This window comes from Tachypleus tridentatus, chromosome 9, assembly GCF_004210375.1.
Source record: "Tachypleus tridentatus isolate NWPU-2018 chromosome 9, ASM421037v1, whole genome shotgun sequence".
Taxonomy (NCBI): Eukaryota; Metazoa; Arthropoda; class Merostomata; order Xiphosura; family Limulidae; genus Tachypleus; species Tachypleus tridentatus.
Genome location: NC_134833.1, coordinates 144,511,461 through 144,583,549, shown reverse-complemented (window position 1 = coordinate 144,583,549; position 72,089 = coordinate 144,511,461). Strand labels below are relative to the sequence as shown.

The 72,089-nt window shown below is 31.4% G+C and overlaps 2 protein-coding genes across 2 annotated transcripts; both read left to right on the top strand.

The window, feature by feature from the left end:
• The first annotated feature begins 38,143 nt into the window (after nt 1-38,143).
• On the top strand, nt 38,144-40,352 carry LOC143226590 (solute carrier family 35 member G1-like). The gene is made up of 2 exons (XM_076457765.1): nt 38,144-38,279; nt 39,392-40,352. Exon 2 carries the CDS (start codon nt 39,419-39,421, stop codon nt 40,340-40,342), a length of 924 nt encoding a protein of 307 aa, XP_076313880.1. The 5' UTR covers nt 38,144-38,279; nt 39,392-39,418; the 3' UTR covers nt 40,343-40,352.
• Nucleotides 40,353-59,889: 19,537 nt separating this feature from the next.
• LOC143227507 (solute carrier family 35 member G1-like) lies at nt 59,890-63,192 on the top strand. Its single transcript, XM_076458949.1, has 2 exons — nt 59,890-59,991; nt 62,242-63,192. Exons 1-2 carry the CDS (start codon nt 59,890-59,892, stop codon nt 63,190-63,192), a joined length of 1,053 nt encoding a protein of 350 aa, XP_076315064.1.
• Nucleotides 63,193-72,089: the final 8,897 nt, after the last annotated feature.

The window sequence follows — 72,089 nt, the reverse complement described above, 5'->3', positions numbered from 1 at the left end:
TTTAAATTTATTTTGTCGGAAATTATTATTGAAAATACAAAATCCTGGTTTAAAACATATGTACAGGTGTATCAAGAGATAATTTTATATGAAAATAATAAAATGACAAAACAGACCGATCATCAATACCAAGATTTATATACGACATATTTTCTATTACAAACATTGAAGACCGTTTTATGTTTGTCCTTAGAAAGGAATTAGGATGAAACCGTGAATATGTCGTTTTCAATTTTTCAGAAATATACACTAACAACAAAATCTGAGAAGTGTAGTATTTTATTGTATAATAAGATATATTAAGAAATAAGTTAATACAAATAGACACAAATTAATAGTTTAATTTTTATTCAAAGCATTTTTCTCGACATCTAACTGTGAACATGAAAACATCTGACAAGACATTCAGTTTTATAAAGTTCAAGAATATTCTTGGAATTGGAATTATTTTCGGAATGACATCAGGATTCACGTATTCTCTGGCGATCCTGAATTTGAAGCTGGTGTCAGAAATTAGTACGGCTCAGTTTCTGGTAACTCAAGCTCTTATCCAATGGGGAATTTATAATGTTTTTATTATTTATTCGAAAGCCAATTACATCGGAGAGAAAGGAGAAAGAACTATTTTGTTTTTTAGAGCTTTATTTGATGGAATAGTTAAAGCCCTAATGATATACTGTATTCATTGGCTCTATCTTGCGGATGCTTCGACAATCTCTTCCTCTTCTCCACTGTTCATTAGTTTGCTTGTTCACTTGGTTTTGAGAGAACCTTGTGGGGCTTACTATGTATTCGTCTTAATGCTGACGATGACGGGCATTATTTTAATTATCAAACCAACGTTTATCGTAGGAAGTAGATAATCGATTTAAAGGAATTATTTTTGGATTTTCTGCGTGTCTATTGAAAGCTTGTTGCTATGCAATGGCCCGTAAACTTCAAAAAACACCACCTCAGGTTGTGGCTGCCATTATGTCTACTTTTAGCCTTGTTGTGGGAACTTTTCTACTGTTCTTGTTCGAAGAAATTCAAATATCATCTTGTGGTAAAAGCAGTATTCTTGTTGTGAGTTCTGGAATTTGTATGACACTGTATGAACTCCTCACCACAATAGCCTTACAAGTGGAATATGCTGGAACTGTGTCTGTTGCTCAAACTCTAAATATAATTACAGCATTTTTGTTCGATATTTTCATATTAAATACCATCGCCACCTGGTACAGCATTTTTGGCGCTGTTTTAATTTTTGTTGGTGTTCTTTTAACAACATTAAAGAAAGTGAATTAGTTCTTAATATATTAATATAACAATTTACTTCATGCTGTTATTAATATTATTTGGTTTCTATTATTTTTTGCATTATATAACCGATAACCGATGCTCGTAATGTTGTTCACAATAAGTAGTTTTAACTTTGGTGCTTGAAGTTAAGTCTATTACTTTCGATAGTTATTAAATACACCACTGATGATAGTTGGTAGGAGCTTGAGTTCTACTACTAGTTTTCCAATGATGGTGACATAGATATCCACGTGATGAGTTTGTTGTTTCACCTTGATGAACGTGGTTATTAGAGATCTGTTTCTGACCTCAAGATAAACTTTCTATGTTTTAATGAGACATTCTCGTTTTTTTTTCACGAAACTTCCATGTGTTTATTTGTGCTTCATTTGTTTGTTTTTACAAATACACAGTAAAAAAAAAATTACAGAAGAAGGAAAACTTTCGTACTGTTAATTTTTTTACGTTAGAAATGGTTTAAATAAAAAGTAAACAACACTATATTTGAAACATGTGTACGTTCATTTCTTTACAATTTTATAAAGTTTTATATAAACCATGAATTAAAAACAAGATCTTTATATTTCCAATTATTTGTTGCTGAGTCCTGAAAATATTTGCGGTAGTTTTGAATATTCCTTGAATTTTCCTTCGCTTGAATGTCCTTCATTGTATCATTTTCCCGTACTTAAGTTAAGCCACTCTTTATTGCTGCTATATGTGTTAAATTGTTCCCCAGTGGATCAGCGGTATGTCTGCTGACTCACAACGCTAAAATATGAGTTTCGATAACCGTGGTTGACAGAGCACAGATAGCTCATTAGTTAGCTTTGTGCTTAATTACAAACATTCAAAAATGTGCTAGATCGTAAATACTGAAATGTTTCAAAAATGTAGTTTGTTTTTAAGATGTCCCTTTTACCCGACTACTCATTGTTGTTTGATATTAATTTAAATCCATTATAGTAACTAATAACTCACATTGTATTTGTCGTCCAAAATATATTTCTTTCTAGTTTTAAATCATAACATCATTTGTAACTGATCGTGTGAATAAGATTATCGAAAGTATTCCAAACTTTTTCATCAACTTTTCTGTGTACTTATGTTGTAACGTACGTTCTGATTTAGAAGTATTTAAACATTAAAAAGAGAGTACTAATTTTAAAAGCAAAACTCTTCTGTTTCAATCGTTGTTATCACTTGAGGATAATTCCATTGTGCTGAACAAAATATTTTCTTAAAATCACCAAGTTTAATTCACTTACGTTTAATTTTAATTCAGTTGTACTTTAAACCTCCGACCATACATTGAGCGAAGAATGAAGAGAGCTAATAAAGTAAAATAATGACTTTTGAAGATCCCTAAACAACCATATAGGTGTCGCTTTTCTTTATTCTACCCGACATATTTTAAATTATTCTGTTATCGTTTTGTTCTAATTTTAGGTGTAAATTTTACAGCTTACAAAACATACAAATTAATGGCTCACAATATATTTTTTACGTTTGTTTTTTTGAATTTCGGGCAAAGTTTGTTTTTGAATTTCGCAGAAAGCTACTCAACGGCTATCTGAGTTAGCCGTCCCTAATTTAGCAGTGTAAGACTAGAGGTAAGGCAGCTAGTCATCACCACCCACCGCCAACTCTTGGGCTACTTTTTTACCAACGAATAGTGGTATTGACCGTCACATTATAAAGCCCCCAAGGCTGGGAGGGCGAGCATGTTTGGCGCGACGGAGATGCGAATCCGCGACCGTCAGAATACGAGTTGAACGCTTGAAGACACCTGGTCATGCTGGCCCTATTTTTTTATGACGATTCTTATCTAAAACTAAAAAAAATCTGTTCTTAAAATCATTGAACCAATTATTGTGGACAACGAATTCAGTAGGATTTCTATAACACTCAGTTTTCAACCTTTTTAAAACAAACATGATTTCAATAATAATGAGTTTTTAAATTATGCAAACACGATTTTAACAAAATTAAGCATTTAAACTTTGTAGATATGGTATCAATAAGAAATAGTTTTTAATTTTTAAAACCATAGTGTCAGAAACACTCACATTTAAACTTTGCATACTTGATTTTACTAACACTCAGGTTTCAAACTGTGCACATTAAGTATAGTATAAATAATAACCAGTTTTTAAACTTTGTAGACATGTTAAGCTTATTATAGTAAAATCAGGCTTTAAATACGTATAGCAAGTTCAGTGCAACAAAGAATTACGTTGCTTTATGGTCACTTAACACACAAAAACTAGTGAAATAGTAAAATACAAAATTACAAAAACAAAAGAGGATTCCAAGCATATACTTAAGGTTTAGTGTAGGTTCAATATGGTGTAATGTTCCAAGATATAATTTCGATAGGCATTGTAATTTTAAATAGTGTTTCTTCACGCTGTAAATATTGTTCGTACTGTATCCTTGAAAAAATAATTACACTTAAGCTATGTATTAGTGTTTTCTGGGTGTATATTTTTATTTGTGAAATATATATATATTTAGGTTTGCACAAAATTCAAAAAGAAAGAAACAAATTATTTTTACCTACATGCATAATGTTAGTTTTATTATGATTACAACCAATGTTCCATTTATTTGCTCATCTCAATAAATGATCTAAACTATTTTTCACACCATCAATATCCTCTTCAAAGCTAGCAATACCCAAAACTTTGACATCATTAACAAATTCAGGTAATATTTTTATTTCATCAACATTCTTTCTTGTACCTCATTAAGGTAAATGAAAAACAGGAATAATTCTAAGACTGACATTCATCCAGTTTAACAAAACACCATTCTAAAAACACTCTTTCACCCAGACACTCTTCCGTCCAATTAGTTTACTTATCTCCCATATTTAACGAAATAAATCTTTTACAAGCCTTTTATGTTTCACCTTGTCAAATGCTTTCTGAATATCCAGATACACCAAATCTACATCCTTACCCTCATCCACCTGAGCAGCAACGTTTAAAAAGAGTGTCTGAAAGTTTCCAACACGAGATTTTCTCTCAGTGAAAATATGTATTATCTCCAATAACATTCTGAAGTTTATAACATGTTTTATTACAATCTTTCAGCCAGTCATTTCTTTGAACATCTTTTTGATGTCCCGTTTCACCAACGTTCCTGGTATTCAATAATATTATAAACGTCTCGTGCTACCAGTCAATTCATAATTCTAATATTTGTGATGCTTTTCTTTAATTAATTTTCTTATATCCTGTGTAAGCCAACTTGGTTTGTTACTTGCAGCTGTAATTATCCTTGTATAAATGAACCTCGTTAGTACAGCGGTATGTCTCCGTATTCACAACGCTAAAAGTAGGGTTTCGATATCTCTTGGTGGGCTCAGCAGAGAGACCTATGTGGGTTTGTTATAAGTAAAACACACACTTTATACAAATAAAATATATAAACACGATTTAAAGAATGTAAGGTATGTTGAACTAAAGTTGGTAAGGTAAGTCCATTTAGTTGCTCTCCCTTAACACAGCAGTTCTGGAATAGAAATGGTTGTGCCTGAACTGTAGAGGTTTTAATGACAACAAACTTCTATTAATATGACTTTTTGTTTTAACACGTTGTATTGCACTTAGAATAAAACATAGAAACAAGACCAATAAACAAGATATTTTTTATAATTTTTCTTCGTTTCAAACACACGTATTTAATTACCACAATCTGTCTAAACACCTAACGTATTTTATGACGACATAAAAATGACGGAGTTTAATATTTATATGGAAAAAGTTGATAGTCCACAGTGAATTATAGTTAATTTTAATTTTAATTATTGATAAATGAAAGTGTATATTCTGAGAAAAAAACATTTCTAACAGCATCATTGCATATCATAATCTAATGTGTTATACTAGTCAACAATTTCTGACATCAATAACTATACAAAAGGTCCATGTCATATTTTTATTTTATGGTACTTTTGGGAATCAGCATGAAAATTAACAAAATTCTTTATTTGTATGTTTTTATGGTGCAGTGTTCACCATAAAATTATTTTTTTTTAGGTGCTAATTATTCTTAAATCACCTAGTGAGATGAAGAGAAACTAAAGCTTGTAACCTAAATTCCCACCCACAACAAACTGGTGTCATTCCATCCACGTAACACAGGGGTATTATTAAGATTTACTTATTTCGAAAAATTATTTGTTAGTGTACATTAATGTGTTTCGTGTAAAAATTTTGTATGCATAATAAATAAATATATGTATATTCCTCACAATGAGAGATAATTTTCTTTACTAAATAAGGTCTAAATTCATTCCATAAAATGAATTTCATTTTCAAACACCATGACAAAAATCGTCTAATATGATTAAAAGTCAAATAACTTTCATTGTGTATCTGTTTTGTTACAGTGCAATATTTTGTTCAGCAATAACATTTAAACATATAAATATTATAGGGTGTAGAGATAATAAGGGGACCCTCAAATGTTAATTTAGTTTTATATGAAGCACAAAAGAAGATAAACATATTATAAAAGAGCACATGATTGACAAAAAATCTCTAATACATGAAAAATATCCGTCTGTTTACCTGCACCATCCTAAATACGTTACATAAATCCTTCTAAAATTATACTGTTTGAGATATATACAAAATAACTGAAAGAGATTAATGACACTAGTGTATAGCTCTAGTCATATTTACCATAATACAAATAAGTACCGTTAAATATAGTAAAGTAACTGAAAACTGTTGAACAAAAGAGAATTATTGGAAGGATGCTGGTGTGATATTTATAGGTATAATGAACACTTTAAAACTGCATAAACATCACTACTGCTATTACATCAGTCCTTCAGTTATCATTAGTTGAAGTACTTCTGGTTTAGTTGAACATCCAGAGCAGTTGAGAAGAGTGTTGATAAATAAATATATACAACATGTAACAACTGATAAGATAATTTAAATAATAGCCACTCTGGACCATCATGCGTTCATCATAGTTTGGGATTTTGAAACATCTTTAGCATAAACATTGTTATGTAGCCACTTTTATTGAAATAAATAAATATTGAAAATATTTCTTTGTTAGTTATACGTGTAGTGTCACCTATATGAAACTTCTGTCAGCTCTAGTTTTGAAATCACTGATGTAATCTGTCGAATGTTTATACATTTATTTTGTAAAAAGCATCAGCCACTTAATTAATATTGCTTAACGCACATATAGTATAGGAACATAATTTTAAATTTAACTCTATCTAACATATATTTAACATATCTAATATATGTGTGTTCATTTTTATACTGGAAAAATGTATAAATTAAAGGGTCGGCAATGTATCGTTCCAGCCTATGAAACATATATTATTTTTCAGAATATCTGGAACGGTATTTAACGTTCAATCAGAATAGAAACAATCACAATTCGACAATAACTGTAGGTTCATTCTTGTACATAAAATCAATATTCAACTATCTGTTTCACTAGAGTTAAACACTAAAAATTGTTTTCCATTTTCAGGTTTATCCTACTCTTCTGTTCAACAATGTCTCTTCAATAATATGGAGCAACTAATATTATATTTTATTTCCCACGTAAATTCTGAAGAGTTATTTTATGCTGTCTACAGATGGAAATTCAACTAACGCCGATTGGCTGTGCCCAGATAATGCATGTAGGTGAATATAATGACATGTGTTACGTATATTATTGAATCACTTTGTCTATTGTTCATCATATTTTTAGCTCCAACTTCAGTGAAATCATCACAATGGTTGTTTGTCTTTAACAAATAAATATTCGTTGAACTCTAACTCAGGTTTTTTTCTTTTACTGATAGTAGAGACTAAACATCTTTCGTTTCTAGTGTTACGTATTATAATTTTTCTCGGACAAGTCTCTGATTCATTATTCTAGGTATTGTGATGATAAATATCCTGAAACTAAGCTAAATTTTATTTTAATGTAGAGTTTAATTACATTTGAACATGTAGTAATTAATGATGTCTGCCAACAATATTAATACACACAGTTTTCTTTTTAACACATGGATATTTTAATATGTTATGATAACATAATTTACAATAATTGTCTTTCCAAACAGTTGTTAGAGATTTGAACAAAGCTACTCGAGGGCTAACTAGCCGTCCCTAATTTAGTAAGGCAGCTATCCACCGCCAACTCTTTACCAACGAAAGTGGGATTGAACATTATAACGCCCCACGGCTGGGAGGGCGAGCAAAAACAAATGCCTTACGTGCTTGGCCATGCCGGGCAGTTGTTAGAGATTTGATAAACAAAATCTTTAACAAAACAATGAGTGGTCTGGAAATAAATATTTTATCAATTGTTGACGATGAGTGAATTAATTTCGACTTGATATCGGTACAGTTTACTTAACAGTTAAATATCAACCTCTTTTCATTTTGCACGTCAGATTTTCACCGCTAAAAGTATCTAATATTAAAGTAGAAATACTAACATTTCATGATAATTCGCTGAGTTTAAATAGTTTGTAATTGTTTGTACAAATACTGTCAGTATTTGTATTTTTTTGTTTAATAAGCTTTATTGATAACTATAGCTCCAGAGGCTTATAGTATACAAACCGTAGCAAATCAACAGTATACACGATGCATTAGATACCACTTATAAGTTTCAGAGGAAATTTTCTAGAAATTTCAGCTAATTCAACAATATTGCTATTTGCATATATACGTTGTTGATTCTTACACTCGAGAATCTTCTACAAATTTAGCGAACAGGAGGGAGTGTCACAATACACGTTTAACAATGAAGAAATAGAAGAGGCAATATTTGAAGGATTATTATTGTATTGAAAATAAGCTCAGAATTTTTCCTATCAATTTAACTGTGTCCAACTAATTACTTTTAGTTATTTAATATTGTTGTTTTATATCTAAGAACTACACATAAAAATAAAATAATAACAGATTTTATCCATATATATATATTACATTTTCACATATCTCACAATTTCTTGATATAAAGTGTCTTAATATAATCACAACATTGAATGCAACTATTGAAATTTCATCGTTTGCATATCTATTTCCTTTACTTTTCTGTCATACATAGATAACTCTTCACTGTAGTGTTTTTTAATTGGTTTTCAGAATCAGTTTAAATATCAGTTTAAATATCAACATATCTTTACCAACCGGTAGATGGACAATATACATACGTATATATGTTTTTCTGAGATATAAAATATACACATCGAAAACTCTAATACACAACATAAATATTATTGTTTTCCAATGATAGAATATAAACAATATTAGAGCGTGAAGAGAATCTATTACAATATTAAAATGCTTGTCGATGTTTCAGTCTGGCACATCCCACTTCGTACCTGGATTTGATGACAACTATACCATATGTAAGTGTAAACTTAAAATCATATTTCATTTTTATAATTTTGTTTCTTTACTAGGTTATGTGTTTAAAATGAGCGTAAAGCTACATCATGATCTATTTGTATCCTAGGCCTACAACAGCCAAGTTTTTAGTATCAAAAGCCTTTCGTTTTTGCAAAGTTTCAAAACTGGATATTATTGAAATTATGTTTATACTGCTACTGCATAGTTTACACCCCGAGTGTTATTAAAACCATGTATGATCTACAACAATTAAAGCAATGTTACTGAAAACATATCTGATCTATAAACAGTTTAAAAAATTAGTATTATTGAAACATACTTACTTTGAATCGTTCGTGATATGAAACACGATGGAAAGATATTTTGACTGACAAACACAGTACGGTTTCTTAGTTAATACATCAGAATAAAATAATATTGATAATAATAACATTGTTGGCTAAAATGAGCTAATTAAAATTACAGTTAATATTTACATAATGAGTGATCGATTATAACTTGAATTACGTCATTTAGTTTTATGAAATAAGTTTACGCCTACATTAGTTTGTTTGTTTGATAGCGTTAATTATTCTTCGAATACGGCACAATTTATCGATCTAACACATAACTGAAATAAGGCGTAGCTTCAATATCTTCCACAAAAATGATTCAGTAAAAACATTCAGGCGAAGAGCATGGAAACTACCGTAAAATTTTTGAAGTATATTTGATATCCATCGAAAGTAATATACTTAGCTTCAAGCATTAGTGTTAAAACTATTTATTGTGAACTACATTAAGAGCATCGGTTATCAAAAGGTTTGAAATAATAATAATAAAACAGTGAAAAAGTTATTACGCAAAAAATAATAGAAACCAAATAATATTAATAACAGCACGAAGTAAATTGTTATGTTAAAATATTAAGAAATAATTCACTTTCTTTAATGCTGTTGAAAGTACTCCAATAAAAACAAAAACTAAAAAGGTTACGTAAAAATTAATGATCATTATAATAGTTTGATTGGATGAACGTAACTTAAAACACAAGTTCGTAAATGTTAAAATGCATTTATCCATTAATAATGTTATTGGACATAATTCTTAAAATATCTTCAGATGTTTGTCCAGTTTCGGATATTTAACATAGTTCTGATGCAATACACCAGGTTAAAATTCCATTTGCATAATTATAAAGTTCATAATTATTATTCTTCATAATAAACCACGTAGAAAGTTATTTTAAACGCTATTTTAATAAATTTTGGAAAAATATACTAGCTATAAAGAAATATGGAGTGTTTCATTCCGAAATAAGCTTGATCAACTGTATTTGTCACTCAGGTTTAACAGGATTTCTCTTTTAAATTAAGTTTTCCTGTTTCATATTTCACATATTTTAAAAGATTATTTACTTTTACTGGTTACAGATATGGTGAATAACTCTTTACCTTTGTTTACTTTGAAAAATGTTATCCCGGATAAAAAACTAGCTTCATAAAATATTTTTAAAGGTTTTTAAAACCTCATTAATTACTTCTGCACCACGTAATCTACCAGGTTCAATAAGTTATTATGATATCGAGAAACAAGAACCAAACCTCTCTATTCTGCTTTTAAAGTCTTAGTATTAATAAATTTAATATCATCAAAGTTCTGTGCTATCAAACTAAGTTACCAAATATTACGATAATTATTTAACGCAAAAGCTTGTCAAGTGATTTACAGAGACAAGTAATAATTTTATATTTTGAAATTAAAGAACGGACAATGAAAAACAAGAAATGTTGTCCGTAAACAACTCGCCATCTGCAGGGTTTTCAATTTGAAACAAACAATTAATTCCGATCTGTAAACTTAGCTAATAATGAATTTTCTCGTTTAAACAGAAACGTATGTACCTTCGCCAACACTCAACTCTAACCATCAGAGTATGTTATCAAAATTCTCGATTAATAACTGTACATCACAAGAGATAATAATAATAAGAAGAACATACTGTCATTGTAATAAATATTGAAAAATAGAACCACAGTGAACTGAACAAATTCTCTGAAGTCGGATATTAGATAAACTAGTTTATTGACTGATATGTTTGGTTGTGTTTTTTTCTTTTAGTTTTATTTCTGGCAGAAGATAACGTAAGACCTAAAAGGATTCACGAATGTGTCGTAACAAGTTGCTATATCAGGCTTTTGACAGTTTTTTCCCTTTACTATGGTCTTTAATATCGAAATATAGACAGCAGTGAAACTGTTTTTTCCTTACCTTACTTCAATCGATTGGGTCAACATTAAAAAGAGTCAAATGTATATAAGTATGAGTAAAATGCATAAACATCGAAACTAACCTGATTCAGAGCTGAATATCGCAGTGTATGGTAACGGAAAAGTTATAACTAATTTGTGAAAAGAAACTGTGCTCTGTCTAACTCTCGTGTTCCTGAGGTGAATATTGTTACTGTATGTGTATAACTTAGAAACAGCAGTAAACTGTGTAATACAATGTCACATTTTTTTATTTTGTTTTTTTTCTAAGCGGGACTATTAATCTAATTAACTTATACGAATAACTGAAACAACACAAAACAGTTGTGCTGTAGGTTGAACACGTGCCAGAAAGAAAGATACCTGTGTGGTGCATACATTAGTGACTTGAAACTGACTGGAGAATTGATAAATATTCATTATTTTGATTTTTTGCAACGAATAAAACAGCGTATGTCGTCGTCATATCCTTAAAATAAAAATTCAGTACTTAACTTGAGTCTAAAGGATGAAAACGATTTTGGAACACCTACCTTCAATCCACCACTAGAACACAGTATACTAGTAAATACACATAATATAATTATTTGTTTTATATTTTGTTTTTATGACAATGTTAATAAGGCTATCTACTGTGTCCCTAATTTTCAACTTCAGAATAAAAAGAAAGAAAAACATAACCCTACCACACGCACACTAAAATATTTACTTTCACTTTTATTACACACTAACAGCTAAACGTTTCGATGTATAGTTTATAGTGTCACATGGATTCAATCAATGCTTACGAACTCCGAAACTCGGAGCTCAACCACAGGACGAACAAGACACAAATAATGTTGAACATAAATGAATTTAAAAAAGTTAATAATTCATATTCATTATATCATTAAATTCTTGTTATTTTGTGCTAAGATATTTTAATTTTGTTTTTTAAACACATTTAAATTGACAAAGTTTAATGTGTAATGATCAAAAAACTTTCATCTTTTATAAAACTACATAAAGTGTAGGCCTTAATTTTTTAAAACACGAAAACTTTATGTTTTTCTAATAAGCTTAAAATATGACAAAAAACTAAAACTGACCACATCGGCAAACTGGAGATCAAAAATTGGGTTTTGATACCAGCGATTTGCACAGTCAAATGTTCAGTAGAAAAAAAAAAAGGTTGGATTCAATCTTTTGAATGTTTTTGAATTGAAATTTCTCGCAAAGCTACACGAAGGCGCCACTCGTCCCTAATTTAGCAATGTAAGACTAGAGGGAAGAGAGTTAATCATCTCCACTCACTGCCAACTCTTGAGTTACCCTTTTACCAACATAAAGGATGTGACCGTCACTTATAATGTCCCAACGGATGTAAGAGCGAGTATGTTTGGTATCAAAAAAATTTGTTGTGGTAAAGGTTTAGAGTATAATAAGATACAAACGTTTCAGTTTAAATGACAAAAAGTAATTATTATCTAAGTTTACATATTTTATTCTTACTTTGTTTTAAATTATAGATAATGATAACAACCCTATATATGTATTGGCGAATTATTTACGGATAACATTTCTCGGGTCCGGCATGGCCAGGTGGTTAAGGTACTCGACTCGTAATCCGAGGGTTGCGGGTTCGAATCATCGTCGCACCAAACATACTCGCCTTTTCAGACGTGTGGACATTATAATGTGACGTTGAATTCCACTATTCGTTGGTAAAAGAGTAGCCCAAGAGTTGGCGGTAGGTGGTGATGACTAACTTCTCTCCCTCTAGTTTTACACTGCTAAATTAGGGACGACTAGCGCAGATATCCCTCGAGTAGCTTTGTGCTAAATCAAAAAAAAACAAAACAGTTCTTGTTTTTCATTGTCCGTTGTTTAATTTCAAAACATATAAAATTATTACTTTTCTCTGTAATCCACTTAACAAGCTTTCGCATTAAATAACAATCATTAACATTTTGTAATTTATTTAGATATCACAGGACTTTCATATGATCAAGTTCGTTAATATTGGGACTTCAAAAAGAGAATAGAGAGCTTTGGTTCCTGTTTCTCTATATGATAATAACCTATTAAACCTGGTAGATCACGTGTGTAGAAGAAATTAATGTACTTTTAAAAACATTTCAAAATATTTTACGAAATTATCTTTTTATCCAGAATGACATTTTTCAAGGTAAGTCAATCATCTTTTAAAATATGTGAAATATTAGCAGCAAAACTTAATTTAAAGGATAAATCCTGTGAAAACTGAGTGAAAATACAGTTGATCAAGTAGCGAAATTCAAAACAAATCAAGCTACTTATGTACTCATCTTACTCATCTTTAAGAATTGATAGATTAAAACAAGTATGAACAAGATAATTGCATATATTCTGAAGCTGTTAAATAAATTTAGGAAGTTTAAAGAGTGATAAGGCTACTTAGCCAGATAATATTTCTCTGGGTGTTTTAAATAACACCAAGAATTGTATATGTGAGCCATTTGCCTCTGTTTCTGGTAAGCCGTTGAAAAGTGGAGAAGTATCATCAGAATGGAAATTAGGTAACGTCGCTTCTGTCTTCCAGAGAGAAAATATAAGTTGTGTAAATAATTATAGGACAATTAAATTAGTTGTTAGTTGTGTGAAAGGCTTTGGAATATCTATTAAAAGAAAAACTTTTTAAAGTTATTTAACAATATTTAGAATATTATCGGATAGTCAACATAATCTCTCTGTGGGAAAATCTTACCTTCATTTTTCTGCCACATTTAAAAAATGTGTCTGTATATGTAGATGAAGGTAAGGGTGTATATTTGTTTTTTTATAAGTAGAGTTTGAGAGCTCGTAAAATGATGAGAGGTAAAGGAGAAATTTGGTGATGATGGTGTGTGCGTTGGCTTATGGTTGAAATTTGTTGTTTAGAAAATTGCTTGTAATCTTCGTTAGACAGCTCATTTATAAATAAATATACATGTAGTGTTACGTACACTGACAAAACGAAATAAATGAACTAATTATTATGTTACCTTATAATTGTAGTAATGATCGCCTTTCTAACACAATTTTCAGATATTCCTGATAATGGAACAAGTTATTCCAAAACGTTAAAACTTATAAATAAAATGTTGAAGGTTTTGTTACCGTTCTCCTCTTCAATACTGTGTTATGTTATTAAGAGAAACACTTGATTTAAGTTGTTGTTTTTTAAATTTATAATACGTTGGATTACAAGATGGGACAGTCGAGTTGTACCAATAGATCCCTTATTGTCCCTAAATATTATATTTTTTTTATTTTATATGAAAGTAAATTTCCTCTTAACGGCAACTATTAAAACTTTATATTAAATCGATATTTAACATTTCCCACACAGGGTTCGAAAGATTTTGGATAAACCTTGCTGTTCATCATATATATTCATCAATTCATTTTCATGTGACCTGGATCTTCATATGCTAACTGTCAACTTGACCATAAGAAGTTGAAATAAAGATAGATGGCGCTTTGACTCGTTTCGAATTCCTTTACCCTTCTACTATGCATAGACGACTTTTCACTGTGGTGTTTTTTAAATTGGTTTTCAGAATCAGTTTAAGTGTCAGATATAATATCAATACACTTTTACCAACCAGTAGGTGAACTATATATATTTTATGTTTTTTTTAAATACAAAATATACACATCGAAAACTCTATACACAACATAAATCTTATTGTTTTCCAATGATAGAATATAAACAATGTTAGAGCGTGAAGTGAAACTATTACAATATTTAAATGCTTACCGAAGTTTCAGCTTAGAACATTCCACTTGGTACCCGGATGTGAAAACTACTACACCGTATCTAAGTGTAAACCTAGAATCATATTTCCTTTTTACAATTTTGTTTTTTTACTAGATTTGTGTTTTAAATTAGCATAAAGCTACATCATGATCTTTTTGTACTAGGCCCACAACAGGTATTTAAACAATGTTTTTAGTATTAAAAGCCTTTCGTTTTTCCAAAGTTTCGAAATTGGGTATTATTGAAATTATGTTTACGCTGCTAGTGCACAGTTTACAAAATGAGTGTTATTAAAACCATACTTGATCTAAAAAATTAAAACAATGTTATTGAAAACAGTTTAAAATTGATTATTATATTATATAACATTTTATATTTGTCATTGGTCTCTTGTATAAGTTTAATGTTATAGTATAAACATATCACTTGGTATTTGTTGTAAACCAAGGTTTTATATTTTAATTAAGAATTTCAGACCAAGATAAAGTTAAATATACAAATAGAACTGAAAAGGTTACGTACAAATTAATGATTATTGTAATAGTCTGATTAGATGAACGTAACTTACACCACAAGATATACAAAGTTCATAAATGTCAAAATGCATTTATCTGTTAATAATGTCATTGGCCGTAATTCCTAAAGTATCTACATATGTTCGTCCAGTTTAGGATATTTAACATAAGTCTAAACCAATATACCAAAATAAAATTTCAAAATCATTTTCATAATTATAAAGTTGATAAAAACCACGTTAAAAATTATTTTAAACGGTATTCTATTGAATATTGGAAAAATCAACTAACTATGAAGAAAGATGGAGTGTTTCATTACATAAGTAGCTTGATTTGTTTTTAATTTCGCGCAAAGCTACCCAAAAGCTATCTGCGCATGTAGCTTGATCAACTGTATTTGTCACTCAGTTTTCACAGGATTTATTCTTTAAATTAAGTTTTGTTGCTTAATATTTCACGTGTTTTAAAAGATGATTGACTTACCTTGAAAAATGTCATTCTGGATAAAAAGATAATTTAGTAAAATATTTGAAAGGTTTTCAAAAGTACATTAATTTATTCTACACTACGAGATCTATCAGGTTTAATAGATTATTATCATACAGAGAAACAGGAAAAAAAACTCTTTATTCTGTTTTTGAAGTCCCAATATTAACGAACTTGATCATATGAAAGTCCTGTGATATCTAAATAAGTTACAAAATGTTACAACTCTTATTTAATGTGGAAGCTTGTCAAGTGAAGTACAGAGAAAAGTAATAATTTTATATGTTTTGAAATTAAACAACGAACAATGAAAATGAAGAACTGTTTTGTTTTGTTTTGATTTAGCGCAAAGCTACTCGAGGGCTATCTGTGCTAGTCGTCCCTAATTTAGCAGTGTAAGACTAGAGGGAGGGAAGCTAGTCATCACCACCCACCGTCAACTCTTGGTCTACTCTTTTACCAACGAATAGTAGAATTGACCGTAACATAATAACACCCCACGGCTGAAAGGGCAAGCATGTTTGGTGCAACGAGAATTGGAACCCGCAACCCTCGGATTACGAGTCGAGTACCTTAACCACCTGGCCATACCCGGGCCCGAGAAATGTTATCCGTAAAAAATTCGCCAATACATTTACAGGGTTATTATCATTGTCTATAATTTGAAATAAAGTAACAATAAAATATGTAAATTTAGCTAATAATTACTTTTTGTCATTTAAACTGAAACGTTTGTATTCTATTGTACTCTAAACCTTTACCACAACAACACGTTATCAAAATTATGTTAATAAAATTCTGAATTGATACATCACAAAAGATAATACTATTAATAATAACATATTATCGTTGTAACAAATATCGAAAAATAGAGCCACAGTAAACAGAACAAACTGCCTGAAGTCTGATATTAGATAAACTAGTATAATGACCAATATTTTTGGTTGTGTTTCTGTTGTTGTTTTCTTCCTGACTGAAAATGACGCACAACTGTGTCGAAACAAGTTTCTCCGTTATAAAGCTTTTGACAGTTCGTTACTTTTAGTGTGGTTTTTAATTTACAAAAGATAAACTGTAGTGAAAATCTTTTTTTCTCTAACTTTATTCCAATCGACTATTACCTTCAACGAACAATAAAGGAAAGTCAAAATAAGTATATTAATGAAATCTGAACCAGACATTGCATTAAATCTTGTGAAAAATTATCCTTTGAAATAGTAAGGTAGAAAAAAAATAATGTACTTCCCGACTACATAGGTAAAAATCTCTAATAGATTAAAAATTAATATTAATATAGTAATTAATAAGAAAAATTATAATAATTTTTATCAGTAATATTACTTATACACCATTGATTGCGGTCTTTAAGTTTAGGAATATTGATGAGATCATGACAAATCATATTCTCAATCAATACTTATAATGAGATTTCTTGATTCCTACACACATTTAACAACCTCAATGTCAACGAGAGATATGACATTTTAAATTCATCGTTAAGTAATAACGAAGATACGATTGCAAGTATTGAAGTGTAAAACGTTTATGAAATAGTTCAATGCTTGTTTAGGTCTGATATTTAATTACATGTTCGTATAAAAGAAAATGTAATATTAGATTTGATTTTCATTTTTAGCATGTCACGTATGATATTACTCTTGTACACATTTATCCATTATTGATTTATAAAAATATGAAGGTATTAAAACCAGAATTACACGAGGTTTTTTCTCTGTTTCAAATAAGGTCAAATATCAGTTATAAAACCTCTCTGCAGAGTTTTTAGTAAGTCAGTTGACAACGGGAATCTTTCTCGAGTTTAACTTATGTGACTCTCACTTTCATAAAGCCAATTTAGAGAGTATAACAGTCCACGTGAAAAATATTTAATTTAGAGATACTAAAAGCATATGTGGCAAAAGGTTCCAGGAAAGAAATATCGAGCCCAATCTGAAACAATTTCCACAAGGAATGAATAGAACAATGAAATACAAAACATTTATATTGTTAATTGATAAAATACTAAATGTAACAATATCCAGCTAGTTCTAACATATTTCTAACAATCATAAAACGTTAGTGACTGTCTTATCAAATAGATGTTTGGGAGTTTATAATACAAAATATAGAAGCAGACTGAGGAAATACAGTGAGACTTTAGACAAATTCATCGAAGATGTTATATAATATTCTCTATGGTTTTATTTACATTGAAGATGTAGTATGATATTCTCTATGGTTTTATTTACATTGAAGATGTAGTATGATATTCTTTATGGTTTTATTTACATTGAAGATGTAGTATGATATTCTCTATGGTTTTATGTAAATTCTTCACGTTAAGTTATAAACATTATTATCACTCATTCAAGTGTCTGTAAAATAAACTTTATGATGTTCTAATGTAAACTCTGTACTGATAGGTTTCTTGTTAAAATGTTAAAGAAATTAGGAAGCTTCAAAGTTCTCAAAGATAACAAACGTGTTATCCCAAATCTTAGAGTAAAGAGGCTGAAAATAGTTTTCTATTTACTGTATTTTTACAAACACAACATGGAATTGTCAAAAATGTCCAGAAGCTAGAACCCATGTAGACACCATAGATCTTATGATGTAATTTGTCATCTGAAAAAAGTGGGACTCTTTAACTCCAATGTTCATTAATTTCAGAGAAAGTCGTTTTAAGATGGCAACATTATTGAAAATCAAAATGGCACCTAATTTATGGTATCTTCCTAAAGTATGTATGTAGACATTTATTCAACATCAAAACTTTCTAAGTACATATTATATTATCCAGCGTCAGGGATAAGTAAACCTTAGGGCAAAACTTGTCTAAAATGGTGCCGTTGTTGAGAGTCATAACGACGACACGACAGTAAAATGTGGCTTATTGTGACCTGAGTGTTTACATAGAAAACACATTGGTGCATCAGTCCCAGATAAAAGTACTATGAGTTACAAACTGTGACCAATGCGTTGTCTAGTTAAGAAAACTTCCTCTTTCTGATCGTTACGGAAACAAGACGGTCAAAATCCAATAGAGGGTTCTATCTGGAAAAGATTGTTTTTTACGTTTTCCACTTCCAACTGACACAGAGCCGAGGCTTGAACACAGGACCGTAGTTCATGTATGGAACAGGAACAGCATTGATAGCGACAGAGCAAACTCATTTAGCTGCGGTGTTGACAAGCTATTTTCCGCCAATACTAACGTGGCCTGGTATCCAGAAGAACTGGTTAGAAGTAGATGTTAAAGAGAAATGGGCCAGACGGTTTTAAATATCGGGTATGAACTAAAGTGAAGCGACTCCAGGACAAATAGAGAAATAAGCGAGTCAGTATGAAAAGTACAATTTCAGTACTGCTTAGATTCTAGATGATCCAGGGCAAGAGAAATAGCGTACAGTTTAGCAGTGAAAACAGAAGTTGTATAGGGTATTCTACATGCAAATACCGAACCACAACAAACCATGGCAGAGCCCACACAGTCACCTTATTTTGACCCATCTGTACAAAGAGGAAGGGAAGGATTGTTCGAAAGATGTTCAGCAAATAACAGACAGTATTTCCATTCGAGAGTGTCTGCTTTTCTTAGATAATTTAAAGATAGGTCACATTTGGGGACTGTTAAAAGCCATGGTGCCAAGATCTCGACTCTGAAGATGCTGGACCCCATTCATCATCAGGGGCTTTCCGCAATACCCAGTTCACAGTTCATATATAGAGTCTCATGAACCTTCTCTCCGCCTCCGCCGTTTGTAACTGTTTTTAGTGTATGCTTCGAAACTTTCTTCCTTACCACAGCATCTCACCTTCCTCAGTGGGTCATGCATTTCCAGAAGAGACGATCTGTCATTTTGGTCTTCGTATTCAGGCACATTTGGATGGAAATGGGTCTGTCGTTGGATAACATTGTTGTACTTACTGGTCATTCCTTCCCACCATGGCTTCTAACAGTCCCAAATGTGACCTATCTTTAAATTATCTGAGAAAAGCAGACACTCTCGATTGGAAATACTGTCTGTTATTTGCTGAACATCTTTCGAACCATCCTTTCCTTCCTCTTTATACAGATGGGTCAATATCAGGTGACTGTGTGGGCTCTGCCATGGTTTGTTGAGGTTTGGTAGTTGCATGTAGAATCATCCCCTATACAATTTCTGTGTTTACTGATGAACTGTACGCTATTTTTCTTGCCCTGGATCACCTAGAAGCTAAACAGTACTCAAATTGTACTATTTATACTGTCTCGCTTAGTTCTCTACTTGTCCTGGAGTCGCTTCATTTTAGTTCATACACTGTTCTCGCCGATATTCCAAACCGACTGGCCTATTTCTCTTTAACATCTACTTCTATTCAGTTCTTTTGGATACCAGGCCACTTTGGTTTTGGCTGAAAATAGCTCGTCAACACCACAGCTAAATGTGTCTTCTGCTCTGTCGCTATCAATGCTGTTCTTGTTCCATACATGAACTATGGTCCTGTGTTCAAGCCTCGGCTCCGTGTCAGTTGGAAATGGAAAACGTGAAAACAATCTTTTCCAGATAGAATCCTCTATTGGACTTTGACCATCTTGTTTCCGTAACGATCAGAAAGAGGAAGTTATCTTAACTAGACAACGCATTGGTCACAGTTTTTAACTCATAGTTCGTTTATCTGGGACTGATGCACTAATGTGTAGTCTGTGTAAACACTCAGGTCACAATAAGCCACATTGTACTGTCGTTTCGTCGTTATGACTCTCAATAACGGCACCATTTTAGACATCTTTTATCCTAAGGTTTATCCATGACGCTGGACAGTTTCATTAGTGATGGTGACACTGTTCACATTACCAATGTTTTGAGCTGTTTAAGGCTATTAATTTTTTATCGCTATTTATGTTTTTAATTAAAACATTAAACTTTGTTTGGTTTTAACATGATTCGTTTTAAATAAATTTTACTTTCAATTTTTTAACCAGTTGTTTGGCGCTGATAACCTTGTTGTTTTGTGCCAAACAGCTAACTGATACAAAATAAGTCTATCTGTTATGTCATTAATTTTCGACTGCTGAACAAAGAGAACCAAAAAGAATCACCATAACATTCACGTTAAGAGATTTACTTTCCTTCTTACAACACACTCAAAGTTAATTATTTATAGGATCGTTATATCTCTAGATTATTGATATTTTGTGGTTTTTACAGCCTAAAAATGGCGGAAGTCTAAAATGAACATAACGACACTAGTTTCTCTGTTATTAGGCTTTTGAAAGTTTGTTTCTTTACAGTGGTTTTTCATTTACGTTTTTTGTTTTCTTTGTTTTTGAAATTTCAAACAAAGCTACCCGAGGGCTATCTGTGCTAGCCGTCCCTAATTTAGCAATGTAAGTCTAGAGGGAAGGCAACTAGTCATCACCACCCACCGCCAACGCTTGGGCTACTCTTTTAGCAAAGAATATTGGGATTGACCATAACTTTATAACGCCCCCACGGTTGGGAGGGCGAGCATGTTTAGCGCGACGCGTGTGCGAACCCGCGGCTCTCGGATTACGAGTCGCACGTCTTACGCGCTCGGCCATGCCAGGCCTTTTCATTTACGAAAGATAGACTGTAGTGAATTTTTTTCCCTAACCTTACTTCAATCGACTGAATCAACATTATTCTATTTTAAGAAGAGACAAATATATAAATAAAAGTAAAATGCGTAAACATCGAAACTAACCTGATTCACAGCTGAATGTCACCCTGTATAGTAACGGTAAACATATGTTGTATGTGTGTACAAACCGTGCTTCGCCTAACTTGTGTTGTACAACTGAAAGTTATTAATGTATGCTCAGTACATAAACTGAGTCAAACTGAAAATCTAATTGAGGGAACATATCCTTGTAATTCGCCACTAGAACACAATATAGTAGAAAATACACAGAAAATAATTATTCCTGTTGTATTTTACCTTTATGACAAAGTCGGTAACGGTATCTGTCACGTCAATAATTTTAAGCTGCACAATACAGTAAAAGATATCAGAATCACACAACAGCATCCGCTAATGGATTTACTTTCACTCTTATAACTCACTCACCGCTAAACGTTTCGGGTCATAATTTATTATATCACACAGTTTCAATCACAGTTTACTTATTCCAAAATTTCGGGCTCTATTGCAAGACGAATCCGCTTAAAAAAGTGTTTGAACATTAATGAGTTTTTCCAAAGTTAATAATTTGTACGTTCATTATAAGATATTCTCGGCCCGCCGCTGGTACAGCGGTATGTCTCCGGATTTACAACGCTAAATCGGTGGGCTCAGCAGATAGCCCGATGTGACTTTGATATAAGAAAACATACAACACACAGATAATTCGTGTTGTGTTGTGGTTTCTTCAGGCTAAAGCTAACGGATGCCTAAAATGTTTAAATCTTCTTTTTGTAAACACATTTAAATTGACAAAGTTTACTGTGTGATCAACAGGGAACTTTAAAGAAAATATAGAACCTCTAGGCACACCATTATATAACGTTAGGTCTGGTATTTATTACAAACTGTCGGCATTAATCTATTAGATAACGTTAGGTCTGATATTTATTACAAACTGTAGGCATTGATGTATTAGATAACGTTAGGTCTGGTATTTATTACAAACTGTAGGTATTGATGTATTAGATAATGTTAGGTCTGGTTATTATTACAAGCTTTTTAGATTATTTTTATATGACCAAGAAAGCTAAATCTGACAAAGAAGAAGGTCGAAAGGTTGTTCGCTCCTCTACATAAATAATTTTCTCAATCCATACCAACCGTTTTTACTTATATAATAGATCATTTTATCTTATCATTAAAATACTCAAAAACATCACTATTATTTATTTGATATAACTGTGTAATAATTAATAATTTATGGTATGTTTGTTTGTGAATTCCACGCAAAGCTACTCGAGGATTATCTGCGCTAGCTGTCCCTAATTTAGTAGTGTAAGACTAGAGAACAGGAAGCTAATCATCACCGCCAACCGCCTACTCTTGGGCTACTCTTTTACCAACGAATAGTGGGATTGACTGTAACTTTATAACGCTCCCACGGTTGAAAGGGCGAGCATGTTTGGTGCGACGGGGATTCAAACCCGCGACCCTCAAATTACGAGTCGAAAACCTTAACCCACCTGGTCATGCCGGGTCCCTTTATAATATGTACAATACAATGCAAGAACAAGAGGTTGAACTTCAAGCGGTAAAAAAAAGTTTTAATCGATAAGGAAGTTAAAAATCTTCTCAAGGTCGAATATTGGAATAAATGTTTGTAAGAATAAAGTATTTGTGTGTAGAGAGAAGATAAGTCTGCATCTGTGTCATATCTCTGCATAAAACCAATTTTACAATAAATATACTGGAGAAAATGAAGAAAATCACCTATGATTAACTGAACATAGAAATTCAATGTTAATTATTTTTATCATTTTAAGTTTAAAATCTGTTAGTATAGACGCAGGATTTGAAGCGGGAACTAATTCCTTTATCTCTCTAAGAAGTCTAATATATATACATGTATTCATTTTCATACGAGCGCAATGCATAATTTATAGGAAGGGCAATGTTTATTTGCAGGCCATAGAACGTATATTATTGTTCTAAAATATCTGGAACGTACTTTAATGTCCCATTAGTATATTATATATTGCAATTTGACAGTGAGTGTAGGTTCATTTTGTACACAAAATCAATATTCGACCATTTGTATCACCAGCGCCAAACATTTAAAACTGTTTCCTATTTCCACGTTTATTTTAGTCTTCTAAAAAAATACTCTGTCAATAATTTAGAACAACGAACCATAGATCAGAATAGTTCTTTATTTCTGTTTACAGTTGGTAATTTATCTACTGCTTCCGTCCAATAAAATCATTGGTTCAATTCCCTTCGCTAGATATAGAAGACAGCCCGATGTGAACTTGCTGTAAGAAAATCAAATAAATAATTATCTACTGGAGTTTCGCTGTATCCAAACCATACGTGTGGGACAATATTGTGTGATGTGTCTCTTGTATTTTTTAATCATTTTTTATGCTGTGTATTATATTCTTAGTTTCAATATTAGCGGCATCTCCAGAATGATTTTTGCTTACCACACTCTCGACTAACGTTGTTATCACATCAACTCTGCACTTTTTTCAAAGTGCTTTCATGTACAATAAACGTTTTCGTACACGTGTTTCTCTTTAACAAATAACTATTTTTCATCTCTAACTTAGGTTTGAATTTTACACTGATTGTTCAGCTCTAACTTAGGTTTGAATTTCACACTGATAGCACAGACTAATACAAATAACTATTTGTTCAGCTCTAACTTAGGTTTGAATTTCACACTGATAGCACAGACTAATACATCAAAACAATTTTCATTTCTATTCACGGTAAAACTGTACCTTTTTTTTTTTGCATTTGAGCATCAAAGTGTCATGCTATGAAATGCTTTGAAAATGATACAGTATATGTAGATGAGAGAAAGGGTGTCGATTTGGCGTATCTGGATTTTCAGTTAGCGTTATACTAATTGCCATAAAAAAGACTTACAAAGAAACAAACTTATCTCTGTAATTATGAGGGATAAGTAAACTAGTTAGATAGAAAAGAGGCTTAATGGGTGAAACAAGAGGAATGTATTGTCAAGACGGCTGGTACAGGTGTTGAAACTTTAATTAAAATAAAGTACAGAACGACGTTTCGACATCCTTAGGTCATCTTTAGGTTAAAAAATTAACGAATTTAATATAATGAAATTTCTGTGCTATCAAAGTAAGTTACCAAATATTACGCTGATCATGTCAATCACACAGAAATTTAACCGTTTTATACTTTTCGAAATTATTGAACGAACAATAAAATACGAGAAATGCCATTCATAAAACACGCCAGTAGATATACGGATCTGTAAAATCGTTGTCCATAATGTGAAACAAACTAAATATAGAAGTTGTAAACTAAGTTAATAATTAATTTTTAATTATACCTTTCCTTACTCTCGACCCTAGCCATCAGAGTATGTTAACAAATGGAAAAACATAACTCTAGATTGATAACTGTGGATCACAACTAGTATACCTTTAATTGTATGGAAATCTCTGTTTATAAAATATAGTAAGAAAATAACGCAAACTGTGTGTAGAAATTAGTTAAAAGAAACACACATGTTGTTTTCTGGCAGTAAAAAAAAGAAACAAACAATTTCCTGACAATCTTTGTTCTGGATAGAATTCCATGTAGATGATCACGTAGCACTAAAGAGGACGCACGAATTAGCCGAAACAAGTTTCTCAGAGTTCTAATAGTTCGATTCGTTTAATGTAGTTTTTCATTTATACAAAAATAGGCTGTAATGAACTAGTCTTCAAAATAAACAAGTTATAGGTTTTCCTGACATTCGTAACTGAGGAACAAAAGATATAAATATTATTACACCAATAGACTCAAATAACACTTTTCTATTATATAAAGAGTCAAAAATATTAGTAATGGTTGAAATGCGTAAACATCACAATTACCATGTTTAATGTGGTATCCCACAGAATCAAACACATCTTACTAATTCCGAAATTCGGGGCTCTGCTAGAAAACAAACCCTCTCATACTTTCATTAATGTGTAATCTCCAGAAAACTTTCATCTTCTAAGAAAGAGTAAAAATGAATCCTTTAGTCGTTTTAAAATATGATAGTTCTGTTATTTATAAGTTTAAAATATACTCAACAAAGTTAAACTGACAACACAGGAGACGACAAATTATGTTTCAAAACGCACAATCACCACAGTAAAAATGTTTATTGTGTTTGTCTGAAGTTAAACACATCAGGTTATCTGTGTCGAAACCTGTTTGCGAACGTTGAAATTCCGCTGTACTGTTTTGTACGCACAAATCTTTTATATTACTAGGTATCATAACTAAAATAGAAGGTTTTGTTTTTGTTTTTTTATAACCCAATAAATAAACAATTGGGATATTTACAGACCTGGTTTGTTTTTGTTTTTTTTAGTTATGCAAATTGTATTTAACCCTCTAACACATGTGCTGTGAGAAAGTCGTGAAAACAAAAGTTTACCATGGGCGTTTTACTTAAATATGTCTATGTATTTTTGTGAGATCTATTTTAGTAAGTTGAAAACGTGTATTGTTCAAATGAAGTGACAACAAAAATAATTCCATGGCTTACTTAAACTACAGAACTGAAGCAATTTATATGAGTCAGATAAACATTAATGTATAGAATAACCTAATAGCATTATTTATTATTACTCAAAGTATGCTATGAGTGATATTGAAAAGAAAGTTTTAGCTCCTGGCTTCAAGTTTAATATTCCTAATAAGCTTTAGTATAAGTTTCTATTGCTACAGTCATATGAACTAATCTGATCTCAGTTTGGTTAATTTTCTAAATTTAAATTAGATATCTAACTGGCAGAACAGAAGTTATATTCCCTATCGACTTATGTTTAAAGTTACTGTGCAGTGTGACTCTAAGCTGTGAACCAGGTTAGTTGCTAGATAAGAAATCGAATTAGTGATATGACTCTTACTATCTTTACATAATATAATCGTAAATATAACAATGTCAATACGCCAATTGAAAATAAGTGTTGTAACCTTTAAATCTGATAAGGAAAGTAATACCAATGTTCATGATGATTCTGATTGTTTTAAAATAGTAGAATATACTTCACGTGACTCTAGTAATTCCATGAAACTACATAAAACCAAATTGATAAAACAGAAATTAAACTAAAAACGTACTTACTAATAAAGAAGAAAGAAAACCTTAATGAAACACAGAACGGTAAAGTTAGACCATAAGGTAGTCACAACGATTTGTTTTTGATTTCTTTACCTAAGATTCATAAATAAGAAGTTCAGCTACCACCTTTTTTGTAATATTTGAACCTGTAACTGTACATTATGTAGTTTTTAATATAATATCATATAATATTTGAATCTGTACATTATATAGTTTTTACTATCACGTTTGCAAGTTTTCCACCAATGAAAATATTTTGAGAAACAATTTTCAATTTTCTAATGAATAATAAAATAGCGAAACATTTAAAATAACGCGCTATATTTTGTTATTAAGCACAAATCAAACATTATGGCTTGTTAAGTTTGTTCTGATCACAACCGATATTGAAACCCGATTACTGATGGAATAGTCGATAGATATACAACTGTACCATTGAGGATGAACTAAAGTAATGTACACTAAGACAGTTTTGATGTTAAATCAATGTCTACAAATATACTTTAGGAAGAGACCATAAATTTGGCGCCATTTTGATTTTCAATAATGTGGCCATCTTAAAACGACTTTCTCTGAAATTAATGAACATTGGAACAAAAGAGTCCCACTTTTTTCATGATGTCAAATTACATCATAAGATCTATGGTGTCTACATGGGTTCTAGCTTATGAACATTCTTGACAATTTCATGTTGTGTTTGTAAAAATACAGTAAATAGAAATCTATTTTCAGCCTCTTTACTCTAAGATATGGTGATAACACATTTGTTATCTTTGAGAACTCTCATGAAGCTTCGTAATTTCTTTAACATTTCAACAACAAACATATCAGTACAGAGTTTACAGAAGAACATCATAAAGCTTATTTTATAGACACTTTAATGAGTGATTATAATGTTTATAACTTAACGTGAAGAATTTACATAAAACCATAGAGAATATCATACTACATCTTCAATGTAAGTAAAACCATAGAGAATATCATACAACACCTTCAATGTAAATAAAACCATAACAATATCATACTACATCTTCAATGTAAATAAAAAATAGACAATATCATACTTCATCTTCAATGTAAATAAAACCATAACAATATCATACTACATCTTCAATGTAAATAAAAAATAGACAATATCATACTTCATCTTCAATGTAAATAAAACCATAAGAAATATCATACTACATCATCAATGTAAATAAAACCATAGAGAATATCATATTAGATCATCAAAGAATTTGTCTAAAGTCTCACTGTATTTCCTCAGTCTGCTTTTATATTTTGTGTTATAAACTCCTAAATATCTATTTGGTAAGACAGTGACTAACGTTTTATGATTGTTATAAATATGTTAGAACTGCTGGATATTGTTACATTTAGTACTTTATCAATTAACAATATAAATGGGTTGTATTTCATTGTTCTATTCATTCATTGTGGAAATTGTTTCAGATTGGGCTCGATATGTCTTTCCTGGAACCTTTTGCCACATATGCTGTTAGTATTTCTAAATTAAATATTTTTCAAGTGGACTGTTATACTCTCTAAATTGGCTTTATGAAAGTGAGAGTCACATAAGTTACTCTCGAGAAAGATTCCCGTTGTCAACTGACTAACTAAAAACTCCAAAGGGAGGTTTTATAACTGATATCTGGCCTGATTTAAAACAGAGAAAACACCTCTAGTAATTATAGTTTTAATACCTTAATATTTTTATAAATCAACAATGGATTAATGTGTACAATAGTAATATCATACGTGACATGCTAAAAATGAAAATCAAATCTAATATTACATTTTCATTTGTACGAACATGTAGTTAAATATCAGACCTAATCAAGCATTGAACATTAGTTCATAAACGTTCTACACTTCAACACTTACAATCGTATCTGTATTATTACTTAACGATGAATATAAAATGTCATGTCTCTCGTTTACATTGAGGTTGTTAAATGTGTGTAGGAATCAAGAAATCTCTTTATAAATATTCATTCAGAATATGGTTTGACATGATCTTATCAATATTCCTAAACTTAAAGACCGCAATCAATGGTGTATATGTAATATTACTGATAAAAAGTATTATAATATTTCTAATTTATTTTGTTTCTACTTATGAATTATGATGACAACCCTGATTATGTATTGGCGAATTATTTACGGATAACATTTCTCGGGCCCGGCATGGCCAGGTGGTTTAGTTACTCGACTTAAGGTAATCCGAGCCTTGCGGATTCGAATCCTCGTCGCACCAAACATGCTCGCCTTTTCAGCCGTGTGGACATTATTATGTGACGTCCAATTTCACAATTCGTTTGCAAAGACTACCCCAAAAGTTGACGGTGTGTGGTGATGACTAGCTTCCCTTCCTCTCGTCTTACACTGCTAAATTAGGGACGGCTAGCTCAGATAGCCCTCGAGTAGCTTTGCGCTAAATCAAAACAAAACAAAACAGTTCTTGTTTTTCATTGTTCGTTGTTTAATTTCAAAACATATAAAATTATTACTTTTCTCTGTACTCCACTTGACAAGCTTCCGCATTAAATAACCATCGTAACATTTTGTAACTTATTCAGATATCACAGGACTTTCATATGATCAAGTTCGTTAATATTGGGACTTCAAAAATAGAATAGAGAGTTTTGTTTCCTGTTTCTCTGTATGATAATAATCTATTAAACCTGGTAGATCACGTGGTGTAGAAGAAATTAATGTACTTTTAAAAACATTTCAAAATATTTTATGAAATTATCTTTTTATCCAGAATAACATTTTTCAAGGTAAGTCAATCATCTTTTAAAATATGTGAAATATTAAGCATCAAAACTTAATTTAAAGGATAAATCTTGTGAAAACTGAGTGACAAATACAGTTGATCAAACTACTTATGTATTGAAACACTCCATCTTTCTTTATAGCTAGTTGATTGTTCCAATATTCAGTAGAATACCGTTTAAAATAATTTTTAATGTGGTTCTTATCTACTTTATAATTATGCAAATCATTTTGAAATTTAAACTTGGTATATTGGTTTAGACCTATGTTAAATATCCTGAGCTGGGCGAGAATCTGTAAATACTTTAGTAATTACGGCCAATAACATTATTAACAGATAAATGCATTTTAACATTTATGAACTTTGTATATCTTGTGGTGTAAGTTACGTTCATCTAATCAGACTATTACAATAATCATTAATTTTTACGTAACCTTTTTAATTTTATTTGTATATTTAACTTTATCTTGGTCTGAAATTTAATTATTAATTAAAATATAAAACCTTGGTTTAAAATAGGTACCAAGTGATATGTTTATACTATAATAATAAACGTATAAAACAAACCAATCATAAATATAAAATGTTATATAATATAATAATCAATTTTAAATTGATTAGAGATCAGACATGTTTTCAACAACATTGTTCTAATTTTTTAGATCAAGTATGGTTTCAATAACACTCAATTTGCAAACTATGCACTAGCAGCATAAACATAATTTCAATAATACCCAGTTTTGAAACATTGGAAAAACAAAAGGCTTTTACTACTAAAAACATGGTTTCAATACCAGTTGTGGGCCTAGTACAAAAATATCATGATGTAGGTGTATGCTCATTTAAAACACAAAAACTAGTAAAGAAACAAAACTGCAAAAATGAAATATGATCATAGGTTCTACGGTGTAGTGGTTTTCACATACGGGTACCAAGTGGAATGTTCCAAGCTGAAACTTCGGTGAGCATTTAAATATTGTAATAGTTTCTCTTCACGCTCTAAATATTGTTCAAATTCTATCATTGGAAAACAATTATTTTTATATTGCGTATAGAATTTTCGATGTGTATATTTTGTATTTAAGAAAAACATAAAATACATATAGTTCACCTACTGGTTAGTAAAAGTATATTGATATTATATCTGACACTTAAACTGATTTTGAAAACCAATTTAAAAAACACCGCAGTGAAGAGTCGTCTATGCATAGTAGAAGAGGAAAGGAATTTGAAACGAGTCAAACAGACATCTATCTTTATTTCAACGACTTATGGTCAAGTTGACAGTTAGCATATGAAAATCCAGGTCACATGAAAAGTGAATTGATGAATTTTTTTGATGAACAGCAAGGTTTAACCAAAACCTTTCGAACCCTGTGGGGGAAATGTTAAATATCGATTTAATATAAAGTTCAAATTGTTGCCGTTAAAAGGAACTTTAATTTCATATAAAATAAAAAAAATTATAATATTTAGGTACAATTAAAATGAAAATGAAAATTAAAATGAATATAATGGAGGCATGTGATGTACGAAAATTTCTAGTGTTAATTTTACATAATCACTGAAGAAAGTTTTGTGATTTTTAGATTTTTATGTTATGTTATGTTATGTTATGAAACACTGCATCTTTCTTTATAGCTAGTTGATTTTTCCAATATTCAATAGAAAACCGTTTAAAATAATTTTTGACGTGGTTCTTTTCAACTTTATAATTATGCAGATGATTTTACAATTTTAACTTGGTGTATTGGTTTAGAATTACGTTAAATATCCTGAACTGGACGAATATATGTAGATATTTTAAGAATAATGTCCGATAACATTATTAATGGATAAATGCATTTTAACATTTATGAACTTGTAGTTTAAGTTACGTTCATCTAATCAAACTATTATAAGAATCATTAATTTGTACGTAAACTTTTTAGTTCCATTTGTATATTTAACTTTATTTCGTCGAAAATTATTATTTAAAATATAAAATCTTGGTTTAAAACATATGTACAGGTGTACCAAGAGATATGCTTATACTATAATAATAAACTTATAAAACAAACCAATCACAAATATAAAATGGAAAATAATAATGTTTATGTTGCGTGTAGAGTCTTCGATGTGTATATTTTGTATTTGAGAAAAACATATATTCATATAATTTACCTACTGGTTGGTAAAAGTATATTGATATTATATCTGATACTTAAACTGATTCTGAAAACCAATTTAAAAAACACCACAGTCAAGAGTCGTCTATTTCTAATAGAAGAGTAAAGGAATTCGAAACACAAACGATGAAATTGTGTCTTCTATTGCAATTTTGTTATTTGAGCGACTTATGGTCAAGTTGATGGTGTATGAAGATACAGGTCGGATGAAAAGTGAAGTGATGAATATATATGATGAACAGTGAGGTGTATCCAAACACTTTCTAACCCTGTCTGGGAAATATTAAATATCAATTTAATATAAAGTTTAAATAGTTGCCGTTAAAAGGAACTTTACTTTCATATAAAATAAAAAAATATAATAAATAGGGACAATAAGGGATCTATTGGTAGAACTCGACTGTCCCGTCTTCTAATCCAACGTATTATAAATTTTAAAAAATACATCTTAATTTGAGTGTTTCTTTTAATAACATAACACAGTTGTGAAGATGAAGACGGGTAACAAAACCTTCAACATTTTATTTTTTAGTTTTAACTTATTCCATCATCAGGAATATCTGAAAATTGTGTTAGAAAGGCGATCATTACTACAATTATAAGGTAACATAATAATTAGTTCATTTAATCATTAGAAAAACTGTTAGTGGATCTATAATATATATATATAACTCAGCAGCTGATTTACATATCATAATTTTTTAGAAACTTTGGTATAAAGAGCTGGTTGGGCGGTCTTTTACTAATGACGAGACTTTATTTAATATACAGTTCAAGCTCTGAAGATACTGTGCCTATGTTAGAGAAATAGTTAAATAAAACATTATGACCTGTAATTTCAGAAAGTGTACGACTGAATAAATGGCTTGGTTTAAGTAGTGGAATATTAGTTCTGTTAGATACCCCTAAGTGCTCACAAACTCTAGTACTTATATGGAGATTTGTTTTGTCAATGTACGTAACACTACATGTATATTTATTTATAAATGAGCTATCTAACGAAAATTACAAGCAATTTTCTAAACATCAAATTTCAACCATAAGCCAACGCACACACCATCATCACCAAATTTCTCCTTTTTACCTCCAATCCTTTTACGAGCTCTCAAACTCTACTAATTAAAAAACAAATATACACCCTTACCCTCATCTACATATATAGACACATTTTCAAAATGTGACAGAAAGGTGAAGGTAAGATTTTCCCATAGAGATATTATGTTGACTATCGGATAATATTCCAAATATTGTTAAATGACTTTAAAAAGTTTTTCTTTTATCAGATATTCCAAAGCCTTTCACACAACTAACAACTAATATAATAGTCCTATAATTATTTACACAACTTCTATTTTCTCCCTCGAAGATAGAAGCGACATTACCTAATTCCCATTCTGATGATACTTCTCCACTTTTCAACGGCTTACCAAAAACGGAGGCAAATGGCTCACATATCCAATCCTTGGTGTTATTTAAAACACCCAGAAAAATATTTTCTGGCCGAGTAGCCTTATTAGTCTTTAAAGTTCCCAAATTTATTTAACAGCTTCAGAATATATGCAGTTATCTTGTTCATACTTGTTTTAATCTATCAATTCTTAAAGATGAGTAATACTCATCTTTTTTTCTCTAACTTTATTCCAATCGACTATTACCTTTAACGAACAATAAAGGAAAGTCAAAATAAGTATATTAATGAAATCTGAACCAAACGTTACATTAAATCTTGAGAAAAATTATCCCGTGAAATAGTTATGTAGAAAAAAATAATGTACTTCCCTACTACATCGGTAAAAACCTCTAATAAATTAATAATTAATAAGAAATATTATAATACTTTTTATCAGTAATATTACTTATACACCATTGATTGCGGTCTTTAAGTTTAGGAATATTGATGAGATCATGTCAAATCATATTCTGAATCAATATTTATAAAGAGATTTCTTGATTCCTACACACATTTAACAACCTCAATGTCAACGAGAGATATGACATTTTATATTCATCGTTAAGTAATAATACAGATACGATTGCAAGTATTGAAGTGTAAAACGTTTATGAAATAGTTCAATGCTTGTTTAGGTCTGATATTTAATTTCATGTTCGTTTCAAAGAAAATGTAATATTAGATTTGATTTTCATTTTTAGCATGTCACGTATGATATTACTCTTGTACACATTTATCCATTATTGATTTATAAAAATATGAAGGTATTAAAACCAGAATTACACGAGGTTTTTTCTCTGTTTCAAATAAGGTCAAATATCAGTTATAAAACCTCTCTGCAGAGTTTTTAGTAAGTCAGTTGACAACTGGAATCTGCCTGGAGTTTAACTCTCACTTTCATAAAGCCAATTTAGAAAGTACAACAGACCACTTGAAAAATAGTTATTTAAGAAATACCAACAGCATATGTGGCAATAGCTTCCAGGAAAGACATATCGAGCCCAATCTAAAACAATTTACACAATGAATGAATAGAACAATGAAATGCAACACATTTATATTGTTAATTGTTAAAAGTGCGAAATTTAACAATATCCAGCAAGTTCTAACACATTTCTAACAATAATAAAACAATAACAATAATAACAATAAGAATACAGTAAGACTTTAGACAAATTCATTAAAGATGTAGTATGATATTCTCTATGGTTCTATTTACATTGAAGATGTAGTATGACATTCTCTATGGTTTTATTTACATTGAAGATGTAGTATGATATTCTCTGTGGTTTTATTTATATTGAAGATGTAGTATGATATTCTCTATGGTTTTATTTACATTGAAGATGTAGTATGATATTCTCTATGGTTTTATTTACATTCAAAATATAGTATGATATTCTCTATGGTTTTATGTAAATTCTTCACGTTAAGTTATAAACATTATTATCACTCATTAAAGTGTCTATAAAATAAACTTTATGATGTTCTACTGTAAACTCTATACTGATAGGTTTGTTGTTAAAATGTTAAAGAAATTACAAAGCTTCATGAGAGTTCTCAAAGATAACAAACGTGTTATCACCATATCTTGGAGTAAAGAGGCTGAAAATAGTTTTCTATTTATTGTATTTTTACAAACACAACATGAAATTGTCAAAAATGTCCATAAGCTCGAACCCATGTAGACACCATAGATCTTATGATGTAATTTGTCATCATGAAGAAAGTGGGACTCTTTAACTCCAATGTTCATTAATTTCAGAGAAAGTCGTTTTAAGATGGCCACATTAATGAAAATCAAAATGGCGCCAAATTTATGGTCTCTTCCTAAAGTATATATGTAGACATTGATTCAACATCAAAACTATCTTAGTACACATTACATTATCCAGCGTCAGGGAGAAACCATAGGGCAAAACATGTCTGAAATGAGCCGTTGTTGAGAGTCACAACGACGGCACGACAGTAAAATGTGGCTCATTGTGACCTGAGTGTTTACATAGAATACACATTCGTGCATCAATCCCAGATAAAAGAACTATGAGTTAAAAACTGTGACCAATGCGTTGTCTAGTTAAGACAACTTCCTCTTTCTGATCGTTACGGAAACAAGACGGTCAAAGTCCAATAGAAGTTTCTATTTGGAGAAGATTGTTTTCACGTTTTTCACTTTTAACTCGCAAAATGCCAAACCTCTATGTTGTGTAATAAGCCTTCTCAATGACCAAAAATACTGATACAAGATGTTGTCGTTTGAGAAAGGCTTTTATGATTGACGTTTAAAGTCGAATCAATTTGTCCGAAGTGGAGCGCTGTCGTCGAAACACACACTGGTTGGGCGAGAAGAGGTTGTTTGTTCGAGGAACCAAAAAAGATGAGTATTAACTATCCTCTATAAGGGCTTACCAAGACAGCTCCTCAAAGCAACTGGACGGTAGTTTGAAGAAATCTTGAGATCCTTCCCAGGTTTAGACAAAAGTAGTAAAATGACCTAGCGCCATGTATCATGAAAAACATTCTCCTGCCAGATCCGGTTAAAAACAATCAGAAGAATAGCAAGAGAAGCAGTAGAGAGATGGTGCAGTATCTAATAGAGTATATCATCATGTCTGACCAATGTACTTTTAAACTAATAAAGGACCAGTTTGAGTTCCACCAGTGAAAAGTGGCGATTATATCTACAGAGACGATCAGAACAAAATGAAAAAGGTGATAGCTCTGTCCGACTCTTGATAGCTAAGAAGGTGGAGGAAGATGCAGAAGTGGTAGTTACCCAGAAAAAGCTTTCGCTGTGAGAATCGGCGATGCTCCGGGCATCAGTTACTTCAAGGCCATCAGAGAGTAAGATCGAAAGGGGGACAGAATTGTACTGCCCATTGTCCTTTCGTATTTTGTTCATATGACTTTGCAACTGGTGGTAGACGAGATGCTAGCTGTGAATTTAATCCAGACAAGATTCCACCACAAAAGGTATACCTGGCCTGTTTATAAGCCTTCCGTGCCATGTGGCAGTCAGGATTCCACGACGAACGAGGATATCGTGGAAAACGTGTCGAGGTTTAAGGAATACCTTGAGAAGCTGTTTGTATTATACCGTCAGTCACTGCGTCTACGCAATCGTCTATCGATCGCTTGCAGATGATGGTAGGATCAAGTTCTGCAAGAGCAGTGAAAGAGGGCCAGTTGGTTTAATCCAGTTTCCACCGGGGCACGCGGGTCGGGTGGCATAGATCACGGCCAGTGTCTCTCAAAATGATCGGAAAATGATAACTGCCTTGAGTGTTACTGTCAACCCTCCATGAAAAGTGGGAGAATAGTGAAAGAGAGCAGACTAAGATATCAATAACAGTAAAAGACTGACTAGGTGCATGAAGATATGTATAAGAATCAGTACTGATGATAAAAAGGTTAGATCTCAAAATATACACACTAAGGAGCAACCCCTCCTATGAATATCAGAAACCCTCCCAGAGGGGATTATGCCCATTAAAATCTCTTTAGATTAAAAAGAGAGGCGACAACTATTCAGCGAGAGCATCAAGGTCTGATTGGTCAAAGGACTTTCAGGATACATAAACAATAATCGTACGACCCTAGAAAACATGGATGACTACGGCCACCAAGGGTGTGTCGAGTGGAAAAGGTATGGTGGGAACATTCTGAACGACCAACAGTACCGCCTCTCCATGAACTAGTCCGTTTCTGTGTAAAGAAAACAGTCAGAAAGTAATTGTATCAGCAGGTTTCAGAAATGTTTCCTGTGAGGAAAAAATATAGGATGGCAAGAAGAAGTGCTTTCATGTCATCCTGATTACAACGTAAACATCGACAGTTTCACTGTATCAAATTGACCATTTTTATTTATGTGTACGCCAAGTGAGTGTTTTTCGATCACATCTTTTTTTCTTTACTTTCTTTACTCCAAGGAGGTTTATCGACCTCCATGGATCGTGCCCTGGGTCGATTGGGTAGTTTTATGTCGTTAGAAAAAAGATTTCAGCGACTGAGGGTGTGAACAAATGATCGTTTTGCATATCGGTGCCAGAGAAGAAGATGAACTCGAGAAGAATGCCCGTACTCGGAACCAAAGGAAGTGGATCTGGAGATCTGTCGAAATTAATGGTAAGGAAAGAGGTGGGCGTTGACGTTCATTCATCAGCTTTCTTAATCATGGATGTCAAAAGACTTTTCACATGGTTTGAGTTTCTTTTGGAGGCACAGAGACATCCGTTTGTACTCTCATTGTAGCAGTGGAACGAATGTGAGAGGAGTTCACTGTGTTTAGGATGTTTCAACCAAGTTGTCACCAGAACTAAGCTTTTTGACTGACTTAGGACAACGAGCAAGTCCCTCTAGTACTTTCTGAATTAAAAAAGAAGAAATCGGTCCCAAAGATTTGTCTGATAAAGAATGTAATATCAAACAATGTGGAACAGATGTTGAAGAAGTTGAAGGTTGCTGCTTGGAATCTTCAAAATATAATCGTTTAAAATGGTCTATTTTATCACTATTTTATTTAAGTTTTTATTTGGGAAACCCATGATAAAAAAAGAATGTTTTGATACCCACTGACTCTATCTACCATGAAGACCTACGAGGAAACGCACTACAATACCAAACAAAGATATAAAAGCAAAGCCAGGGTTTCGTGAACACTATACCCAAACACCAGCATCATATACAATGTTCATAACACCTTTTAAAAACATCCAACACTGGTACTTGGTTGACCCTAGCCCAAGTGTACCGTGGGGGGAGAACCTCAAGGCTGGCCATCTACAGGAATCCAAGGCCAAAGTAATGTCATAAGGTTGGACCCCTTAAACATCAGGATCCTGTCCTCTCTCTCCAGGGGTCGCCACGAAAACCCAGAAGAGGTAAACTAAAGAAAGCAGAACTTTCTATGGGAAGTTCCCTCACCATGTACAGGAATCCACATCTAGAGGTTGCCAAAAAGACAAAATACAATAGGATCATTATTTGCTGCGTAGTTTATAGCACGCTGTGTTCTATTGGTGAATTAAAAAACTTATTTTCTCCAATTTTTTATTTTATTCAATGCAGGTACCTAACACTCATTTTATGAGAAGCCAAAATGATGAATGCATTTCAATTCTCCATTACACTGTAACTCACTAACGTAGAAACCACACAGTTGCATTTTTTGCTCGCATTTTCCAACCTACAACACAACTGTTTTTGCAACTTCAGGTACAGTTATAATTTATTTAGATTAACAGTCCCGTTCAGCACTAAAACATGGCAGTGAATTGCGCAGTTTTCAACTGCTGTTTCAAAGTTATACACGTACAATGATAACCGTCATCTGAACGGCACGAGTTTGGTGAAACTCAGTTCAACATTTACATTCGAGTTATGTTTAAAGCTACCGAAGTGTGCGACACACAGCTCTGAACCAGGTTAGTTGATATATTTTTATTTTTATTCATAGGTTTAACCCTCCTGGTGTCATATGACTTTATATTTTTCATTTCTTAGTTAAGAAAGGCAGGGAAATAAAAACAATTTCTCTGCAGCTTATCTGTCATAAATGAATAAAACAATACTGAACGGATCGAAGTGTCAAAAGTTTCATATCTAAGAAACTAGTTTCGACCTATTCAAGTGTCCTCTTCATTCTAACATTGTGTTCCGGGAGAAATAAAATTATTAAGCCTAGAAGATCATGTGGTGTCTAAGAAACAACTGTGGTTTTAAAAACCTTTATAAATGTTTCATGAAATTAGTTTTTATACTGAATGAAAATTTCCAAAATAAATAAATTTCTCTTATAATATTTGAAATATTATCTTCATAATTTAATTCAATTAGAGAGATATACCTCATCTCTGAAACCAGTAATATTTAATTTAAAGGAGAAACCCTGTCAAAACAAAGGAACAAAGAAAGATGTTCAAGCTGCTTACGTAATGACAAACTCCATTTTTCTTTAAATTTAGTTTTTTTTACATTAGCTACAATGCCATTTACAATAATCTTAATGTAGGTCTTAAAACTAATGTTATCACAATTTAAAATTATATACATCATGTTTCATTGTTAACTTGTTGTATGTGTTTAGAAGAAAGTTAAATATCCTAAATTAGACAAACCTCTGTAAACATGTTTTGTAATAACTACCAACAAAATCTTTCATGAATAAATCGTTTTATCTTTTATGAATTTTAAAATATCTTGTGTTTAATTTATGCCATTAAGTTCATCTTAAAAGACTGTTATAATAATTAACTTTGTTAAATTGTGCGCTAGGTTCTTAGTTCTGTTTTTATAGTTACCTTTATCTTGGTTAGAAACTATTGATAAAAAAATTTATTTAAAACACATATATGTATAGAAATGTAACACATGATATGCTTGTATTATCAAACTGATGATAATATTACACTCGTTTATAGAAAAAAATTTGGATCAATCTGTAAAGTAGTCATTTTAAAGTTTTAGAAACATTTATTAAAATAAGATTTGACAAATCTAATGCTTTATATTATTAATAAGATATTTTTATTCGCAGCATCTTTGTCGACATACAACTGTGGACATGAAAACTTCTGACCAAATACTCAGTTTTAAGAAGTTCAAGACTGTTCCTAGAATTGGAATTATTTTGGGAATGACATCAGGATTCATGTATTCTCTGGCGATCCTGAATTTGAAGCTGGTGTCAGAAATTAGTCCGGCCCAGTTTCTGGTAACTCAAGCTATTATCCAGTGGGGAATTTATAATGTTTTTATTATTTATTCGAAAGCCAATTACTTCGGAGAAGAAGGAGAAAGAATTATTTTGTTTTTTAGAGCTATATTTGGTGGAATAGTAAAAGCCCTAATGATATACTGTTTTCATTGGCTCCCACTTGCGGATGCTTACACAATCTATTCCTCTTCTCCAGTGTTCATTAGTTTGCTTGCTTACTTGGTTTTGAGAGAACCTTGTGGGGCTTACAATATATTCGTCTTAATGCTGGCGATGACGGGCATTATTTTAATTATCAAACCAACGTTTATCATTGGAACGTTTCAAAACATTCATGACGTAGATAATCGGTGGATAGGAATTACGGTTGGATTTTCTGCGTGTTTATTGAAAGCTTGTTGCTATACAATGGCCCGTAAACTTCAAAAAACACCACCTCAAGTTGTGGCCGCCATGATGTCTGCCTTTAGCCTAGTTGTGGGAACTTTTCTATTGTTCTTGTTTGAAGAAATTCAAATATCATCTTGTGGTAAAAACAGTGTTCTTGTTGTTAGTTCTGGCATCTTTATGATGCTCAATCAACTCTTCACCACAATAGCCTTACAAGTTGAAAATGCTGGACCAGTGTCTGTTGCTCAGACTCTCAATATAATTACAGCCTTTTTGTTCGATATTTTCCTATTAAATACCATCGCCACCTGGTACAGTATTTTTGGCGCTGTTTTAATTTTAGTTGGTGTTCTTTTAACAACATTAAGAAAAGCGAATTAGTTCTTAATATTTCAACATAACAATTTACTTCTTGCTGTTATTAATATTATTTGGTTTCTATTATTTGTACATAATAACTTTTTCACTATTTTATTATTATTATTTCAAAGCTTTTGATAACCAATGCTCGTAATGTAGTTCACAATAAATAGTTTTAACATTGATGCTTGAAGCTAAGTATATTACTTTCGATGGATATTAAATATACTGCAATAATTTTAGTTACTTTCCATGCTCTTCGTTTGAGTTTTCTTTACTGAATCATTTTTGAGGAAGATATTGAAGCAACGCCATATTTCAGTTATGTGTTAGATCGATAAATTGTGTTGTATTCGAAGAATAATTGACGCTATCAGACAAACAAACCAATGTAGGCGTAAACTTATTTCATAAAACTAAATGACGTAATTCAGGTTATAATCGATCACACATTATGTAAATATTAACTGTAATTTTAATTAGCTCGTTTTAGCCAACAATGTTATTATTATCAATATTATTTTATTCTGAAGTATTAACTTATAAACCGTACTGTGTTTGTCAGTCAAAATATCTTTCTATCGTGGTTTATATCACGAACGATTCAAAACAAGTATGTTTCAATAATACTTATTTTTAAAACTGTTTATAGATCAGACATGTTTTCAATAACATTGTTTTAATTGTTGTAGATCAAACATTGTTTTAATAACACTTAGGTTGTTAACTATGCACTAGCAGTATAAACATGATTTCAATAATATCCAGTTTTGAAACTTTGCAAACACGAAACGCTTCTGATACTAAAAACATGGCTGTTGTAGACCTAGGATACAAATCATGATGTAGCTTTACGCTCATTTAAAACACATTAACTAGTAAAGAAAAAAATTATAAAAATGAAATATGATTCTCAGTTTACACTTAAATATGGTATAGGTGTTGTCATATCCAGGTACGAAGTGGGAAGTTCCAGGCTGGAGATTCGATAAGCATTTTAATATTGTAATAGTTTCTCTTCACGCTCTAATATTGTTTATATTCTATCATTGGAAAATAATAATAGTTATGTTGTGTATTAGAGTTTTCGATGTGTATATTTTATATCTCAGAAAAACATATATACGTATGTATATTGTCCATCTACCGGTTGGTAAAAGTATGTTGATATTAAATCTGATATTTAAACTGATTCGGAAAACCAATTAAAAAACACTACAGTGAAGAGTTATCTATATATGACAGAAATGTAAAGGAAATAGATATGCAAGAGATGAAATTTCAATAGTTCCAATCAAAGCTACAATTATGTTAAGACAGTTTATATCAAGGAATTGTGAGATTTGTGAAAATGTAATATATTTAATTAGATAAAATCTGTTATTAGTTTATTTTTATGTGTAGTTTTTAGATAAAAACACCAATATTGAATAACTAAAAGTAATTAGTTGGACACAGTTAAATTGATAGGAAAGATTCTGAGCTTATTTTCAATACAATAATAATCCTTCAAATACTGCCTCTTCTATTTCTTCATTGTTAAACGTGTATTGTGACATTCCCTCCTTTTCGCTAAAATTGTAGAAGATTCTCGAGTGTAAGAATCAACAACGTATATATGAAGGTAAATAGCAATATTGTAGAATTAGCTGAAATTTCTGGAAAATTTCTTCTCAAATATTTTAGTGGTATCTAATGCAACGTGTATATTGTTGATTTGCTACAGTGTGTATACTACAAGCCTCGGAAGCTATAATTATGAATAAAGTTTATTTATCGGAAAACAACAAATACTGACCAGAAACATTTGTATGTTTCAAACAATTACAAACTATTTGAACTCAGCGAAGTATCATGAAACGTTAGTATTTCTACTTAAATATTAGATACTTTTAGCGGTGAAAATCTGACGTGCAAACAGAAAAGAGGTTCACATTTACCTGTTATGTAAACTGTACCGATATCAACTGGAAATTAATTTTTAGACTACATTGAAGACTCATTTGTTTTTGTTAATTTGTAAGATTTTTGTTTATCAAATCGTTATCTCTAACAACTGTTTGGGAAGACAATTATTGTAAATTATGTTATCACTAACATATTAATATATACATGTGTTAAGAAAGAAAACTGTGTGTATTAATATTGTTGGCAGACATCATTAATTACTACATCTTCAAATTTAATTATTTCTACATTAAAATAAAATTTAACTTAGTTTCAGGATATTTGTTATCAGAATACCAAAATAACAAGTTAGTGACTCGCCCAAGATAAATTATAATACGCAACAGTATAAATGAAAAATGTTTTTAGTTTCTGCTGTCAGTGAAGGAGAAAAACTTAAGTTAGAGGTAACGAATATTTTATTGTTAAATACAGCAGGTGCACGAAAACGTGTATTGGCAATATGAGCTCTTTGAAAAGAAAAATGCAGAGGTTGTGTGATAAGAAGTGGTGATAACGTTAGTCGAGAGGATCTCTGATGATGTCATTGAAGTTGAAGCTAAAAATATGATTAGGGCATAGAAAGTGATTCATTAATATAAGTAACACATCACATTATATTCACCGACATGCATTATCTGGGAACAGCCAATCGGCGGTAGTTGAATTTCCATCTGTAAACAACGTAAAATAACTCTTCAGAATTTACGTGGGAAATAAAATATAATATTAGTTTTTCCATATTATTGAAGAGACATTGTTTGACAGAAGAGTAGGATAAACCTGAAAATGGAAAACAATTTTTAGTGTTTAACTCTTATGAAACAGATATTCGAATATTGATTTTATGTACAATAATGAACCTACAGTTACTGACGAATTGTAATCGTCTGTACACTGATTGAACGTTAAATACCGTTCCAGATATTCTGAAAAATAATATGTGTTTCATAGGCTGGAACGATACATTGCCGTCCCTCTAATTTATACATTGTTGCAGTATAAAAATGAACACACATATATTAGATATGTTAAATATATGTTAGATAGAGTTAAATATAAAATTCTGTGTCTATGCTATATGTGCGTTACGCAAGTTTAATTAGGTGGCTGATGCTTTTTAGAAAATAAATGTATAAACATTCGACAGATTAAATCAGTGATTTCAAAACTAGAGCCAACCGAAGTTTCGTATAAGTGACACTACACGTATAACTGACAAAGAAATATTTACAATATTTATTTATTTCAATAAATGTGGCTACATAACAATGTTTATGCTAGAGATGTTTCAAAATCCCAAACTATGATAAACGCATGATAGTCCAGAGTGACTATTATTTAAATTTTCTATTTAGTTGTTACATGTTGTATATATTTATTTATCAACACTCTTCTCACCTACCCTGGATATTCAACGAAACCAGAGTTACTTGAACTAATGATAACTGAAGGACTGATGTAATAGAAGTAGTGATGTTTATGCAGTATTAAAGTGTTCATTATACCTATAAATATCACCCCAGCATCCTTCCAATAATTCTCTTTTCTTCAACAGTTTTAACTTAGTTTAGTATATTTAACGATACCAATAAGGATTATGGTAAATATGACTAGAGCTATACACTAGTGTCATTAATCTCTTTCAGTTATTTTGTATTTATCTCAAACAGTATAATTTTTAGAAGGATTTATGTAACGTATTCAGGATGATGCAGGTAAACAGACGGATATTTTTCATGTATTAGAGAATTTTTTTGTCAATCATGTGCTCTTTTATAATATGTTTATCTTCTTTCGTTCTTCATATAAAACTAAACTAACATTTCAGGGTCCCCTTATGATCTCTAAACCTTATAATATTTAGATTTTTAATTGTTATTGCGCCACAAAAAATTGCACTGTAAAAAATCAGATACACAATGAAAGTTATTTGACTTTTAATCATATTAGACGATTTTTGTCATGGTGTTTGAAAACAAAATTCATTTTATGGAATGAATTTAGACTTTATTTAGTAAAGAAAACTATCTCTCATTGTGAGGAATATACATATATTACTTATTATGAATACAAAATTTTTACACGAAACACACTAATGTACACTAACAAATAAATTTGCGAAATAAATAAATATCAATAATACCCCTTCGTTACGTGGATGGAATGACACCAGTTTGTTGTGGGTGGGAATTTAGGATACAAGCTTTAGTTTCTCTTCACCTCACTAGGTGATTTAAGATTAATTAGAACCTAAATAAAATAATTTTTATTTTGATCACTGAACCATAAAAACATACAAATAAAGAATTTTGATAATTTTCATGCTGATTCCCAAAAGTACCATAAAATAAAAATATAACATGGACCTTTTGTTTTTGTTATTGATGTCAGACTAGTATAACACATTAGATTATGATATGCAATGATGCTGTTAGAAATGTTTTTTTCTCAGAATATACACTTTCATTTATCAATAATTAACAATTTATCAATAATAAAGTTAACAACTAATGATGATACGTTACGTATTTAGACAGATTGTGGTAATTAAATACGTGTTTGAAACGAAGAGAACAAGAAAAATATCTTGTTTATTGGACTTGTTTCTATGTTTTATTCTAAGTGCAATACAACGTGTTAAAACAAAAAGCCATATCGCATCTTAATAGAAGTTTCTTGTCTTTAAAACCTCTACAGTTCAGGCACAACCATTTCTATTCTAAACTGCTGTGTTGAGGGAGAGCAACCAGATGGACTTACCTTGCCAACTTTAGCTCAACATACCTTACATTCTTTAAATCGTATTTATATATTTTATTTATAGAAAGATAAGTACAGCTGCAAGTAACACACCAGGTTGTCTTACACAGGATATGAGAAATAAAATTAAAGAAAAGCATCACAAATTTTAGAATTGTGAATTGACTGGTAGCACGAGACTTTTATAATATTATTGAATACCAGGAACGTTGGTGAAACAGGACATCAAAAGATATACGAGAAAACGACTGGCTGAAAGATTGTAATAAAACATGTTATAAAGTTTAGAATGTTATTGGAGAGTATACATATTTTCACTGAGAGAAAATCTCATGTTGCAAACTTTCAGACATTCTTTTTAAACGTTGCTGCTAAGGTGGATGAGGGCAAGGATGTAGATTTGGTGTATCTGGATTTTCAGAAAGCATTTGACAAGGTGAAACATAAAAGGCTTGTATAAAATTTATTTCGTTAGATATGGGAGATAAGTAAACTAATTGGACAGAAGAGTGTCTGGGTGAAAGAGTGTTATGAGAATGGTGTTTAGTTAACCTGGATGAATGGCAGTCTTAGAATCATTCCTGTTTTTGATTTACCTTAATGAGGTACAAGAAGGAATGTTGAAGAAATAAAAATATTACCTGAATTTGTTAATGATGTCAAAGTTTTGGGTATTGCTGGCTATGAAGAGGGTATTGATGGTGTGAAAAATAGTTTAGATCATTTATTGAGATGAGCAAATAAATGGAACATTGGTTGTAATCATAATAAAACTAACATTATGCATGTAGGTATAAATAATTTGTTTTTTTCTTTTTGAATTTTGTGCAAACCTAAATATATATATATTTCACAAATACAAAATATACACCCAGAAAACACTAATACATAGTTTAAGTGTATTTTTTTTTCAAGGATACAGTACGAACAATATTTACAGCGTGAAGAAACACTATTTAAAATTACAATGCCTATCGAAATTCTATCTTGGAACATTACACCATATTGAACCTACACTAAACCTTAAGTATATGCTTGGAATCCTCTTTTGTTTTTCCAATTTTGTATTTTACTATTTTACTAGTTTTTGTGTGTTAAGTGACCATAAAACAACGTAATTCTTTGTTGCACTGAGCTTGCTATACGTATTTAAAGCCTGATTTTACTATAATAAGCCTAACATGTCTCCAAAGTTTAAAAACTGGTTATTATTTATACTATACTTACTGTGCACAGTTTGAAACCTGAGTGTTAGTAAAATCAAGTATGCAAAGTTTAAATATGAGTGTTACTGACACTATGGTTTCAAAAATTGAAAACTATTTGTTATTGATACCATATCTACAAAGTTTAAAAGCTTAATTTTGTTCAAATCGTGTTTGCATCATTTAAAAACTCATTATTATTGAAATCATGTTTGTTTTAAAAAGGTTGAAAAGTGAATGTTATAGAAATCCTACTGAATTCGTTGTCCACAATAATTGGTTCAATGATTTTAAGAACAGATTTTTTTCGTTTTAGATAAGAATCGTCAAAACAATAAGGGCCAGCATAGCCAGGTGGGTTAAGGCGTTCAACTCGTAATCTGAGGGTCGCGGGTTCGAATCCCCTATCGTACCAAACATGCTCGCCCTTTCAACCGTGGATGAGTTATAGTGTGACGGTTAATCCCTCTATTTGTTGGTAAAAGAGTAGTCCAAGAGTTGGCAGTGGGTGGCCTTACTTCCTGCTAGTCTCACACTGCAAAATTGATACGGCTAACGTAGATTGTACTCGTGTAGCTTTGCGCGATATTCAAAAAAACAAACATCAAAAATATATTGTGAGCCATTAATTTGTATGTTTTGTAAGCTGTAAAATTTACACCTAAAATTAGAACAAAGCGACAACAGAATGAGTTAAAATATGTCGGGTAGAATAAAAGAAAGCGACACCTATATGGATGTTTAGGGACCTTCAAAAGTCATTATTTTACGTTATCAGCTCTCTTCATTCTTCGCTCAATGTATGGTCGGAGGTTTAAAGTACAACTGAATTAAAATTAAACGTAAGTGAATTAAATGTGGAGATTTTAAGAAAATATTTTCTTCAGCACAATGGAATTATCCTCAAGTGATGACAAAGATTGAAAAAGAAGAGTTTTGCTTTAAAATTAGTACTCTCTTTTTATTTTTAAATACTTCTCACTCAGAACGTACGTTACAACATAAGTACACAGAGAAAGTTGATGAAAAAGTTTGGAATACTTTCGATAACCTTATCCACACGATCAGTTACAAATGACGTTATGATTTAAAACTCGAAAGAAATATATTTTGGACGACAAATGCAATATGAATTGATAGTTACTATCATGGATTTAAATTAATATCAAACAACAATGAGTAGTTGGCTAAAAGGGACATCTTAAAAACAAACTACATTTCTGAAACATTTCAGTATTTAACATTTAGCACATTTTTTAATGTTTGTAATTAAGCACAAAGCTAACTAATGAGCTATCTGTGCTCTGTCAACCACGGTTATCGAAACTCATATTTTAGCGTTGTAAGTCAGCAGACATACTGCTGTTCCACTGGGGAACAATTTAACACATATAGCAGCAATAAAGAGTGGCTTAACTTACGTACGGGAAAATGATACAATGAAGGACATTTAAGCGAAGGAAAATTCAAAACTACCGCAAATTTTTTCCGGACTCAGCAACAAATAATTGGAAATATAAAGATCTTGTTTTTAATTCATGGTTTATATAAAACTTTATAAAATTGTAAGCAAATAAACGTACACATGTTTCAAATATAGTGTTGTTTACTTTTATTTAAACCATTTCTAACGTAAAAAAAATTAACAGTACGAAAGTTTTCCTTCTTCTGTAATTTTTTTTTACTGTGTATTTGTAAAAACAAACAAATGAAGCACAAATAAACACATGGAAGTTTCGTGAAAAAAAACGAGAATGTCTCATTAAAACATAGAAAGTTTATCTTGAGGTCAGAAACAGATCTTTAATAACCACATTCATCAAGGTGAAACAACAAACTCAACACGTGGATATGTATGCCACCATCATTGGAAAACTAGTAGTAGAACTGAATCTCCTACCCACTATCATCAGAGGTATATTTAATAACTATCGAAAGTAATAGACTTAGTTTCAAGCATTAGTGTTAAAACTATTTATTGTGAACTACATTACGAGCATCAGTTATTAAAAGCTTTGAAATAATAATAATAAAACAGTGAAAAAGTTATTATGCAAAAAATAATAGAAACCAAATAATATTAATAACAGCACGAAGTAAATTATTATGTTAAAATATTAAGAACTAATTCACTTTCCTTATTGTTGTTAAAAGTACACCAACAAAAACAAAAACAGCGCCAAAAATACTGTACCAGGTTTCCATGGTATTTAATATGAAAATATCGAACAAAAATGCTGTAATTATGTTTAGAGTTTGAGCAACAGACACTGGTCCATCATTTTCCACTTGTAAGACTGTTGTGGTGAGAAGTTGATTCAGAGTCATAATGATGCCAGAACTCGCAACAAGAACACTGCTTTTACCACAAGATGATATTTGAATTTCTTCGAACAAAAACAGTAGAAAGATTCCCACAACAAGGCTAAATGTAGACATAATGGCAACCACAACTTGAGGTGGTGTTTTTTGAAGTTTACGGGCCATTGAATAGGAACAAGCTTTCAATAGACACGCAGAAAATCCAACCGTAATTCCTTTCCACCGATTATTCACGTCACGTTCCTGCGATAAACGTTGGTCTGATAATTAAAACAATGCCCGTCATCGTCAGCATTTAGACGAATACATGGTAAGCCCCACAAGGTTCTCTCAAAACCAAGTGAGCAAGCAAACTAATGAACACTGGTGAAGAGGAAAAGATTGTGGAAGCATCCGCAAGAGGGAGCCAATGAATACAGTATATCATTAGGGCTTTAACTATTCCATCAAATAAAGCTCTAAAAAACAAAATAATTCTTTCTCCTTTCTCTCCGAAGTAATTGGCTTTCAAATAAATAATAAGAACATTATAAATTTCCCATTGGATAAGAGCTTGAGTTACCAGAAACTGGGCCGTACTAATTTCTGATACCAGCTTCAAATTCAGGATCGCCAGAGAATACGTGAATCCTGATGTCATTTCGAAAATAATTCCAATTCCAGGAATATTCTTGAACTTTATAAAACTGAATGTCTTGTCAGATGTTTTCATGTTCACAGTTAGATGTCGAGAAAGATGCTGCGAATAGAAATTAAACTATTAATTTGTGTCTATTTGTATTAACGTATTTCTTAATATATCTTATTAATACAATAAAGCACTACACTTCTCAGATTTTGTTGTTAGTGTATATCTATGAAGAATTGAAAACGACATATTCACGGTCTCATCCTAATTCCTTTCTAAGGACAAATATAAAACGGTCCTCAATGTTTGTAATATAAAATATGTCGTATATAAATCTTGGTATTGATGATCGGTCTGTTTTGTCATTTTATTATTTTCATATAAAATTATCTCTTGATACACCTGTACATATGTTTTAAACCAGGATTTTGTATTTTCAATAATAATTTCCGACAAAATAAATTTAAATATACAAATAGAACTAAAAAAGGTTCCGTAAAAATTAATGATTATTATAATAGTTTGATTAGATGAACGTAACTTAAATCACAAGTTCGTAGATGTTAAAATGCATTTATCCATTAATAATGTTGTTGGACATAATTCCTAAAATATCTTCAGATGTTTGTCCAGTTTAGGATATTTAACATAGTTCTAAACCAATACACCAAGTTAAAATTTCATTTGCATAGTTATAAAGTTGATATGAACCACGTTGAAAGTTATTTTAAACGCTATTTTATTGAATTTTGGAAAAATATGCTAGTTATAAAGAAAGATGGAGTGCTTCATTTCGTAAGAAGATTGATCAACTGTATTTGTCACTCAGGTTTAACAGGATTTCTCTTTTCAATTAAGTTTTACTGGTTACAGAGATGGTGGATAACTCTCTATCTGAACTGAATTCTGAGAATATATTTCAGATATTTTAAACGATGATTTCTTTACTTGTGTTTACTTTGAAAATGTTTTCCCGGATAAAACACTAGCTTCATAAAATATTTGTAAAGGTTTTTAAAACTACATTAATTACTTCTGCACCACGTAATCTACCAGGTTCAATAAGTTATTATGATATCGAGAAACAATAAACCAAACCTCTCTATTCTGCTTTTAAAGTCTTTGTATTAACAAATTTAATATCATCAAAGTTCTGTGCTATCAAACTAAGTTACCAAATATTACGATAATTATTTAACGCAGAAGCTTGTCAAGTGATTTACAGAGGCAAGTAATAATTTTATATGTTTTGAAATTAAATAACGGACAATGAAAAACAAGAAATGCTGTCCGTAAACAACTCGCCATCTGCAGGGTTTTCAATTTGAAACAAACTAATAATTCAGATCTGTAAACTTAGCTAATAATGAATTTTCTCGTTTAAACAGAAACGTATGTACCTTCGCTAACTCTCAACCTTAACCAACAGAGTATGTTATCAATATTCTCGATTAATAACTGTACATCACAAGAGATAATAATAATAAGAAGAACATATTATCATTGTAACAAATATTGAAAAATACAACCACAGTGAACTGTACAACCTGTCTGAAGTCTGATATTAGATAAATTAGTTTATTGACTGATACGTTTGGATGTGTTTCTCTCTTTTAGTTTTATTTCTGGCAAGAGATAACGTAAGACCTTAAAGGATGCACGAATGTGTCGTAACAAGTTGCTATATCAGGCTTTTGACAGTTTGTTCCCTTTACTATGGTCTTTAATTTCGAAATATAGACTGCAGTGAAACTGTTTTTTCCCTAACCTTACTTCAATCGATTGCGTCCACATTAAAAAGAGTCAAATGTATATAAGTATGAATAAAATGTACAAACATCGAAACTAACCTGATTCAGAGCTGAATATCGCAGTGTATGGTAACGGAAAAGTTATGACTATTTTGTGAAAAGAAACTGTGCTCTGTCTAACTCTCGTGTTGCTGAGGTGAATGTTGTTATTGTACGTGTATAACTTAGAAACAGCAGTTGTAAACTGTGTAATACAATGTCACATTCTTTTTTATTTTGTTTTTTTCTGGGCGGGACTATTAATCTAATTAACTTATACGAATAACAGAAACAACACAAAACAGTTGTGCTATAGGTTGAACACGTGCCAGAAAGAAAGATACCTGTGTGGTGCATACATTAGTGACTTGAAACTGACTGGAGAATTGATAAATATTCATTATTTTGATTTTTCACAACGAATAAAACAGCGTATGTCGTCGTCATATCCTTAAAATAAAAATTCAGTACTTAACTTGAGTCTAAACGATGAAAACGTTTTTGGAACACCTACCTTCAATCCACCACTAGAACACAGTATACTAGTAAATACACATAATATAATTATTTGTTTTATATTTTGTTTTTATGACAATGTTAATAAGGCTATCTACTGTGTCCCTAATTTTCAACTTCAGAATAAAAAGAAAGAAAAAACATAACTCTACACACACACACTAAAGGATTTACTTTCACTTTTATTACACACTAACAGCTAAACGTTTCGATGTATAGTTTATAGTGTCACACAGATTCAATCAATGCTTACGAACTCCGAAACTCGGAGCTCAACCATAGGACGAAGAAGACAAAATAATGTTGAACATAAATGAATATTAACATAGTTAATAATTCATACGTTCATTATATCATTAAATTCTTGTTATTTTGTGCTAAAATATTTTAATTTTGTTTTTTAAACACATTTAAATTGACAAAGTTTAATGTGTAATGATCAAGAGACTTTCATCTTTTCTAAAACTACATAAACTGTAGGCCTTAATTTTTTAAAACACGAAAATTTTATGTTTTTCTAATAAGCTAAAAATATGACAAAAAAAACTAAAACTCACAATATCGGCAAACTGGAGGTCAAAAATTGGGTTTTGATACCAGCGATTTGCACAGTCAAATGTTCAGTAGAAAAAAAAAAAAAAGGTTGGATTCAATCTTTGGAAGGTTTTTGAATTGAAATTTCTCGCAAAGCTACACGAGGGCGCCACCCGTCCTTAATTTAGCAATGTAAGACTAGAGGGAAGAGAGTTAATCATCTCCACTCACTGCTAACTCTTGAGTTACCCTTTTACCAACATACAGTATTTGACCGTCACTTATAATGTCCCAACGGATGTAAGAGCGAGTATGTTTGGTATCAAAAAAATTTGTTGTGGTAAAGGTTTAGAGTATAATAAGATACAAACGTTTCAGTATAAATCACAAAGAGTAATTATTATCTAACTTTACATATTTTATTCTTACTTTGTTTTAAATTATAGATAATGATAACAACACTGTATATGCATTGGCGAATTATTTACGGATAACATTTCTCTTTTAAAAACCTTTCAAAATATTTTACGAAATTATCTTTTTATCTAGAATGACATCTTTCAAGGTAGGTAAATCATCTTTTAAAATATGTGAAATATTAAGCAGCAAAACTTAATTTAAAGGATAAATCCTGTGAAAACTGAGTGACAAATACAGTTAATCAAGCCACTTGCGTAGGTAGCCCTCAAGTAGCGAAATTGAAAACAAATAAAGCTACTCATGTACTCATCTTACTCATCTTACTTACTCATCTTTAAGAATGAAGATTAAAACAAAAATGAACAAGACAATTGCATATATTCCGAAGCTGTTAAATAAATTTAGGAAGTTTAAAGAGTGATAAGGCTACTTAGCCAGATAATATTTCTCTGGGTGTTTTAAATAACACCAAGAATTGGATATGTGAGATATTTGCCTCCGTTTTTGGTAAGCCGTTGAAAAGTGGAGAAGTATCATCAGAATAAAAATTAGGTAACGTCGCTTCTGTCTTCCAGAGAGAAAATAGAAGTTGTGTAAACAATTATAGGACAATTAAATTAGTTGTTAGTTGTGTGAAAGGCTTTGGAATATCTAATAAAAGAAATACTTTTTAATGTTATTTAACAATATTTGGAATATTATCGGATAGTCAACATAATCTCTCTATGGGAAAATCTTACATTCACCATTTTCTCAAATTTTGAAAATGTGTCTGTATATGTAGATGAGGGTAAGGGTGTATATTTGTTTTTTTTTTTAGTAGAGTTTGAGAGCTCGTAAAAGGATGGGAGGTAAAAAGGAGAAATTTGGTGATGATGGTGTGTGCGTTAGCTTATGGTAGAAATTTGTTGTTTAGAAAATTGCTTGTAATCTTCGTTAGATAGCTCATTTATAAATAAATATACATGTAGTGTTACGTACATTGCCAAAACAAATCTCCATTTAAATACTAGAGTTTGTGAGCACTTAGGAGTGTCTAACAGAACTAGTATTTCACTATTTAAACCAAGCCATTCATTCAGTCGTACACTTTCTGAAATTACAGGTCATAATATTTTATTTAACTGTTTCTCTAACATAGGCACAGTTTTGAATTTCTTTACCCTTCTACTATGTATACACGACTCTTCACTGTGGTGTTTTTTAAATTCGTTTTCAGAATCAGTTTAAGTGTCAGATATAATATCAATATACTTTTACCAACCAGTAGGTGAACTATATATATTTTATGTTTTTTTTTAAACACAAAATATACACATCGATAACTCTATACACAACATAAATATTAATTTTTCCAATGATAGAATATCAACATTATTAGAGCGTGAAGAGAAACTATTACAATATTTAAATTCTTACCGAAGTTTCAGCATAAAACATTCCACTTGGTACCCGGATGTGAAAACCACTACACCGTATCTAAGGGTAAACCTAGAATCATATTTCATTTTTGCAATTTTGTTTTTTTACTAGATTTGTGTTTTAAATTAGCATAAAGCTACATCATGATCTTTTTGTACTAGGCCCACAACAGGTATTTAAACAATGTTTTTAGTATTAAAAGCCTTTTGTTTTTGCAAAGTTTCGAAATTGGGTATTATTGAAATTATGTTTACGCTGCTAGTGCACTGTTTGCAAAATGAGTGTTATTAAAACCATATTTGATCTAAAAAATTAAAACAATGTTATTGAAAACATGTCTGATCTCTAAACAGTTTAAAATTGATTATTATATTTAATATCATTTTATATTTGTGATTGGTCTGTTGTATAAGTTTAATGTTATAGTATAAACATATCACTTGGTACTTGTTGTAAACCAAGGTTTTATATTTTAATTAATAATTTCAGACCAAGATAAAGTTAAATATACAAATAGAACTGAAAAGGTTACGTACAAATTAATGATTATTGTAATAGTCTGATTAGAAGAACGTAACTTACACCACAAGATATACAAAGTTCATAAATGTTAAAATGCATTTATCTGTTAATAATGTTATTGGCCGTAATTCCTAAAGTATCTACAGATCTTCGTCCAGTTTAGGATATTTAACATAAGTCTAAACCAATATACCAATATAAAATTTCAAAATCATTTGCATAATTATAAAGTTGATAAAAACCACGTTAAAAATTATTTTAAACGGTATTCTATTGAATATTGGAAAAATCAACTAACTATGAAGAAAGATGGAGTGTTTCATTACATAAGTAGCTTGATTTGTTTTGAATTTCGCGCAAAGCTACTCGAGGGCTATCTGCGCATGAAGCTTGATCAACTGTATTTGTCACTCAGTTTTCACAAAATTTATCCTTTAAATTAAGTTTCGCTGCTTAATATTTCACATATTTTAAAAGATGATTTACTTACCTTGAAAAATGTCATTCTGGATAAAAAGATAATTTCGTAAAATATTTTTAAAGGTTTTTAAAAGTACATTAATTTCTTCTACAACATGTGATCTACCAGGTTTAATAGGTTATTATCATACAGAGAAACAGGAACCAAAGCTCTCTATTCTGTTTTTGAAGTCCCAATATTAACGAACTTGATCATATGAAAGTCCTGTGATATCTAAATAAGTTACAAAATGTTAAAACTCTTATTTAATGTGGAAGCTTGTCAAGTGGAGTACAGAGAAAAGTAATAATTTTATATGTTTTGAAATTTAACAACGGACAATGAAAAACAAGAACTGTTTTGTTTTGTTTTTTGGATTTAGCGTAAACCTACTCGAGGGCTATCTGCGCTAGCCGTCCCTAATTTAGCAGTGTAAGACTAGAGGGAGGGAAGCTAGTCATCACCACCCACCGCCAACTCTTGGGCTACTCTTTTACCAACGAATGGTGAAATTCACCGTAACATAATAACACTCCACGGCTGAAAAGGCGAGTATGTTTGGTGCGACGATGATTCGAACCCGAAACCCTCTGATTACGAGTCGAGTACCTTAACCACCTGGCCATACCCGGGCCCGAGAAATGTTATCCGTAAATAATTCGCCAATACATTTACAGGGTTATTATCATTGTCTATAATTTGAAATAAAGTAACAATAAAATATGTAAATTTAGCTAATAATTACTTTTTGTCATTTAAACTGAAACGTTTGTATCTTATTGTACTCTAAACCTTTACCACAACAACACGTTATCAAAATTATGTTAATAAAATTCTGAATTGATACATCACAAAATATAATACTATTAATAATAACATATTTCGTTGTAACAAATATCGAAAAATAGAACCACAGTAAACAGAACAAACTGTCTGAACTCTGATATTAGATAAACTAGTTTAATGACCAATATCTTTGTTTGTGTTTCTGTTGTTGTTTTCTTCCTGACTAAAAATGACGCATGAATGTGTCGAAACAAGTGTCTCCTATATAAAGCTTTTCACAGTTCGTTACTTTTAGTGTGGTTTTTAATCTATGAAAGAGAAATTGTAGCGAAAATCTTTTTTTCTCTAACTTTATTCCAATCGACTATTACCTTTAACGAACAATAAAGGAAAGTCAAAATAAGTATATTAATGAAATCTGAACCAAACGTTACATTAAATCTTTTGAAAAATTATCCCGTGAAATAGTTACGTAGAAAAAAATAATGTACTTCCCTACTACATCGGTAAAAACCTCTAATATATTAATAATTAATAAGAAATATTATAATACTTTTTTATCAGTAATCTTACATATACAGCATTGATATACACAGTCTTTAAGTTTAGGAATATTGATGAGATCATGTCAAATCATATTCTCAATCAATATTTATAAAGAGATTTCTTGATTCCTAGACACATTTAACAACCTCAATGTCAACGAGAGATATGACATTTTATATTCATCGTTAATTAATAACGAAGATACGATTGCAAGTATTGAAGAGTAGAACGTTTATGAAATAGTTCAATGCTTGATTATGTCTGATATTTAATTACATGTTCGGATAAAAGAAAATGTAATATTAGATTTGATTTTCATTTTTAGCATGTCACGTATGATATTGCTATTGTACACATTAATCCATTATTGATTTATAAAAATATTAAGGTATTAAAACCAGAATTACACGAGGTTTTATCTCTGTTTCAAATAAGGTCAAATATCAGTTATAAAACCTCTCTCCAGAGTTTTTAGTAAATCAGTTGACAACGGGAATCTGCCTGGAGTTTAACTCTAACTTTCATAAAGCCAATTTAGAAAGTACAACAGACCACTTGAAAAATATTTAATTAAGAAATACTAACAGCATATGTGGCAAAAGGTTCCAGGAAAGACATATGGAGCCCAATCTGAAACAATTTCCACAAGGAATGAATAGAACAATGAAATACAACCCATTTATATTGTTAATTGATAAAGTATTAAATGTAACAATATCCAACAAGTTCTAACGCATTTCTAACAATAATAAAACTTTAGTGACTGTCTTATAAAATAGATGTTTGGGAGTTTATAATACAAAATATAGAAACAGACTGAGGAAATACAGTGAGACTTTAGACAAATTCATCGAAGATGTTATATAATATTCTCTATGGTTTTATTTACATTGAAGATGTAGTATGATTTTCTCTATGGTTTTATTTACATTGAAGATGTAGTATGATATTGTCTATGGTTTTATTTACATTGAAGATGTAGTAATATATTGTCTAAGGTTTTATTCACATTCAAGATGTAGAATGATTTTCTTTATGGTTTTATTTACATTGAAGATGTAATATGATATTCTCTATGGTTTTATGTAAATTCTTCACGTTAAGTTATAAACATTATTATCACTCATTAAAGTGTCTATAAAATAAACTTAATGATGTTCTACTGTAAACTCTGTACTGATATGTTTGTTAATGAAATGTTAAAGAAATTACGAAGCTTCATGAGAGTTCTCAAAGATAACAAACGTGTTATCACCATATCTTGGAGTAAAAAGGCTGAAAATAGTTTTCATTTCACTGTATTTTTACAAACACAACATGGAATTGTCAAAAATGTCCATAAGCTAGAATCCATGTAGACACCATAGATCTTATGATGTACTTTGTCATCATGAAGAAAGTGGGACTCATTAACTCCAATGTTCATTAATTTCAGAGAAAGTTGTTTTAAGATGGCATTATTATTAAAAATCAAAATGGCGCCAATTTTATGGTCTCTTCCTAAAGTATATATGTAGACATTGATGCAACATCAAAACTATCTAAGTACACATTGCATTATCCAGCGTCAGGGATAAACCTCAGGGCGAAACATGTCTAAAATGGTGCCGTTGTTGAGAGTCATAACGACGGCACGACAGTAAAATGTGGCTCATTGTGACCTGAGTGTTTACGTAGAATACACATTAGTGCATCAGTCCCAGATAAAAGAACTATGAGTTAAAAACTGTGACCAATGCGTTGTCTAGTTAAGACAACTTCCTCTTTCTGATCGTTACGGAAACAAGACGGTCAAAGTCCAATAGAAGGTTCTATTTGGAGAAGATTGTTTTCACGTTTTCCACTTTTAACTCGCAAAATGACAAACATCTATGTTGTGTAATAAGCCTTCTCAATGACCAAAAATACTGATACAAGATGTTGTCGTTTGAGAAAGGCTTTTATGATTGACGTCTAAAGTCGAATCAAATTGTCCGTCGTGGAGCACTGTCGTCGGAACACACACTGGGTGGGCGAGAAGAGGTTGTTTGTTCCAGGAACCAAAAAAGATGAGTGTTAACTATCCTCTATAAGGTCTTACCAAGACAGCTCCTCAAAGCAACTGGACGGTAGTTTGAAGAAATCTTGAGATCCTTCCCAGGTTTAGACAAAAGTAATAAAATGACCTAGCGCCATGTATCATGAAAATCATTCTCCTGCCAGATGCGGTTAAAAACAATAAGAATAATAGCAAGAGAAGCAGTAGAGAGATGGTGCAGTATCTCATAGTGTATATCATCATGTCCGACCAATGTACTTTTAAACTAATAAAGTACCAGTTTGAGTTCCACCAGTGAAAAGTGGCGATTATATCTACAGAGACGATCAGAACAAAATGAAAAAGGTGATAGCTCTGTCCGACTCTTGATAGCTAAGAAGGTGGAGGAAGATGCAGAAGTGGTAGATACCCAGAAAAAGCTTTCGCTGTGAGAATCGGCGATGCTCCGGGCATCAGCTACTTCTAGGCCATCAGAGAGTAAAATTGAAAGGGGGGTAGAATTGTACTGCCCACTGTCCTTTCGAATTTTGTCCCATATGACTTTGCAACTGGTGGTAAACGAGATGCTAGCTGTAAATTTAATCCAGACAGTATTCCACCACAAAAGATATACCTGGCCTGTTTATAAGCCTTCCGTGCCATGTGGCAGTCAGGATTCCACGACGAACGAGGATATCGTGGAAAACGTGTCGAGGTTAAAGGAATACCTTGAGAAACTGTTTGTATTATATCGTCAGTCACTGCGTCTACGCAATCGTCTATCAATGGCTTGCAGATGATGGTAGGATCAAGTTCTGCAAGAGCAGTGAAAGAGGGCCAGTTGGCTTGATCCAGCTTCCACCGGGACACGAGGGTCGGGTGGCATCGAGCACGGCCAGTCTCTCTCAAAATGATCGGAAAATGATAACTGTCTTGAGTGTTACTGTCAACCCTCCATGAAAAGTGGGAGAATAGTGAAAGAGAGCAGACTAAGATATCAATAACAGTAAAAGACTGACTAGGTGCATGAAGATAAGTGTAAAAATCAGTACTGCTGATAAAAAGGTTGTGATTTTAAAATATACACGCTAAGGAGCAACCCCTCCTATGAATATCAGAAACTTTCCCAGAGGGGATTTTGCCCATTAAAATCTCTCAAGATTAAAAAGAGAGGCGACAACTATTCAGCGAGAGCATCAAGGTCTGATTGATCAAAGGACTTTCCAGGATACAGAAACAATAATGATACGACCCTAGAAAACTTGGATGACTACGGCCACCAAGGGTGTGTCGAGTGGCAAAGGTATGGTGGGTACATGCTGATCGACCAACAGTACCGCCTCTCCATGAACTAGTCCATTTCTGTGTAAAGAAAACAGTCAGAAAGTAATTGTATCAGCAGGTTTCAGAAATGTTTCCTGTGAGGAAAAAATATAGGATGTCAAGAAGAAGTGCTTTCATGTCATCCTGATTACAACGTAAACATCGACAGTTTCACTGTATCAAACTGACCATTTTTCTTTATGTGTACGCTAATTGAGTGAAGAGCTCCTCTGTTTTCGATCACATCTTTTTTCTTTACTTTCTTTACTTCAAGGAGGTTTATCGACCTCCATGGATCCTGCCCTGGGTCGATTGGGTAGTTTTATGTCGTTAGAAAAAAGATTTCAGCGACTGAGGGTGTGAACAAATGATTGTTTTGCATATCGGTGCCAGAGAAGAAAATGAACTCGAGAAAATGCCCGTACTCGGAACCAAAGGAAATGGATCTGGAGATCTGTCGGAATTAATGGTAAGAAAAGAGGTTGGGCGTTGACGTTGAGTCATCAGTTTTCTTACTCATTGAGGTCAAAAGGTTTGAGGTTCTTTTGGAGGCACAGAGACATCCGTCTGTACTCTCATTGTAGCAGTGGAACGAATGTGGGTGGAGTTCACTGTGTTTAGGATGTTTCAACCAAGTTGTCACCAGAACTAAGCTTCTTCACTGACTTAGGAGAACGAGCAAGTCCCTCTAGTCCTTTCTGAATTAAAAAATGAGAAATCGGTCCCAAAGATTTGTCTGATAAAGGATGTAATATCAGAAAATGAGGTACAGATGTTGAAGAAGTTGAAGTTTGCTGCTTGGAATCTTCAAAATATAGTCGTTTACAAATGGTCTATTTTATCACTATTTTATTTAAATTTTTATTTGGGAAATCCATGATAAAAAAAGAATGTTTTGATGCCCACTGACTCTATCTACAATGAAGACCTACGAGGAAACGCACTACAATGCCAAACAAAGATATAAAAGCAAAGCCAGGGTTTCGTGAACACTCTACCCAAACACCTGCATCATATACAATGTTCACACCTTTTGAGAACATCCAACACTGGTACTTGGTTGACCCTAGTCCAAGTGGACCAGCCGAGTGACCGTGGGGGGAGAACCTCAAGGCTAGCCATCTACAGGAATCCAAGGACAAAGTAATGTCGTGAGATTGGACCCCTTAAACACCAGGATCCTGTCATCTCTCTTCAGGGGTCGCCACGAAAACCCAGAAGAGGTAAACTAAAGAAAGCAGAACTTTCTATGGGAAGTTCCCTCAACATGTACAGGAATCCACATCTAGAGGTTGCAAAAAAGACAAAATACAATAGGATCATTATTTGCTGCGTAGTTTATAGCACGCTGTGTTCTATTAGTGAATTACAAAAACTTATTTCCCCCAATTTTTTATTTTACTCAATGTAGGTACCAAACACTCATTTTATGAGAAGCCAAAATAATGAATGCATTTCAATTCTCCATTAAATTCTATCTCACTAATGTAGAAACCACACAGTTGCATTTTTTACTGGCATTTTCCAACCTACAACAAAACTGTTTTTGCAACTTCAGGTACAGTTATCATTTATTTAGATTAACAGTCCCGTTCAGCACTAAAACATGGCAGTGAATTGCGCAGTTTTCAACTGCTATTTCAAAGTTATACACGTACAATGATAACCTTCATCTGAACGGCACGAGTTTGGTGAAACTCAGTTCAACATTTACATTCGAGTTATGTTTAAAGCTACCGAAGTGTGCGACACACAGCTCTGAACCAGGTTAGTTGATATATTTTTATTTTTATTCATAGGTTCAACTCTCCTGGTGCATATGATTTTATATTTTTCATTTCTTAGTTAAGAAAGACAGGGAAATAAAAACAATTTCACTACAGCCTATCTCTCATAAATGAATAAAACAATACTTAACGGATCGAAGTGTCAAAAGTTTCATATCTAAGAAACTAGTTTCGACCTATTCAAGTGTCCTTTTCATTGTAACATTGTGTTCCGGGAGAAATAAATAATGAGAATTATTCCTCATCTCTGAAACTAGTAATATTTAATTTAAAAAAGAAACCCTGTAAAAACAAAGGAACAAAGAAGGATGTTCAAGCTACTTACGTAATGACACACTCCATTTTTCTTTAAATTTAGTTTGTTTTTACAACATTAGCTACAATGCCATTTACAACAATCTTAATGTAGGTTATAAAACTAATGTTATCACACTTTATAATTATATAGATCATGTTTCATTGTTAACTTGTTGTATGTGTTTAGAAGTAAGTTAAATATCCTAAATTAGACAAACCTCTGTAAACATGTTTTGTAATAACTACCAACAAAATCGTTCATGAATAAATCGTTTTATCTTTTTTGAATTTTAAAATATCTTGTGTTTAACTTATGCCAATAAGTTCATCTTAAAAGACTCTTATAATAACTAACTTTGTTAAATTGTGCGCTAAGTTATTAGTTCTGTTTTTATCGTTAACTTTATCTTGCTTAAAAACTATTGATAAAAAAATTATTTAAAACACATATATGTATAGAAATGTAACACATGATATGCTTATATTATCAAACTGATGATCATATTACACTCGTTTATAGAAAAAATTTGGATCAATCTGTAAAGTAGTCATTTTAAAGTTTTAGAAACATTTATTAAAATAAGATTTGACAAATCTAATGCTTTATATTATTAATAAGATATTTTTATTCGCAGCATCTTTGTCGACATACAACTGTGGACATGAAAACTTCTGATCAAATACTCAGTTTTAAGAAGTTCAAGACTGTTCCTAGAATTGGAATTTTTTTGGGAATGACATCAGGATTCATGTATTCTCTGGCGATCCTGAATTTGAAGCTGGTGTCAGAAATTAGTCCGGCCCAGTTTCTGGTAACTCAAGCTATTATCCAGAGTGGAATTTATAATGTTTGTATTATTTATTCGAAAGCCTATTACTTCGGAGAAAAAGGAGAAAGAATTATTTTGTTTTTTAGAGCTTTATTTGATGGAATAGTAAAAGCCCTAATGATATACTGTTTTCATTGGCTCCCTCTTGCGGATGCTTACACAATCTATTCCTCTTCTCCAGTGTTCATTAGTTTGCTTGTTTACTTGGTTTTGAGAGAACCTTGTGGGGCTTACAATATATTCGTCTTAATATTGACGATGACGGGCATTATTTTGATTATCAAACCAACGTTTATCGTAGGAACGTTTCAAGATATTCATGACGTAGATAATCGGTGGAAAGGAATTACGGTTGGATTTTCAGCGTGTTTATTGAAAGCTTGTTGCTATACAATGGCCCGTAAACTTCAAAAAACACCACCTCAAATTGTGGCCGCCATGATGTCTGCCTTTAGCCTAGTTGTGGGAACTTTTCTATTGTTCTTGTTTGAAGAAATTCAAATATCATCTTGTGGTAAAAACAATGTTCTTGTTGTGAGTTCTGGCATCTTTATCATGCTCAATCAACTCTTCACCACAACAGCCTTACAAGTGGAAAATGCTGGACCAGTGTCTTTTGCTGAGACTCTAAATATAATTACAGCCTTTTTGTTCGATATTTTCATATTAAATACCATCGCCGCCTGGTACAGTATTTTTGGCGCTGTTTTAATTTTAGTTGGTGTTCTTTTAACAACATTAAGAAAAGTGAATTAGTTCTTAATATTTCAACATAACAATTTACTTCGTGCTGTTATTAATATTATTTGGTTTCTATTATTTTTGCATAATAACTTTTTCACTGTTTTATTATTATTATTTCAAAGCTTTTGATAACCAATGCTCGTAATGTAGTTCACAATATATAGTTTTAACATTGATGCTTGAAGCTAAGTATATTACTTTCGATGGATATTAAATATACTGCAATAATTTTAGTTAGTTTCCATGCTCTTCGCCTGAGTTTTCTTCACTGAATCATTTTTGAGGAAGATATTGAAGCTACGCCATATTTCTGTTATGGGTTAGATCGATAAATTGTGTTGTATTCGAAGAATAATTGACGCTATGAGACAAACAAACCAATGTGGGCGTAAACTTATTTCATAAAACTAAATGACGTAATTCAGGTTATAATCGATCACACATTATGTGAACATTAACTGTAATTTTAATTAACTCGTTTTAGCCAACAATGTTATTATTATCAATATTATTTTATTCTGATGTATTAACTAAGAAACCGTACTGTGTTTGTCAGTCAAAATATCTTTCTATCGTGTTTTATATCACGAACGATTCAAAACAAGTATGTTTCAATAATACTCATTTTTTAAACTGTTTATAGATCAGACATGTTTTCAATAACATTGTTTTAATTCTTGTAGATCAAACATGGTTTTAATAACACTTTGCTTGTAAACTATGCACTAGCAGTATAAACATGATTTCAATAATATCCAGTTTTGAAACTTTGCAAACACAAAAGGCTTTTGATACTAAAAACATGGCTGTTGTAGGCTAGGATACAAATCATGATGTAGCTTTACGCTCATTTAAAACACATAAACTAGTAAAGAAACAAAATTATAAAAATGAAATATGATTCTAAGTTTACACGTACATACGGTATAGTTGTTGTCATATCCAGGTACCAAGTGGGATGTTCCAGACTGAAACTTCGATAAGCATTTTAATATTGTAATAGTTTCTCTTCACGCTCTAATATTGTTTATATTATATCATTGGAGAACAATAATATTTATGGTGTGTATTAGAGTTTTCGATGTGTATATTTTATATCTCAGAAAAACATATATACGTATGTACATTGTCCATCTACCGGTTGGTAAAAATATGTTGATATTAAATCTGATATTTAAACTGATTCGGAAAACCAATTAAAAAACACTACACTGAAGAGTTATCTATGTATAACAGAAAAGTAAAAGAAATAGATATGCAAACGATAAAATTTCAATAGTTCCATTCAAAGCTATAATTATGTTATAGTTTATATCAAGGAATTGTGAGATTTGTGAAAATGTAATATATTTAATTAGATAAAATCTGTTATTAGTTTATTCTAATGAGTAGTTTTTAGATAAAAACACCAATATTAAATAACTAAATGTAATTAGTTGGACACGATTAAATTGATAGGAAAGATTCTGAGCTTATTTTCAATACAATAATAATCCTTCAAATATTGCCTCTTCTATTTCTTCATTGTTAAAAGTGTATTGTGACATTCCCTCCTGTTCGCTAAATTTCTAGAAGATTCTCGAGTGTAAGAATCAACAACGTATATATGTAGGTAAATAGCAATATTGTAGAATTAGCTGAAATTTCCAGAAAATTTCTTCTCAAATATTTTAGTGGTATCTAATGCAACGTGTATATTATTGATTTGCTACAGTGTGTATACTACAAGCCTCGGAAGCTATAATTATGAATAAAGTTTATATATCGGAAAACAACAAATACTGACCAGAAACATTTATATGTTTCAAACAGTTACAAACTATTTAAACTCAGGAATTATCATGAAACGTTAGTATTTCTACTAAAGTATTAACTACTTTCAGCCGTGAAAATCTGACGTGCAAACAGAAAAGAGATTCATATTTACCTGTTATGTAAACTGTACCGATATCAACTCAAAAATAATTTCCAGACCACATTGAAGACTCATTTGTATTTGTTAGTTTTTAAAATTTTTGTTTATCAAATCGTTATCTCTAACAACTGTTTGGGAAGACAATTATTGTAAATTATGTTATCACTAACATATTAAAATACACATGTGTTAAGAAAGAAAACTGTGTGTATTAATATTGTTGGCAGACATCATTAATTACTACATCTTCAAATTTAATTATTTCTACATTAAAATAAAATTTAACTTAGTTTCAGGATATTTGTTATCAGAATACCTATAATAACAAATTAATGACTCGCCCAAGATAAATTATAATGCGTAACAGTAGAAATGAAAAATGTTTTTAGTTTCTGCTGTCAGTGAAAGAGAAAAACATAAGTTAGAGGTAACGAATATTTTATTGTTAAAGACAAACAGGTGCACGAAAACGTGTATTGGCAATATGAGCTCTTTGAAAAGAAAAATGCAGAGGTTGTGTGATAAGAAGTGGTGATATCGTTAGTCGATAGGGTCTCTGATGATGTCATTGACGTTGAAGCTAAAAATATGATGAGGGCATAGAAAGTGATTCATTAATATAAGTAACACATCACATTATATTCACCGACAAGCATTATCTGGGAACAGCCAATCGGAGGTAGTTGAATTTCCATCTGTAAACAACATAAAATAACTCTTCAGAATTTACGTGGGAAATAAAATATAATATTAGTTGTTCCATATTATTGAAGAGACATTGTTTGACAGAAGAGTAGGATAAACCTGAAAATGAAAACAATTTTTAGTGTTTAACTCCTATGAAACAGATAGTCGAATATTGATTTTATGTACAAGAATGAACCTACAGTTACTGTCAAATTGTAATCGTCTGTACACTGATTGAACGTTAAATACCGTTCCAGATATTCTGAAAAATAATATATGTTTCATAGGCTGGAACGATACATTGCCGTCCCTCTAATTTATACATTGTTGCAGTATAAAAATGAACACACATATATTAGATATGTTAAATATATGTTAGGTAGTGTTAAATTTAAAATTCTGTGTCTATGCTATATGTGCGTTAAGCAAGTTTAATTAGGTGGCTGATGCTTTTTAGAAAATAAATGTATAAACATTCGACAGATTACATCAATGATTTCAAACTTAGAGCTGACAGAAGTTTCATATAGGTGACACTACACGTATAACTAACAAAGAAATATTTACAATATTTATTTATTTCAATAAATGTGGCTACATAACAATGTTTATGCTGGAGATGTTTCAAAATCCCAATCTATGATGAACCCATGATAGTCCAGAGTGGCTATTATTTAAATTTTCTATTCAGTTGTTAAATGTTGTATATATTTATTTATCAACACTCTTCTCACCTGCTCTGGATATTCAACTAAACCAGAGATACTTGAACTAATGATAACTGAAGGACTGATGTAATAGAAGAAGTGATGATTATGCAGTATTAAAGTGTTCATTATACCTATAAATATCATCCCACCATCATTCCAATAATTCTCTTTTGTTCAACAGTTTTCAGTTACTTTAGTATATTTAACGATACTTATTAGGATTATGGTAAATATGACTAGAGCTATACACTAGTGTCATTAATCTCTTTCAGTTATTTTGTATATATCTCAAACAGTATAATTTTAAGAAGGATTTATGTAACGTATTTAGGATGGTGCAGGTAAACAGACGGATATTTTTCATGTATTAGAGATTTTTTGTCAATCATGTTGTCTTTTATAATATGTTTATCTTCTTTTGTGCTTCATATAAAACTAAATTAACATTTGAGGGTCCCCTTATTATCTCTACACCTTATAATATTTATATGTTTAAATGTTATTGCTGAACAAAATATTGCACTGTAACAAAACAGATACACAATGAAAGTTATTAACTTTTAATCATATTAGACGATTTTTGTCATGGTGTTTGAAAATTAAATTCATTTTATGGAATGAATTTAGACCTTATTTAGTAAAGAAAAGTATCTCTCATTGTGAGGAATATACATATATTTACTTATAATGGACACAAAATTTTTACACAAAACACACTAATGTACACTAACAAATCATTTTGCGAAATAAATAAATATCAATAATACCCCTTCGTTACGTGGATGGAATGACACCAGGTTGTTGTGGGTGGAAATTTAAGATACAAGCTTTAGTTTCTCTTCACCTCACTAGGTGATTTAAGATTAATTAGCACCAAAATAAAATAATTGTCATGGTGATCACTACACCATAAAAACATATAAATAAAAAATTTTGTTAATTTTCATGCTGATTCCCAAAAGTACCATTAAATAAAAATATGACATGGACCTTTTGTTTTAGTTATTGATGTCAGACAAGTATAATACATTAGATTATGGTATACAATGATGCTGTTAGAGATGTTTTTTTCTCAGATAAACACTTTCATTTATCAATAATTAAAAATAAAATAAACTATAATTCACTGTGGACTATCAACTTTTTCCATATAAATATTAAACTCAGTCATTTTTATGGCGTCAAAGAAAGTTAACAACTAATGATGATACGTTACGTATTTAGACAGATTGTGGAAATTAAATACGTGTGTATGAAACGAAGAGAACTTTTAAAAAATATCTTGTTTATTGGACTTCTTTCTATGTCTTATTATAAATGCAATACATCATTTTAAAACAAAAAGCCATATTGCATTTCTTGTCTTTAAAACCTCTACAGTTCAGGCACAACCATTTCTATTCTAGAACTGCTGTGTTGAGGGAGAGCAACCAGATGGACTTACCTTGCCAACTTTAGCTCAACTTACCTTACATTCTTTAAATCGTGTTTATATATTTTATTTATAGAAAGATAAGTACAGCTGCAAGTAACACACCAGGTTGGTTAACACAGGATATGTGAAATAAAATTAAAGAAAAGCATCACAAATATTAGAATTGTGAATTGACTGGTAACACGAGACTTTTATAATATTATTGAATACCAGGAACGTTGGTCAAATAGGACATAAGAAAGGTGTACCAGGAAACGACTGGCTAAAAAATTGTAATAAAACATGTTATAAACTTTAGAATGTTATTAGAGAGTATAAATTTTTTCACTGAGAGAAAATCTCGTGTTCCAAACTTTCACACATTCTTTTTAAACGTTGCTGCTAAGGTGGATGAGGGTAAGGATGTAGATTTGGTGTATCTGGATTTTCAGAAAGCATTTGACAAGGTGAAACATAAAAGGCTTGTAAAAAATTTATTTCGTTAGATATGGCTGATAAGTAAACTAATTGGACAGAAGAGTGTCTGGGTGAAAGAGTGTTATTAGAATGGTGTTTTGTTAAACTGGATGAATGTCAGTCTTAAAATTATTCCTGTTTTTCATTTACCTTAATGAGGTACAAGAAAGAATGTTGATGAAATAAAAATATTACCTGAATTTGTTAATGATGTCAAAGTTTTGGGTATTGCTAGCTTTGAAGAGGATATTGATGGTGTGAAAAATAGTTTAGATCATTTATTGAGATGAGCAAATAAATGAAACATTGGTTGTAATCATAATAAAACTAACATTATGCATGTAGGTAAAAATAATTTGTTTCTTTCTTTTTGAATTTTGTGCAAACCTAAGTATATATATATTTCACAAATAGAAAATATACACCCAGAAAACACTAATACATAGCTTAAGTGTAATTGTTTTTTCAAGGATAAAGTACGAATAATATTTACAGCGTGAAGAAACACTATTTAAAATTACAATGCCTATCGAAATTCTTTCTTGGAATATTACACCATATTGAACCTACACTAAACCTTAAGTATATGCTTGGAATCCTTTTTTGTTTTTCCAATTTTGTATTTTACTATTTTACTAGTTTTTGTGTGTTAAGTGACCATAAAGCAACGTAATTCTTTGTTGCACTGAGCTATACGTATTTAAAGCCTGATTTTACTATAATAAGCCTAACATGTCTCCAAAGTTAAAAACTGGTTATTATTTATACTATACTTACTGTACACAGTTTGAAACCTGAGTGTTAGTAAAATCAAGTATGCAAAGTTTAAATATGAGTATCACTGACACTATGGTTTCAAAAATTGAAAACTATTTGTTACTGATACCATATCTACAATGTTTAAAAGCTTAATTTTGTTCAAAGCGTGTTTGCATAATTTGAAAACTCATTATTATTGAAATCATGTTTGTTCTAAAAAGTTTGAAAATTGATTGTTATAGAAATCCTACTGAATTCGTTGTCCACAATAATTGGTTCAATGATTTTAAGAACAGATTTTTTTAGTTTTAGATAAGAATCGTCAAAAAGAATAGGACCAGCATAGCCAGGTGGGTTAAGGCGTTCAACTCGTAATCTGAGGATCGCGGGTTCGAATCCCCTATCGTACCAAACATGCTCGCCCTTTCAACCGTGGATGAGTTATAGTGTGACGGTTAATCCCTCTATTTGTTGGTAAAAGTATAGTTCAAGAATTGGCAGTGGGTGGCCTTCCTTCTTTTTAGTCTTACACTGCAAAACTGATACGGCTAACGTAGATTGTTCTCGTGTAGCTTTGCGCGAAATTAAGAAAAACAAACATAAAAAATATATTGTGAGCCATTAATTTGTATGTTTTGTAAGCTGTAAAATTTACACCTAAAATTAGAACAAAACGATAACAGAATAATTTAAAATATGCCAGGTAGAATAAAGAAAAGCGACACCTATATGGTTGTTTAGAGACCTTTGAAAATCATTATTTTACTTTATTAGCTCTCTTCATTCTTCGCTCAATGTATGGTCGGAGGTTTAAAGTAAAACTGAATTAAAATTAAACGTAAGTGAATTAAACTTGGTGATTTTAAGAAAATATTTTGTTCAACACAATGGAATTATCCCTCAAGTGATGACAAAGATTGAAAAAGAAGAGTTTTGCTTTTAAAATTAGTACTCTCTTTTTAATTTTAAATACTTCTCAATCAGAACGTACGTTACAACATAAGTACACAGAGAAAGTTGATGAAAAAGTTTGGAATACTTTCGATAACCTTATTCACACGATCAGTTACAAATGATGTTGTGATTTAAAACTCGAAAGAAATATATTTTGAACGACAAATACAATATGAATTATTAGTTACTAATAACTCAATGTGTGTCAACCACAGTTATCGAAACTCATATTTTAGCGTTGTAAGTCAGCAGACATACCGCTGTTCCACTGGGGAACAATTTAACACATATAGCAGCAATAAAGAGTAGCTTATCGTATGTTCGGGAAAATTATACAATGAGAGACATTCAATCGAAGAAAAATTCGAAACCACCGCAAATATTTTCCGGACTCAGCAACAAATAATTGGAAATATAAAGATCTTGTTTTTAATTCATGGTTTATATAAAACTTTATAAAATTGTAAGCAAATAAACGTACACATGTTTCAAATATAGTGTTGTTTACTTTTTATTTAAACCATTTCTAACGTAAAAAAATTAACAGTACGAAAGTTTTCCTTCTTCTGTAATTTTTTTTTACTGTGTATTTGTAAAAACAAACAAATGAAGCACAAATAAACACATGGAAGTTTCGTGAAAAAAAAAACGAGAATGTCTCATTGAATACGGCCCGGCATGGCCTTGTGCGTTAGGCGTGCGACTCGTAATCCGAGGGTCGCGGGTTCGCGCCCGCGTCGCGCTAAACATGCTCGCCCTCCCAGCCGTGGGGGTGTATAATGTGACGGTCAATCCCACTATTCGTTGGTGAAAGAGTAGCCCAAGAGTTGGCGGTGGGTGTTGATGACTAGCTGCCTTCCCTCTAGTCTTACACTGCTAAATTAGGGACGGCTAGCACAGATAGCCCTCGAGTAGCTTTGTGCGAAATTCCCAAACAAACAAACAAGTCTCATTGAAACATAGAAAGTTTATTTTGAGGTCAGAAACAGATCTTTAATAACCACGTTCATCAAGGTGAATCAACAAACTCATCACGTGGATATCTATGTCACCATCATTGGAAAACTTCTATTAGAACTCAAGCTCCTACCCAGTATCGTCAGTGGTATATTTAATAACTATCGAAAGTTATAGACTTAACTTCAAGCAGCAATGTTAAAACTATTTATTTGAACTACATTACGAGCATCGGTAATCGAAAGCTTTGAAATAATAATAATAAAACAGTGAAAAGGTTATTATGCAAAAAATAATAGAAACCAAATAATATTAATAACAGCACGAAATAAATTGTTATGTTAATATATTAAGAACTAATTCACTTTTCTTAATGTTGTTAAAAGAACATCAACAAAAATTAAAACAGCGCCAAAAATGCTACACCAGGTGGCGATGGTATTTAACATGAAAATATCGAACAAAAAGGCTGTAATTATGTTTAGAGTTTGAGCAACAGACACTGACCAGCATTTTCCACTTGTAAGGCTGTTATGGTGAGGAGTTGATTCAGAGACACAATGATTCCAGAACTCGCAACAATAACACTGCTTTTACTACAAGATGATATTTGAATTTCTTCGAACAAAAACAGTAGAAAGATTCCCACAACAAGGCTAAATGTAGACATAATGGCAACCACATCTTGAGGTGGTGTTTTTTGAAGTTTACGGGCAATTGTATAGCAACAAGCTTTCAATAGACACGCAGAAAATCCAACCGTAATTCCTTTCCACCGATTACTTACGTCACGAATATCTTGAAACGTTCCTACGATAAACGTTGATAATTAAAACAATGCCCGTCATCGTCAGCATTAAGACGAATACATTGTAAGCCCCACAAGGTTCTCTCAAAACCAAGTGAACAAGCAAACTAATGAACAGTGGAGAAGAGGAAGAGATTGTCGAAGCATCCGCAAGATGGAGCCAATGAATACAGTATATCATTAGGGCTTTAACTATTCCATCAAATAAAGCTCTAAAAAACAAAATAG

Bases quoted from the DNA above. Each gene is read 5' to 3' on its own strand.
- LOC143226590 (XM_076457765.1), top strand. From the start codon at position 39,419: ATGAAAACTTCTGACCAAATACTCAGTTTTAAGAAGTTCAAGACTGTT.
- LOC143227507 (XM_076458949.1), top strand. From the start codon at position 59,890: ATGATTGTTTTGCATATCGGTGCCAGAGAAGAAAATGAACTCGAGAAA. The intron at 59,992-62,241 runs GTAAGAAAAGAG...TTTTATTCGCAG, and splicing joins GAGATCTGTCGGAATTAATG to CATCTTTGTCGACATACAAC.